At 44.1% G+C, this 72,089-nt stretch overlaps 1 protein-coding gene across 1 annotated transcript; it reads right to left on the reverse strand.

Moving 5' to 3' along the window:
- On the reverse strand, positions 15,541-52,763 carry FBXO32 (F-box protein 32). The gene is made up of 9 exons (XM_005688865.3): positions 52,384-52,763; positions 46,208-46,320; positions 45,307-45,356; positions 44,163-44,255; positions 30,422-30,515; positions 29,399-29,583; positions 22,669-22,851; positions 21,494-21,637; positions 15,541-20,869 (listed from the first exon to the last, which is right to left on the reverse strand). The coding sequence occupies exons 1-9, from the start codon at positions 52,497-52,499 to the stop codon at positions 20,780-20,782; spliced, it is 1,068 nt and encodes a 355-aa protein (XP_005688922.2). The 5' UTR covers positions 52,500-52,763; the 3' UTR covers positions 15,541-20,779.

Below are 72,089 nucleotides of genomic sequence, written 5' to 3' on the forward strand. Positions count from 1 at the left end.
AAGAATCTTCACTGACCTGTTATCCAGATTCAACGATTATCTATTGAATGATCATAAACAGGGAAGTGGTGGGATTAGATAATGCGTTCTAGAAAGACCTCTCGGGCAGCAAAGTGGGTATGTTGGGGGGGTTCAGTCTGGAGATGGGGAGACAGGCTAAGCACCTCTTGTAAACTTCCAGGCAAGCGATGCTGAGGGCCCTAGTTGGGGGAAGGCACTAGAGGAGGAGAGGAGGGGCTGACCAGGGAGGAATTTAAAAGTAGAATTGATGCGCTACATGTGTTTCAATCATGTCTGTGTTTTATTATATCTAAGATGCCATGGATTGTTAAGATGCAGCCTGAATTCAAAGATATAAAAAATGGAAAGAACGTTAATTTCAGGATTGATGAAAGGCCCTAGAATTAAAAGCTGAGACTACCAACCCCCACCATGGGAACAGCAGACATGAGCTCATAATTTAGAGTGTAAAAGAGAAGCAAGATTTTGATATCTGGAATCCTGATGCATAGCATGGGTTAATGAATTTCTTTAAAAAAATTACTTCTTAAGTTGAACTCTTCTTTTTTACTGTTCTTGATTAAAGAACATGTTGGAGGGGCGGGTTTTGTGGCTGGGAACTTTATAGGAGCCTCTCCATTTTAACAAAATGCTATCCAGATGAGATGATGTCATTTACAACTTCACAGTCATGCTCAGTTTGGGGGCAGCCAAATTCCGTCTATTTAATAAAAAAAGGATGTTTTGAATGGGGGTGCTAGGGGGTTTGGCCTGTTGATTCCTTTTCATGGTGCTTTCTTGGGCTTTCAGACAAGTTTGGACTCCACAGGCAGATGGAGCTCTTATCCATGTTTTCTCTCCCCAGCGACAGGCCTGCAAGTCCGTCATTACCCAGTACTGGCATCTCTCGTCTTGGAGCTGGGATGGTTACATAAACACTGAGAGCAACATAGCTCGTCCAGGCTACACTTCAAGGACCTGAATTCCCCTTTGGAGGGAATGGCACTCAAGTAGAAGAAGGCCGAGGGGCAAGACACCGCTTCCCCAAGCAGAGCCAGAGGTGGGATTGATGGCAGGGGCACCAGGAGGGACCCCGGCCACATCACTCAGTGAATTCATGTCTTCACATCCAGGACTCCACCATGATTTCTGCCTTTTCAAATTTAAAATTGGATCGAAAAATGTGTGTGAGTGTTTTCAAAAAGTCCAGAGCCAGACTTCTTTTTTTGTTGCAAGTTATTTTAGGACTTATATTTTATCGGTTGCTGTTTTGGAAAAAAGGGCTTTCGCCTCTGCGTTCCCGGAAGTGCCCAGCGAAGTGAGTGTGCGCTCTGCATTTAGACAGCCCAGGTTTGAATGCCAGTTTCACTGTGTGTCTCTGGCCAAGCTGCTCATCCTCCAGTACTTCAGTTCTGTCTGTAAAGGGGGGCTAATAAGTAGTGCCTATTCCATAGAATTGTTGAGAGAATCAACCATTTCACATGCTTAGAACAGTGCCTTGCTAATTCAATATACAAGTAGCAAAAATAACCACAGCTAGAAATATTGAATACTAGGAAAAGTGTTCAGCTTACTCTGTGCCAGGTACTTTTCTACATAAAACAACTCTCTTTATCCAACCAGCTGTCCTATAAGTAGATGCTGTTATTATTCCTGTTTTATAGATGAGGAAACTGAAACATAGAAAAGTCTATTTGGTATAAATATTCTTGTGTCTCTGCTGAACCTCATATAAACCTGGTTGTAGAGTATTAAAATTTTCGGTTTATATGCCTGGCTCTCCTCCATAAATATGTAGGCTCCTCAAATACGATAACTCTAGCTGTCTTTATTTTTTCCCCCTGGGTGAGGTTCTCATTAGTTATCCACTTAATACATAGTAAGTGTGTATATGTCAATCCCAATCTCCCAGTTTATCACAGATCTAGTACCAGACACACAGTAATAATGTTAAATAAGTTGAAAGGAGCTTAGTGGGAAGTGTCAGTTTAGGGCATCAGAATGAAAATACATATTGTTTCAGAATTGGCTCCCATCCATTGTTATATGGGTCTTTCCAAAGCTCCATGGGAACAGCTTCCTTGATGACCTTCAGGCCAAATTATCCAGTTTTTCATTTCCCGCTGGTTATTAGCAGTTTCAGTCCAGAACTGGGCTTCAGCCTGGTTTATTCTATAACGTCTCTCTCCGATTCCCGCCGTAGCTCTCCTCCCCTCCCGGCCAGTGTACCTGTGACTGCAGTCTCTGCTGGTTTCCTTGTGGCTGTCTCTCCTCCCAGAGCTTAGGTGTGGGCGGTAGGAGGGTGACATCAGGGTGACATTTGCCTTACTTGGCAGTCCAGGGTGAGGTTTCCGTCCTCTCTACACAGGCTCTTACTATCTCTCCAGCTGCTTGGTAGTCAGTTCTCTCTCCGCGGGGCGGGTGCTCAAGGCTGGGTCTTCCATGGTGTGTGAGGGCCGGTCCTTTGCAGGCCCTTTGGGAATCTCTCCCTCTCCAACACACTCCCCAGCTCGGAGAGCTGCCTCCAGTTGCAACCTCTTTCCCTGACCCTACTTCAGTTCCTGCCTCTTCCATGGCTGCTGGGGTCACTGACCTGGGGGATACCCTTTTTAAAATGTGTGCTTTTTTTTTATTGTGGTAGAAGTCGCATAATATAAAACATGCTATTTTGACCATGTTTAACTGTACAGTTCAGTGGCACTCAGGACATTCACATTGTGTGACTCTCACCATCATACATCTCTGGAGTTTTTCACCATCCTAAACTGAAACTCTGTCCCCATTAAACTCTAAGTCCCCATTCCTCCTTCTCACCCTCCACCCTTCAGCCCCTGGCATCTACCAATGTGTTTTCTGACTGTGAATTTTTTTTTTTTTTTTGGCGAAGAGGATGGGATCTGACTCTATGAATTTGACTATTCTTTGTCATTGTTGTTCCATTGCTAACATGTGTCCGACTCTTTGCCACCCCATGGACTGCAGAATGCCAGGCCTCCCCGTCCTTCATTATTCTAGGTACCTCCTATAAATGGAATCAAACACTGTTTGTTTGTACCTACTATATACTGGAATGCATTTTTAAGGTTAACTTAATATATAGGGGGATTCTCTTTTAATGAGGTGCAGAGAAGATGGCTCAAGCCCAGTTACCTTCTTAGTGTCCACTCCATCCTGGGGAAATGTGCACGCCCTTGTGTGCCTCTGGGCATGTTGCAGGGTGCCTTGCTACCCCTCCCTCTCCCAAGCCAGTGTCCTCTCCAAGTCTGTCTTCCCCTACCCCAGTTAACAGTTGCAAGTAGGGAATGAAATGCCCGTCTTCTAGATCATTGGAATTCCTGGACTTTATGAATGATTCTCCTGGAGTTCCAGTGGGGGAGTGGGGGAGGATATAGGCTCTTCCTATGAACACTGTTCTCCCCTCTCTTCCCTCTTCCTGTTACACTGACTCAGAGGGTGGAGGGGATTCAGTTGACTCTGACTTCTCCATAAGCCCTTCGGGGTGGTGGCTGGCTCCAGCTGTTGAATTTACAGGGTCAGAATACTCAGTGCCATTTGTCCTTTGCACTGGCTTTTAGCTCAAGTCCTGGGACTTCATTGCAGCTTCGTTGTTCACAATAGCCAAGACAGGGAAGCAAACTAAGTGTCCATTGGCAGATGAATGGATAAAGAATATGTGATATATAAATATATGCATATATATGTTATATTATATATAAGCTGAAGCTCCAATACTTTGGCCACCTGATGCAAAGAGCTGACTCATTGGAAAATACCCTGATGGCAGGAAAGATTGAAGGCAAGAAGAGAAGGGGATGACAGAGGATGAGTTGGTTGGATGGCTTCACCGATTCAATGGACACAAGTTTGAGAAAGCTCTGGGAGATGGTGAAAGACAGGGAAGCCTGGCATGTTGTAGTCCATGGGGTCACAAAGTTGGACACAACACAGTGACTGAAAAACAAAATAATATAGATAAATATATACATTATATAAAAATATATTTTAATATCCCATATTAAAAATATGTAATGGAATATTATTCAGCCATGAAAAGAAACAGAAAATCTTGCCATTGGTGACAACACGGATGGACCTTGAGCACATTAACATTATGCTAAGTAAAATAAGTAGACAGAGAAAGACAAATGCTAGATAATCTCACTTATATGTGGAATCTAAAACAGCCAGACTCACAGAAACAGACAGGAGCTGGGAGCTGGAAGAAATGGAGAACTGTCGGGTAAATGGTACAGACCCCCAGCTGTAAGATGAATAAGTTCTGGGGTATAGCCTGAGTTAACAATGTATTAGATACTTGAAAGTTGCTCAGAGAGTAAATCTTAACTGTTTTCACCACAGACATCTGAAGCGGTAATCACAGCAGGTGAGGAAAGTGTTCAGTTCAGTTCAGTCACTCAGTTATGTCCAACTCTTTGTGACCCCATGGACCAAAGCATGCCAGGCTTCCCTGTCCATCACCAACTCCCGGAGCTTACTCAAACTCATGCCCATCGAGTGAGTGATGCCATCCAACCATCTCATCCTCTGTCATCCCCTTCTCCTCCTGCCTTCAATCTTTCCCAGCTCCAGGGTCTTTTCTAATGAGTCAGTTCTTTGCATCAGATGGCCAAAGTATTGGAGTTTCAGTTTCACCATCAGTCCTTTAAATGAATATTCAGGACTGATTTCCTTTAGGACTGACTGGTTAGATCTCCTTGCAGTCTGAGGGACTCTCAAGAGTTTTCTCCAATGCCGCAGTTCAAAAGCATCAATTCTTCAGCACTCAGCTTCCTTTATAATCCAACTCTCACATCCATATGTGACTACTGGAAAAACCATAGCTTTGACTAGACAGAACTTTGTTGACAAAGGAATGGATCTGCCTTTTAATATGCTGTCTAGGTCATAGCTTTTCTTCCAAAAAGCAAGCATCTTTTAATTTCATGGCTGCAGTCACCATCTGCAGTGATTTTGGAGCCCCCAGAATAAAGTCTGTCACTGTTTCCATTGTTTCCCCGTCTATTTGCCATGAAGTGATGGGACTGGATGCCATGATCTTAGTTTTCTGAATGTTGAGATTTAAGCCAACTTTTTCATGATGATGTTTAAGCCAACTTTTTTTGATGAAGGTGTTAACTAACCTAATGGTGGTATCATGTAACAATATACTTGGTTGGCCAAAAAGTTTGTTAATATTTTTCCATAACGTGTTACAAAAAATCATAACATCCAGTGTATCAAATCATTATGTTGTATACTTTAACCTTATGTGACATTGTGTTGTTGTTGTTTAGTCACTAAGTTGTGTCTGACTCTTTGTGACCACATGGATTGTAGCCTGTCAGCCTCCTTGGTCCATGGGATTTCCCAGGCAAGAATACTGGAGTTGGACACGACTAAACAACAACAAAAACCACAGAAAGCAATGAAATATTGCCATTTGCAGCGACATGAGTGGACCTAGAGATTATCATACTAAGTGATGTAAGTTAGACAGAGAATGCGAAATATCACATGATATCACTTACTAACAATGCAACTGAATTTACTTACCAAACAGAATCACAGACATAGAAAATAAGCTTATGGTTATCAAAGGGGGAGCGAGGGGGAAGGATAAATTAGGAGCATGGGATTAACAGATACACATCCCTATATGTAAAACAGATAACAATAAAGATTTACTGTATAGCACAGGGAACTATATATTCAATACATTTTAATAATCTATAATGGAAAAGAATCTGAAAAATAACACATATTTATATATAACTGAATCCCTTTGCTGTACACCAGAAACTAGCACAATATTATACATTAATTATAGTTTAAAAATCACTTTCATGTCAAAGCACTTCAGAGCTGTGAAATGCCTGACTAGAAAGAGGGGCAGATGCTGACTGGGAGAGGGGCGGAGGGAGCTGTGTTCACACATAGGAGGGGAACGGACACAGGGCTGTGCTCTGTGTATAATCTTTTCTCGTCTACTGGGGCAAGGCTGTGAGCACAAGCCAAGAAGTTTTTGAGTTACTTATTGGCAAGTCTCCCTCTAAAAGACCATTTGGATGTCAAGGCTAATGAAGGTTTAGCCTAGGGACCCTGGGCACCTGGTACAGGAAATATTTCACAAAGACTCTTCACATGGTACAGTGCTAGGCACTGTGTGGCAAAAGGAGCTTGCAGAGGCATAAAAGGACAGAGGTTTAGGGTCAGAGTTGAGCTTAGAACCTATCTCTGTGGTTTAGGAACTGTGTGACCAAAGTGTGTGATAGTAAATGTTTAAAAGAATCAGCTCTCCAAATAAGAAAAAAAAGCTCTGATTTGTAGTTCTTGCTGATTTCTGAGATGGAAATATTTCCACTACGGTTGATTGTAAGTTACTAACATGCTACTGAAGGTGGAGTTGAAAAAAGGTGAAAGCATTCAGCTCAGCTCTCATGAGCCATTTCCAGCCTACCAGACTGTGTGATTTTGGACACATCATCTAATTCTCTGAGCCTCCCCAGTTTCCACACTTGTGAAGTGAGGATAATATTCAATACTAGTATCTCCCTTACAGGGCTGCTGTGACAATTCAAAAGAATAATACTTTTGAAAGCATTTGGCCAAAAGTAGGATTCAGTTTATTATTGATGTTGTATCTGGGCTTTCTCATTTCTTATTACCTAGGAGTTTATAAAATTGAAAGGATTTTTATCCAAGAAAAATTCTAACTGGTGGAGGGTGTGTAAATGTCTGTTGTGGAAGTTGGAGAGGGGATGGAGGGACCACTGAAGAAGCAAGAAATAAAACAAAAAGACAAACTAGTTTAATCTGAACTAATAAATGATTTCCTAAAATCACAAAAGGTTATATAAAATAGAAGGGACCTAGAAATAGCTAAACTAACCCACCTTCCTTCCTATTACAGATGAGGAAACTGAGTCAGAGAGTGGAAGTGGCTTCTCTCAGGTTTAGCCCAGCTGTGATGAGCCCTGAGTAGAAGCCGGCTCTGCTGATTGGCTATTCAGGACTCATTTGTGAGTCCACCTCTTTTCAGCTTGTGCTTGTTGGCATGAGCAAAGAGTGATGGAAATCTCAGTCTTCCTTTCATACTATTCAGGAAAAGTGATTTGACTCAATTATCAGAACAGTTCTTTAAACCAGTGCTCTCCAAAGTGAGATGCTGGAAGAAAAAAAAGCCAAAAACAACTATTGATTTTTCTATTAAAGAGTGAGACGTCAAGCAATTATCTTCTGCCAGGGAATAATCTTGTGTGGGCAGGATTAAGGGAACACAGAAGATGCTGAGGCCCCCAGAGATGACCAAAAATGACAATTACTTCTCCCAGGTTTGGAGAGAAGCCTAGGGATGGCTGGAACTGTAAGGAGGAAGGATACAGTTTCTGCCAGGGAACAGGGACCAGGGACCAGGGACCAGGGACCAGGGACCAGCCAGGAGAGAGCAGGCAGGAAGGACACTGAACTCTTTTTCTGCTCTGGTCTCTGCCAGCACCTCCTATTGGACAAACCCAACCAGATGCCAACTGGCAAGAGAGTCTGAGGGGTGTAGGGCCCTTTGCGATTAGCCTCCTAGGGCACTGAGCTGGGCAGAGAAGCGGAGAATGTGTCTTCAGGGTCAAGCAGAGAACAACTAGCACAAAAGCCTTAAAGATGTTTAATGTCTGGGTTGACAGTGGTCCTTTCCATCCGTCCATCAGACATCATTCAGTACCCAAGGCACTTTGGTCTCAATGGAGTGGAGGCCAGTGGAACCCAAAGTTGATCAGTGTACTGTGACAGACTGCAACTTCTGTATGCCCGACTAAATGGATTTGTGGATTACAGTATCTAGTTTGAAATAAGAAAAATCTCACAAAATGGACAAATGCTTTAAGAAGTTTCCTAGTTTCTTGCAAAGAAACAGCAGAGTGAAGATACTGTTGCAGATACCAAGGAACAAGAGTGTGAGCACTGACATTGCTCTTCACTGGCTACATTAGCTCAATGATAAGCTAATGAAATTGAATTGAAAATTGGCCCAAAAGTTCATAATGGTCACAGCTATTTGGAATATGGATTTATGTCCATTATTACTAGTAATGAATCTCCTCCTGTGGGTGCATTATGCTTTGAAATTTTAATTAATGATAATAGTACCTGCCAATACTTCATAAATAGATAAATACATGTATTTTGGTTTATGCTTAAAAAATATTTACTGATGAGATGGTTGGAGACCACTGGTTTTAAATAATAAACAAAGGCTAGAATTGCAGGGGTCATTGATTTAGTCATTGTGCTTCTCTTTAGAGACAGTGAAGGTTACGTGGTTTTTCTGCCTAGAAGACATAATACAAAAACAAATAAATAAATAAAAGGGAGAGTGGGCTTGTGAATAATAATAACAAATGTTTATAAGTAAGCTTCTGTGTTAAGCACTACTCTAACCACACAAAATCCATGTAAAATGCATCAACTCAATTACTCCTCACAGCAATTCCATGATGTTGGTACTGTCATCATTCCCATTTTACAGATAAGGGGACTGAGGCAGGTCAAGGTTTTAGTACAGTGTTTGGTACAGCCACGAAGAGGTAGGGTGAGGTTTGAACCTGGGAAGTTGACTTCAGATTCTTTGCTCTTGATCTCTAGGCCTTGCTGCCTCTTTGAAGGAAGTAGGGGCTCCATGGAGTAATTTTGAAATGAAGGAAAAAAATTGCAAAGCGAAATCAAAACAGTTGAATACAAGTTTTAAAAGTACAGAGACAGGAGAGTCACTCAAATGCGCTTTTGTGGGTTAAGAGTGACTATTTCCTTGTGCTCTTTGGCATCTGCCAAATATGATTTTCAGGATGTGGTGGCTGGCTACCTGCCTCTGGCAGCCACTAGATTCCACTCTCCTCTGGGTTTTCCCTCTTGCCCTTTGAAGCTTTCCTCTAGACTTGCCTTGCCCTGTTCTCTTTCTAGGAGCTCGTATTTTTTAGGGTTCTCCAGAGGAATAGATAAGAAAGCCTTCCTCAGCGATCAATGCAAAGAAATAGAGGAAAACAACAGAATGGGAAAGACTAGAGATCTCTTCAAGAAAATTAGAGATACCAAGGGAACATTTCAGGCAAGGATGGGCTCGATAAAGGACAGAAATGGTATGGACCTAACAGAAGCAGAAGATATTAAGAAGAGGTGGCAAGAATACACAGAAGAACTGTACAAAAAAGATCTTCATGACCCAGATAATCACGATGGTGTCATCACTCACCTAGAGCCAGACATCCTGGAATGTGAAGTCAAGTGGGCCTTAGAAAGCATCACTATGAACAAAGCTAGTGGAGGTGATGGAATTCCAGTGGAGCTGTTTCAAATCCTGAAAGATGATGCTGTGAAAGTGCTGCAGTCAATATGCCAACAAGTTTGGAAAACTCAGCAGTGGCCACAGGACTGGAAAAGGTCAGTTTTCATTCCAATCCTAAAGAAAGGCAATGCCAAAGAATGCTCAAACGACCGCACAGTTGCACTCATCTCCCATGCTAGTAAAGTAATGCTCAAAATTCTCCAAGCCAGGCTTCAGCAATACGTGAACCATGAACTTCCTGATGTTCAAGCTGGTTTTAGAAAAGGCAGAGGAACCAGAGATCAAATTGCCAACATCCGCTGGATCATGGAAAAAGCAAGAGAGTTCCAGAAAAACATCTATTTCTGCTTTCTTAACTATGCCAAAGTCTTTGACTGTGTGGATCACAATAAACTGAGGAAAATTCTTCAAGAGATGGGAGTACCAGACCACCTGACCTGCCTCTTGAGAAATCTGTATGCAGGTCAGGAAGCACCAGTTAGAACTGGACATGGAACAACAGACTGGTTCCAAATAGGAAAAGGAGTACATCAAGGCTGTATATTATCACCCTGCTTATTTAACTTCTATGCAGAGTACATCATGGGAAATGCTGGGCTGGAAGAAACACAAGCTGGAATCAAGATTGCCGGGAGAAACATCAATAACCTCAGATATGCAGATGACACCACCCTTATGGCAGAAAGTGAAGAGGAACTAAAAAGCCTCTTGATGAAAGTGAGAGTAGAGTGAAAAAGCTGGCTTAAAGCTCAACATTCAGAAAACAAAGATCATGGCATCTGGTCCCATCACTTCATGGGAAATAGATGGGAGACAGTGGAAATAGTGTCAGACTTTACTTTTCTGGGCTCCAAAATCACTGCAGATGGTGACTGCAGCCATGAAATTAAAAGACGCTTACTCCTTGCAAGAAAAGTTATGACCAACCTAGATAGCATATTCAAAAGCAGAGACATTACTTTGCCAACAAAGGTCCATCTAGTCAAGGCTATGGTTTTTCCAGTGGTCCTGTATGGATGTGAGAGTTGGACTCTGAAGAAGGCTGAGCGCCGAAGAATTGATGTTTTTGAACTGTGGTGTTGGAGAAGACTCTTGAGAGTCCCTTGGACTGCAAGGAGATCCAACCAGTCCATTCTGAAGGAGATCAGCCCTGAGATTTCTTTGGAAGGAATGATGCTAAAGCTGAAGCTCCAGTACTTTGGCCACCTCATGCGAAGAGTTGACTCATTGGAAAAGACTCTGATGCTGGGAGGGATTGGGGGCAGGAGGAGAAGGGGACGACAGAGGATGAGATGGCTGGATGGCATCACTGACTCGATGGACGTGAATCTGAGTAAACTCTGGGAGTTGGTGATGGACAGGGAGGCCTGGCGTGCTGTGATTCATGGGGTCGCAAAGAGTTGGCCACGACTGAGCGACTGAACTGAACTGAGAGGAATAGGACCAATAGGAGGCATTGGTCTCTCTCTCTCCATCTCTCTCTAAAGATAGTAACCCCTTCCCCAGATATATTAATAGATATGTAAAATATTTTGTTCTTTAAAATCTATCTATACAGATTTACTTTTTCATTTAAAACTTATGTGACCATTGTTTTTTGGTTTTCTTCCAATCAGTCAATCCTAAAGGAAATCAGTCCTGAATAATCATTCAGTTCAGTTCAGTCGCTCAGTTGTGTCTGACTCTTTGCAACCCCATGGACTGCAGCACGCCAGACCTCCCTGTCCATTGCCAACTCCTGGAGTTTACTCAAACTCACGTCCATTGAGTCAGTGATGCCATCCAACCATCTCATCCTCTTTCATCCCCTTCTCCTCCTGCTTTTAATCTTTCCCAGCATCAGGGTCTTTTCAGATAAGTCAGTTCTTCACATCAGGTGGCCAAAGTATTGGAGTTTCAGCTTCAGCATTAGACCTTACAATGAATATTCATGATTTGCTTTAGGATGGACTGGTTGGATCTCCTTGTAGTCCAAGGGACTCTCAAGAGTCTTCTCCAACACCACAGTTCAAAAGCATCAATTCTTCGGCACTCAGCTTTCTTCAGAGTCCAACTCTCACCTCCATACATGACTGCTGGAAATACGATAGCTTTGACTAGACAGAGCTTTGTTGACAAAGTAAAGTCTCTGCTTTTTAATATGCTGTCTAGGTTGGTCATAGCTTTTCTTCCAAGGAGTAAGTGTCTTTTTAATTTCATGGCTGCAGTCACCATCTGCAGTGATTTTGGAGCCCAAGAAAATAAAGTCTGACACTGTTTCCACTGTTTCCCCATCTATTTGCCATGAACTGATGTGACCAGATACCATGATCTTAGTTTTCTGAATGTTGAGTTTTAAGCCAACTTTTTCACTGTCATTGGAAGGACTGATGCTGAAACTGAAGCTCATTGGAAAAGACCCTGATGCTGGGAAAGATTGAAGGCAGGAGGAGAAGGGAATGACAGAGGGTGAGATGGTTGGATGGCAGCACCGACTCAATGGACATGAGGAGCAAGCTCTGGCAGTGGATGATGGACAGGGAAGCCTGGTGTGCGGCAGTCCATGGGTCACCAAGAGTCGGACACGACTGAATGACTGAATTGAATATTTATTTAAAATTTTATTTATTTGGCTGCACCAGGCCTCAGTTGTGGTACACAGGCTCTTTAGTTGTGGTGTGCAGACTCTTAGTTGTAGCATCTAGTTCCCTGACCACCGATGGAACCTGGGCCTCTGTGCTGGGAACTCAGAGTCTCAGCCATTGGACAACCAGGGAAGTCCCTGAGCCTACAGTTCTGATGGGCTGCTCCAGTGCCCAGGACACTGCTGCTTCATAAACACAGCTTATTGGAGAGAATTTGAAATGCTGGGTCTCTGTGATGAGTCTTGGGCAGAAGCATGATTGGCGTCAGCCTCAATGAAGCCCATGTAGAGCGGAACGGAGGCTGCTTCACACCTGCCCCCAACAGGCGGAGCCATCCGGTCCAGCTTTCGCAGGTTCATGTATCAGGGTGGCCAGAGTGACTGGGTGCTGACTTAGACTGTGCCTTTCATGGCAGACAGATTCCCCACTCAGCGGGGGACGGGGGACATGGAGCAGAAGGACGAGTGGGAATTTATCTGAAGGGGCAGAGCTAGAGTGTCTGCTCGGTTCTCTGTCTTAGCTTCCTGTGTGGCTGTAACAAGTTACCACAAACTCAGTGGCTTAAGACAACACAAATTTATTAGAAGGCCAGAAGGCTGACACAGGTCTCTCTGGGCCAAGGTCAAGGTGTCAGCTGGGCGAGGTTCCCTTCTGTAGGCTCCAGGAAGTGAAGTCGCTCAGTTGTGTCTGACTCTTTGCGAGTCCATGGACTGTAGCCCACCAGGCTTCTCTGTCCATGGGATTTTCCCCGCAAGAGTACTGGAGTGGGTTGCCATTTCCTTCCCCAGGAGATCTTCCCGACCCAGGGATTGAACTCAGGTCTCCCGCACTGTAGGCTTTCCGACTGAGCCGCCAGGGAAGTCCGTAGGCTCCAGGGGTGGATGCTTAATCCTTGCCTTTTCCAGGTGATAGACTGATCTCGTTCCTTGGCTCTGCTGTTAAGCCGCTTCAGTCATGTCTGACTCTGTGCGATCCCATAGACGGCAGCCCACTAGGCTCCGCCATCCCCGGGATTCTCCAGGCAAGAACACTGGAGTGGGTTGCCATTTCCTTCTCCAGTGCATGAAAGAGAAAAGTGAAAGTGAAGTCGCTCAGTCATGTCCGACTCTTAGCGACCCCATGGACTGCAGCCTACCAGGCTCCTTCGTCCATAGGATTTTCCAGGCAAGAGTACTGGAGTGGGGTGCCATTGCCTTCTCCGGTTCCTTGGCTCTCGGGGACCATTATTCTGCCCACCATAGTAGCCTTATGCTTTCCATTTTAAAATAAACTATTAGTGTAAATATGATTTTTAATGGAAAGGTATGATAATTTCACTAATTTTATGAATGCTGAAGTTTTTCTTTGAGAGAATTTGAGATATATTTATGTTTAACTTACTAAATTTGTGTTATTAATTGACTTGGGAATGTTTTGCTTATTAGGATTGAAGCTTCTGTGAGCAGGTATTTGAAGTGCTTACTTAAAAAAAAAAAGCAAATGCATTAGAGTTATAACTGCAGTTTAAAAACATTTAAAAGAATTTTTATCATTTGTCAAAGGGACTTGTTTAGTCTGTTTAATGTGAGTTTCTCAAAGAATAATAAAAGGCCCTCTTATTTCATATGAAAATTTACTAGATTTATATTTACTTGAATTTAAACTTTAATGAACACTAGGTCTCCACATTTGTTACTTTTTCAACTACCATTAATTTGTAACCAAGATGCTAGAAATAGGTCTATGCACATAAACTCAGGCTGATACTTATTCTAGTCCAGGGTAAGTCTATGGTCTTAAGTGAGACTTTCAGAAGCATTTTGTGAATGTATGTGTGGATTTATTCATTCATTTGGCCCAGGCACTATGCTAGGTACAAGTAAGATTACAGTATAACAGAAAATATAGTGTTAGTCAGAGTCCTGTCAGACTCTTTGTGACCCCATGGACTGTGGCCCTCCAGGCTCCCCTGTCCATGGACTTCTCCAGGCAAAAATACTGGAGTGGATTGCCATTCCCTTCTCCAGGGGATATTCCTGACCCAGAGGTCAAATCCGTGTCTCCTGCATTGCAGGTGAATTCTTTACCATCTGAACCACCAGGAAAGCCAAAAAAGTGATACCAGAAGATGAGATTTACTCAGTTGGAGAAAGCTGCAGCTAGGAAATGGCCCTAGGGAGCAATGGATAATTATCAGACAGGGGGGCTGGGAAGAGCATTGTAGGAAGGTAGAATGGCCTGAAAGAAGACTGCATGGCATGTGTAGAGAATGGTGAGATTTTGTGATCCTGCTAGGAGTTTTAAAAAAGTTCTAATTATTCTCAGGTGACTTTTATGTCAATTTCTGATGGAGAGTCAGTGTCAGGATCAGGGCATGTTCCAGAGTAAATGTGTTGAGTAAATCAGTCACCCCCTAGATCGTCACCGGAGCAATCACACATAAGTAACTGGGAACACAGTGCAATTCCTAGCCTGATTCTCTTGTTGCTCAGGGAATCATAACTGCTAACATTTATTGAGCTCATATTATGTGCCCAGCTCCAGGCACCTTATAAGCATTAGCTCACTTAACCCTCAGCCATAAGAAATAGATTTATTATCAACAGGGTTGAGGAAATTGACACAGAGAAGGGTTAAGTGACGAAAGCCACACTGCATGTGAGTGCCAGGACCGTGATGTAAACCTTGCACAGGCTGTTCCCCCTTTCTGGAATGCTCGTGCCCCCATCTTCTGAAGCCAGCTCTTATCTTTAAACACCACTTTCTCAGATGGCCCATTTCCGCCCCACACCTTGTTATTCTGCACCTGAGTCTCTTGCTTTTTCCCCTTCATAGCACTTATTACAAATTAAATTTGTCCCCTACTTATTTTTTTGTCCCCTACTTGGACTGCAAGGAGATCAAACCAGTCAATCCTAAAGGAAATCAACCCTGAATATTCACTGGAAGGATTGATGCTGAAGCTGAAGCTCCAATAATTTGGCCACCTGATGTGAAGAACTGACTCACTGGAAAAGACCCTGATGCTGAGAAAGATTGAGGGCAGGAGGAGAAGGGGACGACAGAAGATGAGACGGTTGGATGGCATCACTGACTTCAATGGACATAGTTTGAGCAAGCTCAAGGAGATGGTGAGGGCCAGGGAAGCCTGGTGTGCTGTGGTCCATGGGGTTACATGGAGTTGGACATGACTGAGCGATTGAACAACAACTTGTTTTTTTCTTTCCCACTAGAATCTAAATTCCATTAAGATACAGACTCCATCTGTCTTGTTCACCATCTTATCCCCAGTGCCTTGCACAGAGTCTATCATGGAGTAGCTGCTCAATAGATGTCTGTTGATGAGTAAATTAATACTGACTTTAAAGTTCATTATTCCCTAAGCATTCTATTTTATGAACAGTAAGTAGGAATATCCCATTTAAGCATAATACTGTATTCAAGTTGGTACTCAGCAGCAAGCTTAGTTTTCTGTGTATTCCTAGAAAAACAACAATGTTAAGTTTCTGAGAGAAGGAATATAAGCCTCACTCAGCAAAAGGTACACAAACTCTGTTTGAAAAAAACCCAACTTGAATTGACATGCATCAAAAATGCACCAGTGTGTGTTGTTGGAAAAACATTTATTGCAATTCAGTGTCAAAAAATTTTTACAAAAATATGCCACCGTCTGGTACAAACAACTATAAAAAAAATCAGTTCGTCATGCAAGAAGAGAGTGCAAATAATTTATACAGAAGGACTCAGTTCACACAATATTAAATAAACATCTCTGCATGTAATTGGTCTAACCTTATACTTTTTGTTAAAATGTTCAATCCCCTATAGCATTTTCCATTAAAAAAAGTACTTGAAAGCTCCTAAGCTTAGGATATGGACTTTCACACACACCTCCTCTAGCCAGGATGATTGGCAGTATCGGCAGAATAAAGATGGTGCCAAGTGTTCTCAAGTGCAGAGCACAGCTTGGCGCCTTCTGTTTAACAGCCTTGTATATCATTAATTAAATAAACATTTCTATACTCAAAGACAGAAAAAGTCATGTTCAAACTCCGGAAGTAATGTTGCAGCAGATGGAGTTTCAAGCCGTTCAGTGTTTTGAAGCAGCCATCCATTTTTGGCCAAATGGAGCGGGGCCTGAATTTTGAGAGATCTCTCAGAAAACTTTGTTTGCTGAGTTCAAGGATACGTTGAAAAACGTCTGGCAGACAAAGTCATGACTATCCTGGTCCCTTGCTCCTTGCCGCCTCATGGACTAATCCCCCTTTGCTTGTGAGGTTTAGCAGAGTGACCTTCCATTGGTAGAAGCTCACTGGGTCTCACAGCAGGTACCAGAGGACCAGGAGATGGAGGGATGGGGTAAATGAACCTCTTAGTCTAAGAAGAGAGGAAACACCTGCTTGGTTACCATCAGAATCTCAGTTTCTAGAAAGCAATCCAGGTGCTCAGCGGTCATCTGTCTCAGGGGCTACCTTTACAATTAAAATCTGAGTACCTAGGGAAAAATGAATTTGTCAACGTAGGCTGGTAACTTTATGGCAAGCAGGTTGTACTCACTAGTATGCCGTACCCACAGCAGAGTCAGAGTTCTATAAAAACGTTAAGAGGCTCCTTAACTTCTCCAGGAAGAATCAGGGACGTCAAATGTTTTTTAAAAGTTAACAGCCAGACACCTAACACTGGACCACCAATGCGGAAGTCTTGAGAGGACTCAGCTCTCGTGTCACGTGTGTCCAGCCACAACAAAAGGTGCTGGGGTACGGGGCACAAAGTCAAGGCTCACAAAGTCCCAAGTTTATACTCAGGACCACTGCTGAGTACCAGCTGGGTTGAGGCATGTCTCCCAAATATTCTGGACCCACTACCTCACCTGGAAAGGCAGAAGGCATGCCAGACTCCATCATCACTAACCTTCCTCCCAGCACTAAAGTCTAGGAGAGGAGTTTCCTTCCTCTGGAAAACCACGAGACGACTCCTTAACAAAACAGAGAAGAAAGCGTCTACAGAAAACGTGGAGTTGAAAGGAATTACGATCTTGTTTGTTGAAGACATCAAGGGCCCAAGCTATATCAAAGAGCCCCATCTCTGCATTTGCCTAGAGGTTCAGGAGTTTCTGAGGTCTGTTTAAACACTAATAGGATTTTAGGCCAGCATCCAGTCAGAGGGATGGTTCACAGACTCTCAGAGTTGGAAACAGATTAAAACAAAAAAAAAAAACACAAAAAAACAACAGATGTCAACATGGAAAATGATGATAGAGTTTAGTTTAAAAAATTCACACATAAAATTACAGTTAAAAAAATTCACACATAAAATAGTGTTTGCATAGCAAGATGTAATTGCCCTACAGCCTGGCAGAAATATATAAACTCAGGTGCATATTTTATGATAAACATTGTATTGAACACTAAGCATGATATACTGTTGAAATGACTGAACTTCTTGCAAATCACACACTTGTTTAGACAAATCAGATTCCAAGCCCCTTCTCTTTTCCCACATAAAAACAGTGGAAACAAGGAGCCTCTGTTAATTGCAAGCTCCCGAACAGTTTTTGGAGAGAGAACTGTGGCAATAAGGTAACCACACTTGTCACCTTCCTTCATCATTGCCAAGTAAAGCCCGTTCTTGCGTTGACAGTTTTGCAGTGTAAATCCAGCCCACCTAAAATATCTCCTCTGATCTACTTCAACATAAAATGGATCATGGCTAAACAGAGGTCATCTCACAGCTGACCCTTTTCATCTCAAAACTGGAGATGTTTTCACATTGTAGTTTCTGCTGCCATCCTCCCACGTGACTGGTCCATCTGCTAAAAGTAACAGTGTTGAGTCATAACGTGATCTACTTTAAAATGTCTGCATCTTGCTATAAATTGAGTCCCACGTAAGCTTCACATATTCCCCTTTCCTCAAACGCTGTGCCTTCTTCTCAAGAAACTCTAGGGTTGTTGTTCAGAAATGTTTGCATAGAAACAAATCATTACACTCGCATGGATCAGCTTCTACTGTCCTGGACAAAAACTCTTTCCTTCTCTGGAAGTCCAGATTACTCTCATATTCGACATCAGTTTTGAATCCTCTTTTCCAGAGTTGCGGTGGGGATAGGTAGGTACAGCAAAGACAGTAGAGCATTCTATCTTTTCCAGCACTTTCCGCTGTCATGTCCCTTCTGGCTTTTTAGGCCAGCAGTTCTGAGACAGAGATTCTTTGTTTTTTGTTTTTTAGGTCAGGTTGTCCTGGGAGGGTTTGCCAAAAGAAATTCTATAGACAATCAGTGCCCAGGGAACAAGCATTTTCTTTTAAACTTTTGGGTTTTACGTATATGAGAGGCTCTGGCCACACTTCAGAGGTACTCCGTGTCACCAGCAGAGATGCTGATACTGCTGTGCTCTTTGTCCCCCCGCGCCCCCCCCATCCTTGCACAAACCACAGCATCAAAGACACCCCACTTCTGTTCCTTCCCCTCTCCCTCGCCACCTGCCATTTCCTTCCTTATTCTCCTCTTCCAAAGAAAGGGAATCACAAGTATTGGTTTCTTTTTCCTTAAAAATTTTCCTTGACTCTGTCCACACCACCTCCAGTGATGTCAAAGATCTGGGGAGAGTTTGGAGTCATGATCTGGGTAAACATTTCAGAAAACTGTAAGTCTGTCCCTTGTGGTAGGGTCGTTTTGCGTAGGTGTTCTTGCTGCCTGGGGCCTGCGGTGTGGTCTTGAGCACCTTAGACAGTCCGAGTGACACTGGTTCCCCAGTTTCGTGCCGACAGTCAAAGCAGGCGACATTTCTGGAACTGTGACCCTGAAGGTGCTGAGGAGTCTCGGTTTACTCCATCAGCACGAAGGCGCTGAGAACAAGTTGGGGGGAAGATGTGAAAGGCCACGAACGCCCCAAATTGCCAGAGTCAAAGGTTCCAGAGCCCTCACCGCAACAACAATCTCAGCTCTACTCACATCTTTAAGGAGGCTGAGACCTTGGAGAGAACCTGCCTGAATTAGGGCAGGATGAGCCTTTGATTCCATAGTCTGGACCTGCATTCTTCATGCGACCTTGACTGGGGTGGGCGGGATCCTGTGAGGTGTCACAGTGGTTTGTGACCCTCCAAAGCTCGACCTTAACCAACATGATCTTATTCTTTAATATCTACTTTCCCTCAAAATTGAAATACAGTTTACCTTTTTCTTCTTAGGGGGGATGATGATGAAAAAAAGATATTGAGGAACCCATAGGCACACATCTTGTACAGTGAGGAACCTCAACTAGTGGTCAAGCTCTTTTCCAGATACTGGTACTTGGGTTGTGCTTTGAGAGAAGGGCACGAAGGGGCCCCTCGTCACTAGCTGGTCCCTTGGCTTGTTTCTGTACGTTCTTAACCATCTATCCCCATTTCAGGTCACCCCCAAATAAATCCCTAAAAATGCACTGTTGCTCAACATAGATGTGGACCGAGTTCCTATTTCTGCTTCACTCATTGGGCAAGATCATGGAGGGTGCCCACTTTACATACAAAAAAAAAAAAAAGCAAATACAATTGCAAAAATATATACACTGTTGTAGAAAAGCAAAGTTCTATAAAAGGTAAAAAACAAAAACATTCCCCACTTCCCCCCAGGAATATTGACTGCTTAAGTCCTGAGATTTCCTTCTCCCACATATAACTACCTGTTGGTATTTGTCTAGCAGGTTCCCCTGGGGTTGAACTCAAAGTACCCCCAATCCACTCCCTGTCTGGCTAGAACACCAGGCTTTATCAGCCTCGTAAGAAGCCCTAGCTCAGGTTGACTAAATTTCGGTGCTGGATGTAAAGAAAACTCATCACCCATCAAGAAGAACAGCAGCTGATATGTAAAACCTGTTCTACAAGTCTTTATCAGGCCTCTGGCTCCAAACAGTCCCCAGAGACAGGCTTATCCATCAAGATACCCTAGGAAGCCCAGACAAGCCAAGAGGTTAAACAGGAATAAGAAAATCTTCACGGCTATTGGGTGACTCATTCCATCTTTCCTGCAGCAGGATTTCCTCTGGGACTGCTTTTAATTGGCCTTACGTTGCACGAAATAAGCTACAGCGTGAAAGGGAAAAAGGCATACGTGCTTTGGGGTTTGTTCTCAAAGAGAAGAAACCTCAAAGAGTGTCCCATTCATCTAAAAGGGAAGCCTGAAGCATGAGGAAGGATGCCTCCAATCTCTCTTCCCGTTTCACTTTTGATGAAGACATAAAACAGACAGAGACCATCTACTGGGCCGTGCGGTTTGTCAGAGCGAGCGCTGCAGCTTTCCGAGGTAGACTATTGTGCGGTGTCTTCGGAAGATAAGGCCCTATCTATACCCATGTGGGTTTAAGATGAGTGGTGCTCCCATTGCCTTTGCCAAACAAACCCCGAATCAAAACCCAAAGCCCAGGGGTTTCTCACATGTAGTTTTTCTTCTTCTTTTTTTTTTTCCCAACACATTTTCACATTGTAAACAAAGAGCGCTCTATTTTGTATTTGAGTTTTGCCCTCTCTTCCACAACTCTACGGAACTATCCAGGAGTTGCAATGAACTTCAAGAGGATTCCATTTTCACCGATGAAATAGAATTCCTGCCTTATAGTCTTGCTGGCAAATTGTTAGGAAAAAAAGTTTATTTACAGGATTTCTGTTTTCCATACCAATTCTAATGAGAAGTCCATATGCTTAAACTTCCAGCCAGCAGCTGTATCTCTCCTCTCCAGTGTCCCTTGTCTCAGAAGTTTGGAGCCAATGTTTAACATGTACACTATTTACAAATGAAGTGTCCAAACTCTGGATTCCCAACCATCCTTTCATTAGGGGAACCCTTCTGAAGTGCTGTCATGTGCTCGGATTCAGAACTTGAACAAGTTGATAAAGTCCTGGGGTGAAAGTGAAATGGAACAGCTCTCTGGGTTATTGGCTGTGCACGGGTGATCGGTGCCCTGGAAAGGAACATCAAGGTTAGGTGGGCATTCTCCACAGCATCCCATTGGCTTGTGGTACCCTACAGAATTGCTGCTGCCACTGTTCAGTCACTCAGTTGTGTCTGACTCTTTCGCGACCCCGTGGACTATAGCCTATCAGGCTCCTTTGTCCATGGGATTCTCCAGGCAAGAATACAGGAGCGGGTTGCCATTTCCTTCTCCAGGGGATCTTCCTGACCCAGGGATTGAACTCATGTCTCATGCATTGGCAGGTGGATTCTCTACCACTGAGCCGCCAGGGAAGTCCTATCCTAAGGCATTGCCCAACCTTAAAACAACATTCCTCTCTCAAGAACACCCTGTGTTATGCAAAAACTACAGAATGGGGGGTGGGGTGGGGTGTGTGTGTGTGTGTGTGTGAGAATTTGGGGGCACTGCAGGGAAAGTTGACACAATGGGGTAAAGGAAATGAAAGTCCTTGAAAGTTTCTCTCCCCAGGGCCTGCATCAGTCTTCCCTTCACCTTCACCTGGGAGCTACAATAGTGAAAGAGCAGGAAAGCATTTGGCAACTCCGTGCTGGCGTCACGGGCTCTTACGGGCTGGGCTTGGGGGTGTGGGGCCACCACCTCTGAGACACATACCTTCCAGGAAAGAATGTGGCAGTGTCTGCAGAGCTGAAGGGTGTCTCCGTACTGCTCTTTCCGTGGGTAGCATCGCACAAGTTTAAAATACATCTTCTTCCAATCCAGCTGTCCTTTGTCGGACAAGATTAATCGCTTGCGGATCTAAGTATCAAACACATAAAATTTGTTCTGAAAAGTTCTGCTCCTGCCCCCTTCCCCCACCTTTTTCATCTATACCCTGATGATAGCCAGGGAAAGAGTAGCAGAGAGATAAAGATGTCACTTCTGATCTCTACCCAGTGAAAGAAACAATAGCTTTTAACCAGTCTTAAAAGAAACAGGTGGCTGGTGACACCTTCTGGTGTTGAAAGTTTAGGTGATCTCCATAAACAACTTCAATCTTTTCTCTGCTACAGACTTGAGTGATTATTTCCAGGGAGATGTGGTGACTGTTTGGCACAGTGGCTCTATTTTACATCTAAATATTACTGGCTTCGTGAACAGACCCTGTTGAACTCACACTTCTATATAAAGAAGTTGGGGGAAAAAATCTGAGCCAGTGTGCGGAGGGGAAAAAGGCCTTGAGCTGGTATCCGAAGACCCAAATTCAAATCCAAGGCCATTTCCCTCACCTGGAGAGCACGCCACTAATTTGGATATGTCATTTAGCCACTTGTGGCTTCAGTCCCTCCGTCTGTTTAAAGCGGGCATAATATGCTCAGTCGCTCAGTCATGTCCAACTCGCTGCAACCCCATGGACCTGCAGCCTGCCAGGCTCCTCTGTCTGTGGGATTTCCCAGGTGAGAATACTGGAGTGGGGTTGCCATTTCCAATTCCAGGGCTACCTTTCCCTGCGTTATCAGCATAAAATGAAATAACATCAGGAAAATCCTTTAGCTGTAAAATGTCATAAAAATGTAAATTACTTTGTTATAGAAAAGAAGGGCGATTGCCAATTTATGAATTGTTTTCAGAGCAAGCTGTAAAATAGGAATGGGTTAAAAATGTTTTTTTTTTCCTTCTTGAATCATATAAAAGAAATCTCACAAGTATTATTTAGAAACTCCTCGGACTGCTTTCTAGTCAAACTAGGGAGCCCCTCAGGGTGGGTTTGAAAAAGATGGCAAGGAAGCTTGGCAGGGTGGTGGGCAGAGTGGGAGAGAAGGAAGGAACGGCCGCTGGGCCACACTGACCTGCCGCTCGGAGAAGTGGTACTGGCAGAGCTTCTTCCATAAGAGCCGGTCCTCGCTGAGCACGTGCAGGTCAGGGGCCACCTGGCCCAGGCTGACCAGGTCTCGCCCGTCGCTCAGCCTTTGCATGATATTCAGTTGTAAGCACAAAGGCAGGTCTGTGAAGGTGAGGCCCCTGAGGGCAGGCTGCGGGGAGAAGGACGGTGTTAAGTTGTCGAGCAGGCACCAGGCAACGCCCTCCAAGGATGCAGCTGTCCCCTTGCCCTCCAGCCTCAAGCTGGTTTATTGATCAGAGCAGCCATTCTCCCTGCCCTGAGTACAACACAGGACCCATGGCCGAGACGCACGGAGAACCGCCTGGAGCAGCTCCGGCCAATGGTGCCAGAGAAATTTTCCTAAGTTGCACAAAACTTTATGCTTAAAAAAATTAAAGGAAATGTAGTTGACATACATATCCTGTTAGTTTCAGGTGTACTACAGAGTGATTTGATATTTGCATATGTTATGAAATGATCATCCAGTAAGTCTAGTAACCGTGTGTCCCCATATAAAGCTATTGCAATATGATTGACCATATTCCTTATATGGTATATTACAGCCCCAGTGGCTCATTTGTTTTATAACTGGAGGCTTGTACCTCTTAATTTCCTTCACTGATTTACACTTTTACTGTGAAGTGCTAAGTTGCTTCAGTTGTATCTACCTCTTTGCAACTCTAAGGACTGTAGCTCACCAGGCTCTTCTGTCCATGAGATTCTCAAGGCAAGAATACTGGAGTGGGTTGCCATACCCTTCTCCAGGGATGGAACCTGAATCTCTAGTATCTCCTGCATTGGCAGCCGGGTTCATTACCACTAGCACTGCCTGGAAAGATTCTCCTAATAGCAAGAGTTGGATTCCTGTGCTTTTCTCAATTACAATTGTCCTGAAGGACTCACTGCCCCGGTAGGGCACCCCTCAGCCTCAGATCTCACGGCCTGCCTCCTTGTGACCACCGATCCCCCAAAACAGGCTTTCTCACTGGCCCCCAAACACTGCACACAAGGCTGTCGCTCTGTCCAGGCCTCTGCTCGTCTACAAGTGACTCTTCTCAGATCAAGTTTAAACCCATGCATGCCAAGTCGCTTCAGTCATGTCCAATTCTTTGCGACCCTATAGACTGTAGCCCACTGTCCAGAGGAGCCCACGTAGGCTCCTCTGTCCACGGGGATTCTCCAGGCAAGAATACTGGAGCAGGTTGCCATGCCCTCCTCCTTCAGGGGATCTTCCCGACCCAGGGATCAAACCTGTGTCTCTGAAGTCCACCTTCATTGGCAGTTTTGTTTTTTTTTTTAAACCAGTAGTCCGCCTGGGAAGCCCCTGTTCAAACTCACCTCCTCTGAAAACTGCTTTTGTGTCTCCCTCAAGTCTTAGGCACTGCATCTTCCTAGAATTCCTATGATCTCTTTCAGATACCATTGTCTTTTTTGGCTGCACCAAAGGGCATGTAGGATCTTAGTTTCCTGACCAGGGATGGAACCCAAGTCCCCTACACGGGGTATGTGGAGTCTTAACCACTGGAACACCAAGGAAATCCCTTCTTTCAGAACCCATCTCTAAAAGAAAGCTTAATGGAACATTCCTGCTAGGATATAAGCTCCACAGAGGTAGAAATTTTTGTGTTCTTTCATTGCTATGTCTAGAAGAGTCTAGAAGTGTGCTAGCTTATAGTAGGCACTCAATAAATATTTGTGGAATGATGAAAATAAAATAAATAGGTAAAAACAACCACAACAGAAAGACTCTGTACGTGTGTGTGTGTGTGTGTGTGTGTGTATACATGTATGCAACTTTGGGAAGGGCTGGTCAAGAATCTTTCAGTCTAAAGATCCATCTGTTCAGGAATCTCTATTGAACCTTAGGTTCCATGGAACATTTTGAAAACTACTGATCTGTGGAGAACATATTGGCAATTAATTGTGAGCTTCTCCAGACGCTTTTTCTATTATATCCTTGCATTTATATTTAAGCCCTTTATTGTTTAAATTTGGATGAGCTTATGTTAGCCTATCCAGACCTAGATCCTTGAAGCCAAGGTCTAAGCTTGTAACGCTTGCAGATCTAGCATAAAAACCCTCTTCTGGCACTGGAGTTGCTGCAAGGGCAAGAGACCCAGAAACGTAAGCAAATCATTGGAGAACAAAGGTTAAATGCCACCAAGCAGACAAGCACCAAGTGCTATAGGAACTATCTGTCCAGAAGGTACTCAGTAGTACTGGTTGCTATTTCTTGAACAGCAACTAGCTTCTGCCATCTGGATAAGAAGTCAGCACAAATCGCTCGAGACCAAGACTGTGGTTCTTTGTCCTTCCCATGCTAGTCCTGCGTGAGCTCTTGAACTTGAAATAGTGACATTTTTAGCTCAGTGTTCTATCACCTCTGGAGGTCACAAGAGGGAAAAACACACACACACACACACACAAACAGGATGAAGAAACTTTCCTTAGCTCAGGGAAAAATATCCTGGGAATGGATATTGAGTTCCCTCCTTAAAATTTTAGCTAACTAAACTCTGTATGAGGCATGTCAAGGCTGGAACACATAGGATTCCAGGGGAACACACAGTGGCAGCAATCTCCCCCTACTCCCTAGCTGCCGTCTTTGCAAAGCAGGACAGGCGTGTAGAGGGAAGGTGGGCAGTCACAGGGTGCCTCGGGACATTGGATGATGGAGAAGAACAGGAGGTGGCGTGGGAGGACCATGGGTTGGAGAAGCAGCAGATCGAGATCCCATGGGAAATCTGGGTCTCAATTTCTGTGTCTGGTAAAGGAACTGCCTGCAATGCAGGAGACACAGGTTCAGTCCCTGGGTGGGGAAGATCCCCTGGAGAAGAGAATAGCAACCCACTCCATGGCCTGGAGAATTCCATGGACAGAGGAGCCTGGCAGGCTGTAGTCCATGGAGTTGCAAAGGGTCAGACACGACTGAGCGACTAACACTTCCTTTCATACTTCCTTCGTGTCCAAGATGAGCAGGCTTAGAAGTCTCTGAGGACCCCCTCCAGCTCCAACCATCTCATACTTGGAGTAGCATCAGCCTCCTAACCTGTCAGAAGTGTCTCTGACTTGACAATTTATACTGTTCAGGCTGATGGGCTGAACTTTCAATTGTTTGCAGAATTCAGGACTTTGCTGGACTGTAGAAGGTCCTAGACCCATTTGTCATTTATCATCTGCGGCTGATCATATGAGCCAATAAAACTGCCATGAGATTTTCTTTTTGTTTCCAGCACTTCAAAGCATCTACTTTTTTGGTTAAAACTCCCAGGCCAATTATTACATGAACTCCTATTAAAGTCCACTTGGCAAATTCACTCTCAAATTTTCAAACCTGAACTTTTCCAAAATCCTTGCCCAGACCCCATGCTGAGCCTTTACTCCTGATAAATGATTAACTGCTTGCGTACCTTCTTCTATTTGAATATAAACATATTAAAGAAAAAGAAGTCACTCTTGCTCCCCCTATCAAGTGTTTGGCTAAAAATCCTTTTATATTCACCCTGCCCCTCTATGCTTCCAAACTCTGCCTTGCTCACAGCACACTGTGATTCTGTGTGATTCCCCCCCAGCCCCAAGCCAGTTCTCTTCATTTTTCTCCCTTTTATTATTTATTATATTAATTATTTTGCCAATAAAAATTGGCTCCATAGAATGAGATAGGAAATTCTGAAAGAAAACAAGATCATGTGCTGGGGAGATACTGATAGAACTTTGGCAAACAGAAAACAATGACTGTAAATGTCACCTTAACATTTTCATGTAATAAATAACATTCTTCTCTTTGGTCCAAACTGTTAAAAAGTTTTAAAATACAGTCCACACTGAAGTAATTAAGTCCCTTGGGCTTCCCTGGTGGCTCAGATGGTAAAGAATCTGCCTGCAACGCAGGAGACCCGGGTTTGATCCCTGGGTCAGGAAGAGCCTCTGGAGAAGGGAATGGCAACCCACTCCATTATTCTTGCCTGGGAACTTCATGAACAGAGGAGGCTGGTGGGTTACAGTCCTTGGGGCCACAGAGTCGGACACAACCGAGAGACTTTTTTTTCTGCCCATCCCCACTTTCTCTCTCTCTGTCCATTTTTCTTTCCTCTGGAGACGTGGGCATTTCTGTGAAAAGCACTTCAGAGCTCCATGGGTTCCCAGCACTGCTATCAAAATAATGTAGCTCAGAGCCGTGGAGGGTTAGGAAGGAGGGCCTGAGGGAGCAGAGACTGATGGGTATCTTAAGCCTCTGCAGACAGGCCTGGGTTCAGCCCACATCTTACTGGTGGGGAGGCCCCGGCCAGATTATTCTTAACCACTCAGTCTGATTTTTCTCATGGGACAATGCCTGGAAGTACTGAGCACAGTGGCCAGTTAATATTAATTTTATAATGACCCCTCCTTACAATTAGTCACTAGATGAGTTAATTAATACATTAGAGGACTTTGAAGAGTGCCACAGAGTGAGCCCCTCAAAACAATAATAATAGCTGATGCATTTACAATACTACATGTCAGGCTCTGCTCTATTAACTTATTAAATCTCATACCAGGGCTATGAGATAGGCATGACCGCTCCTATTTCCCAAATGAGAAAAGTGAGGCACAGAGATGTTGAATACCCAGCCCCAGATCTTGCAGTTGGTAAATCTTCATCCTCATCTGTAATACAGGGCAGTATTTTGCAACTGTATTCTTCTGAACACTGAGCAAGTTCTTTAGGTAGGTGTAGGGAGTTGCCTTCAGTCATTCATTCATTCAACTAATGTCTACTGACTGCCATCTGCTTTGGTCCAGGGACAGGAAACAGAGCAGGGAGCTAGACGGTACTCTCCTTTCTTTGTGGATTTTATAAGCCAGTGGATGAATATACGTATCAGATAATTTCAGTTCATCATAGCGGCTCTGAGGACAGTAAGATGACAGAGGCTTCAACAGACTAGATGGTCAGAAGCAGCAGGTATCTTCAAAGCCCCAAGGTAGGACCAAGCTGAGAATAGCTTGGCCTGGCTGGGGTGCCATGAGCAGAGGGGAGACTGAGATGAATTTCAGGGTCTGATCCATCCTGTGTGAGATTTCATTGGATTTAAAAGGTTTGCAAAAAGCTGAATCACTGAATACATAGTTGGAAGAAAGCTGGATTGAAAAAATTTTGGAAACCACTGATGCTAAAAAGCTTTGCCATTTTAGGAATAAGAAGCTCAGGGTTCTGACCTCAGCTCTGGCCTGACTGCTGTGTTACTTGGGAAAGTCACTGGGCTTCTCTGATCCCTCCTCGGCCCTCACTCCATGCAGGGTAATAGCAACTACAGTGGGTCCCAAGAGAGTCTGTAGATCAACTAAGGAGGGCTTTGGGGACAGTAGACGCATGAAAAAGGGCAGATGTGGCCAAGGGAGGAGGTGGCTCCTGTGAGGGAAACCGAGAGAACAGAGGCAAGTTCCGGGCAAGTGGGACCATCTAAATGGGTGTTCCAAGTTATTGGAGGGAAGATGCCCTTGAGACTAATGGGATTTGCTCATTTATATCATTGATTAGGTATCACTGGTATCTATGTAGTGTGTGTGTGTGTGTTCATTGATTAGGTATCACTGATATCTATGGTGTGTGTGTGTGTGTGTGTGTGTGTGTGTGTGTGTGTGTGTGTAGTATAGCCTACGTAATTCTAAGGAAGTCATAGAACTCTGAGGTTTCTAATTATTCCCTCTGTTTCTGAGTTAAAAAAAAAAACCCAAGACACAGAGAGGTTATTAACTGTAAAGTCAAGGACACTGCATTTTGCAAGCTTCATATAGTGAAACACTTAAAAGAGGTCAAAGAAGTTTTTTTTTTTCATGTTTCATTCTCAAGAGACGAGGCAGACCCTAACTTTATCAGCCTGGGTCCCGGAACCACTTAAAACAGCCGTGGTGAGTGATTAGATAAGTCAGCCAAGTGCTACGTGAGCAGCCTAAGTGTGTCTGTCCATTAGGGAGCCTTGAGAGATTACACCAACATCTTTCTCACATTTTTCGTGTGTCTTGATCCTTCTGCTCACTCTCAAGAGGACAAGAGCAAGGGGGCCAGCTTATGTTTTAAAAGACAGAAGAAACTACTGGTAGTAGTTTAGCTGGAAACGTGGTGGGCGGTTTGATTTATTTGTTTGCCTTGAGTGAGACTTGCCCATCTCTTTCCCCACCTGTATGCTTACAGTCTTTACTCAAAGGCTTCCTTTCCTTCCAGTTAATAACTGGAACTAGAGTTTTAAAAGGCTGGTACCACCAGCTCTCCAAGCCACCGCCATCATAGCTCCTTTGTATTCCAGGCAGCATCTTAAAGCTATAAACGAACTTGTACTTGAAGAGGAAACGGGCAGAAATCTCCAGATCCCACTGAAGATTTCAGTGGTATAGCCAACATCTGATCCAAAGGTCAAGTGTCCAGTTTTTCCCACCTTTCCATTGGTTGTCATCCTCTGTGTGCTTTGATCCTGCTCTGCCAAGTTCTTCCCACCCTCCCTTTATCAGAAAGTCCCCAGCCCACCCTCGGCACCCAAGACACAGGACGCGAGCAGAGCCGTCTAGCCTCTTCCATCACTAGAGCGGGTTTAAAGTCCTGGTGAGGCTGCCCAGCATCTCGGCAGAGGAACTGACCGCAGGGGGGTTGTTCCTGTTGGGAAGAAGCCGGGGGGTCCCTGCTCACCCTGGTGATTTGGATGTTATTGGTCCCTGCTTACCCTGGTGATTTGGATGTTGTTCAGCTGCTGCTGCCAGTGCAGGATCGTCTCCATCCGATACACCCACATGTTGATGTTCCCCACCAGCACAGACTTGCCGACTCTTTGGACCAGGGTACATAAGGACGTGTACAGGGTCTGCAGGAGCTCCCTGATTAGCCTAATGTTTTGCTGGTCTTCAAGGACTTGAGGTGGGGGGAGAAAAACAGTAGGAAGAGTCTGTGAGACTAGAACACTCCATACTTTTACAAGTGGTCCTTTCTTCTGCTCCCTTGTGCTTGTGTTACCCGGGTACACCCACGGGGGATATGGTCTTTTCTCACTGGTGTTTATCCTACACTTGGCTAAGCGTCTGCACCCGAGGGTATGGGGTAGAGTTTCCATTATCTAGGTCCCTCTTTGTTCTCTCCGTTTTCTAAGACTGTTTCTCTTTTCACTGGTCCCGCCAGCACCATGGGCTCACCTGATCTGAAAGCAGTGTCTCTTGCCCAGCAGTGATGTGTCTTTCTGATGATCAGTGGTAGAAGCATGGGTCTAGGGGTCAGGAACGTGGATTCCCATCCAGTCTGGCTGCCTCTTTGTGTGACTGTGGATAAACCACTCCTTCTCTCATGTATACAATGAGTCAGTTGAGCCAGAGACGTCAGGTTTTTTCTAGCTCAGAGAGTCAGTGAATCTATCCTGCCTTGCACCCTGCTCACTTTTCTAGGAATGTGGAATCTAGAGGTTTGGTAGCCAAGGCTGGGACATGTGCCTCCACTGAGAAGCCTGAGAGGCAGACAGCAGGACAAATGGATGATTCCAATACAAGGACAGGATGGTGATCATCTCACCCTTTGTCATGCGCACGAATGGCCCTCCTTTCTCAACTGGAATCTGGCACCCATGAAATGCATCCGGAGTCATTCATTTCCATCCACTCACTATTCCCTTAAATCCAGTGACATGTCCACTGCATTGGAAAAATCCATCTGTCTGGCCCCAGGCCTATAAAAAGGGGTGAGAGAGTGGGAAAGAGCTCACCTTTCAGTACCACTTTTTCCAAAATGTTCATGAAGTTCTTCTGGGCAATGCCACTCAGGGATGTGAGCTGTGACTTCGCTATCAGTTCCAACAGCTGTGGATAAAAATAGAAGTTGCCAGGCTTAGACTACAGAGATATTTTTCTCCTCTAATCTTCACTTTTGAGTCATGTGACACATAGATACGGATTGACGGGGAGAGATACATGGCAGACAGGGCCACAATGCAATAAAAAGCAGATGCTCTGAGTGAAAGACAAATGGGGGTAATCCAAAACCTCGGCATCAGGCTGAATATTTAATTGCTTTTTTTCTTTTAAATAGAAAGAGCTTGGCTTCAGTCAGGGCTAATTCATTCTACTTGTCCTACTTCAACAAGTGAAGCTGAGGTTTTCCAAGGGGGAACAAACCCTCCCATGACCTGTGATGTTGGAGTTCTATATAATCACTCCCAGAGGGAGTTCTTCTACCCTGACTTGAACTTCTCCCCATTGGCTGGGACTGCTCTCAAGGCACCAAAAGCTCAAGTTCAGCAGTGATGTGCACTTTTCAAGGAAGGGGCAATTCTTATCCAGATATTTCCTGCTTACGCAGTTGTTCAATAAACACGTCCATTAATTAGAATCTTTCATCGTGCTTAACTCTTTGTAGAAAGATGCCAATGCATGACTGAATCCCTTTGCCGTCCACCTGAAACTATCACAATATTGTTAATTGGCTATGTGTGTGTATGTATGCTAAGCTGCTTCAGTTGTGTCTGACTCTTGGTTGACTCTACGGACTGAAGCCCACCAGGCTCCTCTGTCAATGGGATGCTCCAGGCAGGAATACTGGAGTGGGTTGTCATGCCCTTTTCCAGGGGATCTTCCTGACCTAGGGATTAAACACACATCTCCTGAGGCTCTTGCATTGCAAGCGGATTCTTTACCACTGAGCTACTGGGGAAGCTCCCAATTGGCTATAGTCCAATATAAAATAAAAAAACAATATATGATATAATAAAATTCTAATAAAAACTTGTAGAGTGAAAAAAAAGAGAGAAGCTAATAATAGGAAAAGAGACCTTTAGGTATGTATAGTGTATACATCTCTTTCTACCTAGAGGTTAGGATCCTTGTAGTTCTTAAAAGTATGTGCAAGTCTTGCTTTGACTACTTATTAACTCTGTGACTCTGGGCAATTTCCTGAATTTCTTGGTGCCCCCAAGTTTCTTTATCTGTACTTGTAATACTAGAGTCTTCAGGATTGGTGAGAGTGGTAAATGAGGAAACACACATAAAGCCATTAGCACAGCACATGGCATAAATTAGGTAGAAAATAGAGGTTGGTTGGTTTATTGTGGGAGTATGGTCCATTCCCACCACCCATGTTATCACTAAACAAAAAGGAATAAAGATAATAATTTAAGTTGATGTACCCTTAGCATAATCATTCTTTCCCTCAAAAGCAAAATTCTTACAGATACGGCAAGATTTTTTTTTTAATCAAAAATTTTGTCATTGAAAAAATGAAAATTTAGACTGAAATGCGGTCTTAGTGATCATACAGTTCAACCCGGTTAACAAATGAGCAAAAGGAGGCTCATGAGACTAAACTTCACCAACTACACCACAAAGAGTGAAAGGGATCATCAGGATCTTCTTAACACACTTCATGCTTTCACAGTTATTGAACAAAAGAGGTTGACATAAAGGGAAAGTAATTGACTGTACCCGGAACCCCACCAGGCAAAGGAAAACTGACTAGTCTCACAGCCACTCAATTACATTTAGAGAACCAAGACTCCCCTTTATGTTAAAGCTTGAGTCTCTGCTCCTAGGAAACTCTCCAAAGAAGTTTCATCTCCTGGGCCAGGCCCCAGGCCAACTTCACTTCAGGTCAGTAATCACCAAGTATGACACTGTGCTGGGTGCTGGAATCCAGGCTCAGGGAACTAGCAAAGTGACATTTGAAAAATTGGGCTGTAGAGAAGAATTGAAACTTTTGGATCAAAGCCCCAGGCAATTCAAAGAACCTCTGCTTCCAAGGCATTTGTTTAAAAATTTTGTCCCCATGAAGCTCCTTAGGAGCCTGTCGAACCATGTACAGACTTTTAATTTCCTGAAAATAATTTTGCTCGAAGTTAAAAATATGCTCGGGCCACCTGATGCTAAGAGCCAACTCAGTGGAAAAGACCTTGATCATGGGAAAGACTGAAGGCAAAAGGAGAGGAGGGCAGCAGAGGATGAGATGGTTGGATGGCATCACCGACTCAATGGACATGAACTTGGGTGAACTCTAGGAGGTGGTGAGAAACAGGGAGGCCTGGTGTGCTGTAGTCCATGGCGTCATAAAGAGTCAGACACGACTTGGTGACTGAACAACAACAACAACAAGACCCCCAATCCTTCCCTGCCTGGCTTAGGTATCTCTCACACATGCTGGGAGAGATGCCGTCTTTGGGCTAGGGGAGGATGGTGAAGAAAGGCTGGTTTGCTAAGATCAGTACTGGGGATCCAAGGTTGGATGTCAGGAACTGACCAAATGCCCATGAGGAGAGGAAAGAAGTCAACACATCAGCAGAGGCCGTACCCCCGGGAGTGGGGGTGATCAGACTGGATGTCCTCTGTATGTCCAGTTCAGCTCTGTCACCAACCAACACGTGACAGTCAAGAGAGGAGTGAAAAATGACACAAAGGGACTGGCCAAACTTTTCATTTATCTCCCTGACCAACAACAAGACTCAGAAGGCCAAGACCACAGTCTATTAATACCCTGAGCCTCACATGACCAGCACAAAGCAAGATGAAAGAAAACAACAGTCTTGAGGTGGCTCTGGGAAGGGCAGTCGGCTGTGAGCCATGACTCATCACGGGGTAGGAGGTGGGGCAGGAGGAGGGTAGGCAGAACTCTGCCTGAAATCCATCCAAAAACCCCATTCCATGTGACTGCCATCTCACGAGGGCGTCAGCTTCAATCTTGTCTAAAATTGCACCAATCCCAAGAACACAAAAATTCTCAAGGCTATGACTGTGCATTTAAGGGGAAACAAGAAAAACCCTTTGGCCTGACTGAGATGATCGTTGACTAAGGAAGAGCAGCAAGATAGACCAGCAAAAATCAGTCAATTGGCAGAAGAATAGCATGTCAACCACCCTCTGTTTATTCCTGTGTCAAAAGAAAGTCCTTCCCTTCACTGCCAGGCAGCCTCGGGGTCACGAGAGAACCCTGGAACAGGAGGAGACTGGATGCTCTAGCTGGGTGACCTTTGCAGCTGTCAATCACTTAGCAAGTGTTTTCTGCAGGTCAATTCTGTTCTAGTGTTGTGGTAGGTGACATGGATTAAGACACACGATCCCTAGACTCAGGGGGGTTACCATCCAGTCTGTGATGTAAGTCATTTTCCCTTCTAGAACCTCAGTTTCTTCATTTCTGAAGTGGACATTAAAAAAAAAAAAAAAAAAAAAAGACTGCCTGGGACTTCCCTGGTGGCCCAGCGGTTAAAAATCTGCCTGCCAATGTAGGGGACACGGGTTCGATCCCTGGTTCAGGAAGATCCCACATGCCTCAGAGCAACTAAGCCCATGTGCCCCAACTACTGAAGCCCCGGAGCCTGGGGTCTGTGCTCTGCAACAAGAGAAGCCACCGCAGTGAGAAGCCTGCACACTGCAACTAGAGAGCAGCCCCACTTTCCGCAACTGGAGAAAGCTTGTATGCAGCAACAAAGACCCAGTGCAGCCAAAAACAAATAAGCAACTTAAAACAAAGACTACCTACTTCACAGGTTGTAATGAGAATTAAATGAGATCAGTATATAGAAACCAAATACAGGGCATCGTTGCAATAAGGTATTCTTTCTTTCCCTTCCAAATCCCAATCTTTTCGTGAAGTTTAAAGTTGATTATCAAGGGTTATCATTTCCATAAAGCTTTTTCTGTAAAGGGCTAGATAGTAAATATTTTTGCCTTTGAAAGCCATAAAGTCTCTATTGCAACTACTTACCTCAGCAATGGTAGTACAAAAGCAGCCCTGGACAGTATATAAATGAACAGGTGTGGCTGTGTTCCAATAAAACTTTATTTATAAAAACACATGGGGGGCAGATTCAGCTCTTGGGCTACAGTCTGTCAATTTCTGATAGAGTATAGAATTTGATATATATATTTATCACAGTTCAAGAGTGAGGGCAGAGCCAAACTGCCAGCCTCTGTTTCCCTAGCTTAAAATGTACATGGTAATAGTACCTACTTTAGAATTGTTGTGAAGATTAAATGCATCCATAAAGCACATAGAACAGTGCCTGATACCAAAAATATACTCAATAAATTATATTTGTTTTTTATCATAGCACAGAGAATATTACTAGGTAAAATTATTGCCAGGGAAGGCATAGTGAATTAGTAGGGTAAAGTAGGGCTGGTTTAAAGACCTTTAGAATCGTTGTATTTCAACTTTATATATTGTCAACCAAATGCTTAAATTCTTTCAAATTCTCATATTCCTTTCTGTCATTTTTATTATAGTTCTGATACATTTAATAGCTTCTTGTCTGATGATAAAAGTTAATGTTGATACATTCTGTGACTCACATAGTTGCATCTACCGTGAAGTCTCATTTTGTTAACACTAACTGGTGGTTGCCAAATGCCAGTGACTGTGCTCAGTACTTTACATGTGTGATCTTATTTCACCTTCAACGGCAACCCAATGAAGTGGGTTCTCCACTAGTCAAAAGAGGACTGTGGCCTCATCTGAAGACATACAGCTGTAGCAAGTGGAGGAGCCAGGACTTGGGCCCAGATATGTCTAACAGAGAACATATTTATTTATTTATTTTAACTTTTTGGCTATGCCAGGTGTCACGTGGGATCTTAGTTCCCCGACAAGGGACTGAATCTGTGCCTCTTGCAGTGGAAGCACTGAGTCTTAACCATTGGACCGCCAGGGAAGTCCTGAGAACAGGCTTTTCTGATAGTTTAAGGACTTCAGTTTCTCAAGGCTAATCAAAATTGCATCTAGGGCCAAACTTTAAAAATAGTAGTAATATCATGTATTGCTATGTTCTAGGAAACAGTCTGAAAACCTTATATCAATATTACCCTGTGATAGGTAATCAGCTTGTAACATTAAGGAAGAAATAATATCCAGAAAGGGTTAATAACATGTTTGTGTGTGTGTGTGTGTGTGTGTGTGTGTGTGTGTGTGTGTGTGAGTTGCTTTGTCATGTCTGACTCTTTGTGACCTCATGGACAGTAGCCCACCAGGCTCCTCCATCCATGTGATTCTCCAGGCAAGAATACTGGAGTGGGTTGCCACGCCCTTCTCCAAACAACACATTTGTATGTGTGTTAGTTGCTCAGTCGTGATGAGGCAATGTGTGTGTGTGAAAGTTTCCCAGTTGTGTCTGACTCTTTCTGACCCCATGGGCTATACAGGCCATGGAATTCTCCAGGCAAGAATAATGGAGTGGGTAGCCCTTCCCTTCTCCAGGAGATCTTCCCAACCCAGGGATCAAACCCAGGTCTCCCACATTGCTGGCAGATTCTTTACCAGCTGAGCCACAAGGGAAGCCCAAGAATACTGGAGTGGGTATCCTATCCCTTCCCCAGTGGATCTTCCCGACCCAGGAATCAAACCGGGGTCTCCTGCATCGCAGGTAGATTCTTGACCAACTGAGCTATCAGGGAAGCCAATAGCTTTAGGTAAATCACGTAGGTCTGCTTTCCACATCAGTATAATTCTACAGATCCAGAACCAGTACTGTATGAAACTAGTAGCAAGGAGGACAGAATTGATTAATTTTACTTGTGTCAAGGGAGCGTGTGCCTAGGGGTGTAGAGCTGTATCTAGCAATTTATTTACCAAGATGACTTAGCCAGTTAGATTCTTTGCCTCTGGCCACAAGAGAAAAAGCAGAGGAAAACGGACTATTTGCAAATGGCTGTTTGTTTTCTGCTGGGCAAATTTTAGTCCAGGTGCCAGTAATTTGTGGCTGTGTTTAAAGAGGCGGGGGCAGGGTGGGGGTGAGAAGAGGGTTCTAATTCCAGGGTATCATTACTGCTGGGCTGCCTGGGGATCCAGTAGGATCCTCAGTGACTAGCTGTGGAGTAACAGGACCGGTTCTGGGCTCCCGGAGGAAGGGCTGGTGGTCACTGCGTGCCGAAACCACATCCTGCCCTTTGGTTTGACTCATGCTACTCTTAGACACACTGAGAAGAAAAATCTAGTTGCAAGCAACATCCTACAGCCAATCTCGGAATGGATGCCAACCACAGCTTGAAGGGGTGTGTGGAAGATGAATGGGCAGAAAAGAGACTGCCCTCATATCTTACTTTGCCTGCAGAAAAAGTAGGTTTCTATCGTCTCTTCCGTTCAGTTCATCACAGCATTCAGACTTTTTTTTTTTAGCATTCAGACTTTAAAAAATAAACTTGCTCGAGTCACTTCTCTGCTTGAAACCCTCAAATGCCTTCCCTTAGCCCTTAGAAAAAAATTCAGCCTCCTGACCATGACTGGCTAGGTCCTCCCTGACCTGGTCTTCACTCCTTGTCCAGCCTCATTGTGCCCAGTCCTTCCCCAGCTCACTCCGCTCTGGCTCCACAGCCTGCCTCTGGTTCCCTGAACCACCTTCTAGCTCATTGCCACCTCCCAGGCTTTGTCCTGGGCACATCTTCATGGGCAGCTCCATTCAGGTCTCGGTTTCAATGTTGCCTGCTGAGAGCTCAGAGAGCCCTTTCGGGACTGTCCTAGATCTTACTAGGGTTTCATTGTTCTTCATCATTTCATTTGTACATGTCTGAAATGATCTTGTTTACTCGCTTGCTGACAGTCTAATTGGAATAGAAACCTCAAGACAGAAAGGGTTGTTTTGTTTACCACTCTATCCCAACCTGCTGGAGAAGACTCTTGAGTGTCCCTTGGATGGCAAGGAGATCAAACCAGTCAATCCTAAAGAAAATCAACCCTGAATATTCATTGGAAGGACTGATGCTGAAGTTCCAATACTTTGCCACCTGATAACAAAGAGTTGACTCATTGGAAAAGACCCTGATGCTAGGAAGGATTGAGGGCAAAAGGAGAAGGGGGCTCCAGAGGATGAGACGGTTGGATGGCATCACTGACTTAATGGACATGAGTTTGAGCAAACACATGGAGATAGTGAAGGACAGGGAAGCCTGGGGTGCTATAGTTACTGGGTCGCAGGGAGTTGGACACAACTCAGTGACTGAACAACAACAACTACCCCAACCTGGCACATGGCAGGCACTCAACTATACATATATATTTAACACATCTGTCTTTTAGACTCAAGGAGTAGTATAGCTAGAGGGGGCCTGGATAGCAGTTTATGCATATTCCCTCCTGCTTTAGAAGAGGTGGCTCAGGGGGGCCAAATGACATAATCAACAGTAGATGGTATGGACTGTCAGGCTGGTATTCATATGGGGTCTGTTCCCAGACGGATACATTACTTTAATGCAAACACATCATTAACACTTTCCAGGAAGGCAAGCGGCTGAGATTTAAAGGAACACCAGGCACCAGGCACAAACAGAAAGAGCAGCTACTCGCCTTATTGGTTCGAGGTTAGCCACGCAGCATGCATACCCAAACATACTCTGTCTTGCATAGAATATTGTTAAAAATGTAGTTCATCCCTAAATTCCTCCTTTTCCTACGACAGTAGACTCTGAGGTTTAAAAGACATAAATGTCTGGTTAGAAAACATGCCAAAGGATTCTCAAAGGTAAGAAAAAACTTTAAGAAGCTTGGAGAAGCCCCTGCCGTTTCTCCCATGCTCAGTACCCAAGCTAGGTGCCCACAGGAAAATTATGTCTTCTGCAATAAACCTTTGGTTATATTCGGCAGTGCCTCTGTGTACTTCCAAGACCCTTATTTATTCAATAGACAACCTAGATTAGAACCTGGAAAGTTTTGTCCTGACTTTGAGCCTGAACACTGACAGGTTGGAAGAGGGAGCATTTTGGCTACATTAATAATCTCCAGGCATGTCAAGATTGGGTAAATATTATTTGCAAGTGAAACATCTCTCTAACTGAGGGCCAAGTTTATACAAATCAATTGTATTCTCAGCCGAGAGCAACTTGCCTCTCTGTCTTCTATCCATCCCAGAAAATTCTGAACTTAGAGTGATGCTCTGTTCCCTGTTGCATCGATCTGAGCAGCTCTGTCTGCCACAATGAGCCTGCTGAAATCAGGCTCCCTGTCTACGCAGCCTCTTTACCGCTTGTACCAGGTTCACTGTCACACGGCCCTCGGCCCCCGGCCCACCATTGCTCTCTATTTCTCTTTTTTCCATCTCCAGTTTGGGGCTCATGCCACTTGTCTCTGCAAAGCCTTCTACTGTCTCTCCACCTGGCCAAATCCTGGCCTTCCTTCAAGGAAGGAGACTCTCAGGTTCAACCTCTTCCAAGAATCCGCCTCCAGTGTTTCTCCATCTCCAAAGTGGGATGTGAAAGAAAATCAGGTAGGAAAATCAGAAAAAAGTCAATCTCTATATTTTATTTCATCTTTAATTTCTATTTTCATATATTTTCTAATGCCTAATTACCACCCTAAAGATGACAATAGTTACAGCAACAATGGATGTACTGTTCAAAGGCATTTCAAGGGATTAAATTCAGTTTAATTTTGTAGCAGCAGGACAGTAGTCACCATTATTAGCACCTTTTAGAGGCATATGGGGCTTCCCAGGTGGCTCAGTGGATAAAGAGTCCACCTGCAATGCAGGAGATGCAGGAGACATGGGTTCACTTCCTGGGCTGGGAAAATCCCCAGGAGGAAGGCATGGCAATCCACTCCAGTGCCAGGAGAATCCCATGAACAGAGGAGCTTGGTGGGCTACAGTCCACAGGGGAGCAAAGAATTGGACATGACTGAAGCAACTGAGCACGCACGCATGCATCTGTATATGATTTACAAATGAATTTATGAATATATATGGAGAATATGTGCTTAAATTATTAATGCACTGTCAGGTGTCCATGGTCAAAAACACCACTGTTCTGGTCTTTCAGCCTTCCTCCATTTCGGGGGTGCCCCCACTTCGGTGGGTACCCCCTACTTCTGCAAGTATACTCTGTTACTTTTGTCATTGTGTGGGCACCCCCATTTCTTCAGGTAGCCCCCTACTTCTGCATATACTCCTCCAATTCCGTGGTCATACCCTCAAGGTCTGTGAGTGTCCCCCACTTCTGAGGGCACCTAGAAATTGCACGATCTCCTTGCCTACATGCTTAGGACGACTGAGAAAGCTAGGAATTCTGAGATGCAGCACTGCTTGGTAAAATCGCCAGCACCCTAATCAGCATTCACTGTAAGCCTAGCTCGGGACCCTCACTGCTAATACCCTACAGTGGATTCTCCCAGTTCCCAACCACTTCTGCCATCATTTTCAAATGGGCTTAGGGCTCTGCTCCTTTGATTTTGTTGCCATTGGGAGGGCTGGCCTCCTTCCCTCCATCTCTGTTTCTCAGTCTCGAAGGAAAAAGATACCACCAGTTTTAAGACCCGGGGGCAGGACTCGAACTTTAAGCAAAGGAAGGCTGTGCACCACCAGATTAATCCAAGGTCACTTGGGCAGAGGGACCTGGTGCAGGGCCCAGCTGCCCGCACACATCATGACCCACCAGGGGCTTGGCAACAGCATGCCCTTTAATTGAAGGCATTGGGTTTAAATTTGAGTCATCATCGTGCCATATTTCAGACTTTTGTTTGCCAAACCGCCAGTCAACTTAAACTAAAACATGTTTTTGGAAAAAGATTTTTAGGGGGTGGTAAGAAGTCAGTAACTTGCTGGAAACATTCAAATGGACTTAGGGCTGTAATGCAGAAAAAAAAAAAAATGTGCATCGGTTCAGGTTGTGGATGTTCTCTGTGGCAGAGGAACAGAGAGTGCGGTTGCAAACTTTTTGTTTGTCCTTCCCCAACTGTTGCACACCAGGGTCAATTCATTAAGGTCACGTGTGTGTGCATGCTAAATTGCTTCAGTTGTGTCCTACTCTGTGCGTCCCTATGGACTGTAGCCTGCCAGGCCCCTCTGTCCATGGGATCCTCCAGGCAAGAATACTGGCATGGGTTGCCATGCCTCCTCCAGGGGATCTTTCCAACCCAGGGACTGAACCTGCATTTCTTATGTCTCCTGTGTTGTCAGGTGGGTTCTTTACCACTAGCGCCACTGCAACGTGGGAATCCCCTTCATCAAGGTCAGGAAATTGCTACTCAAGGTTCTCTCTGGTCTAAAGGCAGCATCTAGAGTTACCAGGTACTTGGCCACATTCTCATGCCATAGAGAGAGCTGGGAGGACCAAAAATCATTCTGGCATTAAAGTGTTAAAGTCCTCTCTTGCACTCATGCCTCAGTGTGCCTTGTTTAAAAACTTATTATGCAAAATATAAGCTGGGCTTCCAAGTGGTTTCTGGGCTGGTTGGCAAACTTGAAAACACACTAGCATCAACTGGTGGATAAACTTAAGTAGCAATGCCAGGGTACCACCTTCAGCTGATGAACTCGAATGTGCTAGAGGTGGGCTTTCTAAAGAAAAAAGTTTCACAGGTGATTCTAATGTGCAACTGTGCGTCTTCTGGAGACCTACTTTGCTGGCCTCTCTGTGCCCTGGATGGGTTAGTCAGCACTTGTGTTTGCCTGGTTACAGTTCTAACCCCACCACTGGCCCATCTCCTGGAATCTTTACCGGCTCCCCAGGGGAATTTCCAAAATGTGTTGGTCTTGAGGCATGGTGTAAACCCATTTTTGGTTTTTTTTTTTAATTTTTTAAATTTTAAAATCTTTAATTCTTACATGCGTTCCCAAACATGAACCCCCCTCCCACCTCCCTCCCCACAACATCTCTCTGGGTCATCCCCATGCACAAGTGACCTTTCATAAGTGGGTAAGTTGCTGCTTTTAGAGATTTCAAATCATCTTTAAAAACCACAGTTAAAACTGTGTTTAAGCCATTGGTGGTATGGAGAGAAGTGGGTAGAGGCAATGAGTGTAGCCTAAAGCCAATTAAACAAAGGTACAAACGTTACATAAAAACCCTCCAATTTATCATCAACTTTCTGATTCTAAAAGTTCCACAAAATTTTCATGCTATCTGATAAAAATCATAACATTGAGATAGGAGTGTTGGCCATCTTTTTCATTCTCTCCGCCTGTCTCTTTTACGGAGATTGATAGCTAGTATGAACATGATACATTTTTAAAAATGTACTTTGTCTTTAAAGAGGTTAAACAAATTTGAAGGCTTCAAAGTTGATTCTTCTGGTACTGAGGAATCATTGTAGTATTAAGAAATCATTAGGCCAAAGCAGTAAGATGAGGATAAAACACTGGCAAGCTACTCTGCAAAGTTGCTTTAAGGATAAGAAGACTATTTGAGAACAACTTAAGTGTCTTAAGTTCCTTAGAAGAAAACCCTCAAAATGTGGTGCCTATCATTAAAATGTTTAAGCTCTTTATAAAAATAACATTTCTCAAATTACAGAGGACTCTAACAGTGAAGAGGAAAAAAAGATTATTCTTTTCAAAATAGATATTTTCCCCCTCTTTCTGAACCTAATAACAGAAAGCATTCAACAGTTTCTTTAAGTTAAAGATTAGGAGATTGTGCTCATACTGTTAGACACAAGTTCTTCATGCTGAGTTTTAATCAAGAGCAAAGGACATGATTCTCCAGGTATTTTTTTTAAGTAGAAAAACATTTTTTTAATCAACCAAACTGCAAAGGTCTTTCAAGGGAGAATAAACAAAGAAGATTTAATAGTCAACTAGTCTAAAAATTAAGTCTGGAAAAGCTTACCAATTATAAAATCTTGTCATTATAATCAAAAATATTAACTGAATTCCCAGAAATAAAATTGCCTTGTGTGATCAATTAGTTGACTCTTATAAACAGTAATTTTGATAGGTAGGTAATAACAAATATTAGTAGCTGACTTTGACTAACATATTCCAGTCTGCAGAAAATTTCCATGTACATTACTGAGTTTAACAGCTACTCTGTGAAGTTAGGTTATTCTAAGCCCTTCTTACACTTGGGAGTGTGAGGGTGAAACAATGCGAAAGCAGTGGAGCTGAGATCTGACAGCAGGCCATTTTACTTTCAGTCCTTCGCTTATATGGAGCTCCTCCTTGTAGCAGCTTAAGAGTGCGGACTTTAACTGCTGGTTTCAGATTTGGGTATCTTTGCTTATGCAGCTTTGTGACCTTGGACAGGTTATTTTGCTTCTCTATACCTCTCTATTTATGTAAACAGAGAATAAAAGTACCCACACTTTACACGGTTAATGGAAGGCCAAGAGGTATTAGTGCACACAATTGCTTGAAATAGATCTCCACAATTCAACTCCTTTGTTCCTGTGCTTTATCTTATTTCTTGGGGAGAGGAGAACAGGTAGAAAGGAGAACCATCTAAAAATTAACCATATGCTAATCAGTTTGGGATCAAGACATCAGATCTGGGAGACTGGAAACTATTCACTTTCCTAGCGACAAGTTCCAGGTCTTCCTGGGCCTGACTCCAACCAGCCTGCACTGAGTTGTGGGCCGAAATGACCTCCCAGAGTCAGCAGAGTCACACTGAATGACATGAACATTTCATCAGGAAGGTCTCTGATTGTTATCCCTTTTGGTCTGGAATAAGGGTTCATCTGAAGAGCAGACAGATCTGATTATGGGCTCAGCTTAGAGCTTCTAACCTACAAGAGGCCTGGGTTTGTGTGTGTGTGTGTGTTTTAAAATCAGGTCAGTTGGGACAGCCAGGCCTGTATCTGCCCAGATGACAGGTGAACGATCCAGGCCTCAAGGGGGCTTGAATGTCATCGCTCTGGATGGGCCTCTGCAATCATCTGACTCATTGACATGGCACTGAGACGCACAGCAACCCAGGAAAAAGAAAATAAAAACCCGACTGACCAACACCCATAGCGGGTAAACTGCCTCCTACTTCTGATCCTAAAACCCAAACAGCTGCTACCTCCTGGATGGAACCGCTGACAACAACACGCAAGGGAGCTTAGGGGGAAAAGCAGCCACCGAGCAATTAAAAAGAATCAGTGACTTGAAGGTCATGGTTAGGCTTAACTTGTTTTACTACCTTCATCATTAATATTTTGCTAAAGCTCAATATTTTTTTTTTCCCCAATGCAGGGTTTAAAATAGGAAGCAACTGACCCAAGCAGGTAGTTTCAGGCTTGCAGTGAACCTGGGACTGAATATTGTCCTCACGTGGCGGTGGAGGGGTGGAAGAAGGGAGTCAGGGAAACAAGGTTTCAACATGCCTGAACACCCAGCTTTGAGGCTTAAACCAAAAATGTCTTAAGTTCACCCAGAGTCAGCTAAAGCTTGGCAAGGAGGAAGGCCAGTGAGAACGACCAGAGGGGCATAAAATTTTTAAAACAACCCAAGGTGCTTTACAACTTGTTTTCTGCTAAATTCTCTCTGGCTAATGTTGCTGCCAGAGCCCATGCTGCCTGCCCTGTGGCTCACGTGAGAGATTATGACGGTCCCTGTCTGGGGGTGCCAATCACAGGGACATCCTAACAGGATCCATACGGAACCGGAAGTCCATCTGGGGAGGGGGAAGTTGAGGAGTCCATTTTCTGCTTTCCTCAAGATGCCCAGGGTCCTAAAAAGTTATTTTATTCTTATCATGCAGGGCTGGGGGTGGCTTGTCTACTTCAAGACAAGCTAAAGAGACACTTCAACTTGAGAATCTGGGTAATCTACAGAGACTTACCCGTACGACGTAGTTAAATCTTCTGGAATCCAGAATGGCAGTTGAGAAGTCCAGCCTGTTGAAAGCTTCCCCCAGAGTGCAGTACCCATGGCGCTGAATGTGAAAACAGGGGGTGCAGAGGTCAAGTTCTAGAATGATCTGCTGGGACTCTGCCGACTAGCTGGGTGGCTGTCTCAGGTAACCTGCTCCTTCCCTGCACCATGATCAGCTCTTTCTGGGAAACTCCACCCCCCTACCCCTCACCCCCGTGAACCACAAAGATGGGTGGTTCAGCAGGCAGTTGCTTTAGTCAGTGACTGAAGTCATGACGTGTACCCTGTGGGCCCTTGTCCTCCACATGCCCTTGCTTGTTGAGGAACAGTTGGGAGATGGATATGTGATATATGTTGATCATAGGAACATACTTCTGGGGGGAGAATTAACCCTGCGTGTGTTAGCTCTGTCTGCCACCCTGCCTCACGTCTCAGGGCTTTTCTCACTGTGATCATCAGAAGTGTTTTTAAGGCTTCACAAAGGAGCCAGGAAGTTTTGGTCTTTCCCCTGTGAATGCACAAGGCACTGAGGGTGGAAACCCCTGACTCACAGCCCCAGCTCTACTCCTGGTACCTGGGTGGTCTCGGGTATAACACTGTCTCCCTCTCAGGGCCTCAAATCACAGAGGGAACTAGTTCTCCGAGGTCCCTGACAGTGATAGAAATTCTATCAATCTGCCATGCAAATTTAGATATTACAACGTCGTGTTCTCTTTTGCATCTTGTTTGTCTAGTGTTGCAACAGGCAGGCACAAACACGTCTGCTGTATTTAGTAAGTAGACCTCCAGGGCTAAAATGAACCGAGTTGAAGTCTAAAACTGATGTTAGAACAAAAGGGAAGGACTGCCCTGAGGGAAAGGCTGGAACTTTATAACAGTACTTTTGAGATGGGAATATTCATCTCCATAAAGCACTTTTACAGTCATCATCTCACTGAACAACTGCGGAGTCCACCTAGTGACTTTTGCCTCTATCTCTGCAGCCCGAAACTCTGATGGTTGGCTAGGTAGTGGGCTGCAAGCTACCACCACCCACACCCAAGGGGACAGTCCTATATTCTAGGGCAGGTATAAAACTAAGCGTTCTCCTTAACAAACAGATGAGTGCTCACCTCTTTAGTGCTTCCTTTGTGAACATAGATCCATTTTTCCTGGTGGAAATCTAAAAAAGACAAACAAAAAACCTGATAGCTTTAAAATTTACAACATGCCCAAGATTTTGCATTTATTTTTCATTTATTCCAAAGTGTTAACAAGTTTCGACAGAAAATACAAAGACTCTGCTGACAGTCTAAGGGGATGTAAAAGCCTAATTTCTGCAGTGTATAAATACCAGAGTTATAATTTACTTTGTTGAAGGCATTTCAAGTCTTTGATACTCAGATCGAGTATACCAAAGCTCCAAATTAAAGAAAAAAATCTAATATCCAAGTACAAGTTTGTGTTAAATGCCAAGCCGACAAGTTAAACAGTAGAAATAAAACAGATAACATGAAGAAGCCAAGCAGTACAGATGGAATCAACCAAAGATCTGTAATTCCTGCTTATTAACAGAAATTTAGACTCTCTGTTCATACATCCAGCATCTAGAACTGTTACTAGTATTTATACAAGGAAAGAGGGGGAAAAAATTTACATTCAAAGCCTCAAAACCCAGTTCCAGATGAAAGCACACACTGGTGGTTCAGCTGACCATATCACTGAATAATAACTAAACTATGTCAAATATAAGTGACAAGCCAGGGAAAAAACACCCCAACTAGCAACTGACTTATAAACACAACTATAAAGAATACATTAATCTCACTCATAAAATGCACAACCAGGTTTCTGAGTGCAAAGATCCCGGTAACCTCTGTCAACGACACAGTCAATGTGAAAACCAGTGCCAACCACGTGAGGTGTGATTCCCGCCCCTCACCACCGCCGCCGACAGCCCCCGCCCCACCCCAAGAACCAATCAAAACGATCTACAGACAGCTTTCTTTCTTAAGTTCAAAACAAACAGCTTACACTGAGTTTTGGTTTTGCTATTCAGCATGTCCTTCTTTCTCTTCTTGGCTGCAACGTCATAGTTCAGGCTGTTGAAAAGATTCTCCTTATTGTATACTTCCTTGCTGCAGTAACTAGGAATAACAAGACCAGAGGGGATGAGCTGTAACAGTTACACTTTAACATGAGCTGTTTCTATAAATAACTCACTGCAGTTATAAAACTCAATCATATGTGCCCCTCAAACAAAGCAATAAAATAATCACTCAAAAGTGATTGGGGTTGCACAGGCCCAAACTTGCCTCTTTTAGGAAGAAAATAGTGTCAGATCTCTCTGGAAGACGGGGATGGGGACTTCTACTCATTTTGAATGCCCAACAGTGTTTGCCATTGTATTAGATATATAGTTCTGCACTCTTTAAGAGCCACCCAGGGTACAGCAACATTATTTTAAGCAAAAATCATGAATGGATGGGGAGGGAGGAAGAGGAAGGGCTACTGGTATCACTATAATATACAATATTTTCATTTTGCAAAAATCATCTACCTCAAGCTGCTTAAAAAATAGCTTTATGGAGATATGATTCACATACCATATCTTTGACCTTTATTTATTTTTAGTTGAAGGATAATTGCTTTACAGAATTTTGTTGTTTTCTGTCAAACATCAACATGAATCAGCCATAGGTATACATGTGCCCCCTCCCTCTTGAACCTTCCTCCCATCTCTCTCCCCATCCCAAGCTGCTTTTAACTAGCATGCTCCCCTCAGGTCTTTAAAACATTTACAGAAGTCTGACTTATAGACTGTATTTCTAGGAGGTGTTCAGTGTATAGTGTTAGTTATGTTTCCTATCTTTCCTTGACTAACACTAGGCATCATGTTGTGAGGTGAAGACCTTGAATCCTAAATGAAACAAGCTGAATTTACAATTCACATATCTATTAGGGCTGAAAAGACAAAACTAGCCAATTCACAGGTCACTAAGCAATGTACAGTTTCAACTTGGGTTGGGGCATGTTGCCTTCAGTAAGCTTAGCTGTCTTTGGGGGGCTGATGGAGTTCTATTATGTAATGGGACTTGAGAGTAAATCTCCAAAGAGTTTCCACAGAAGAAATGCAGGAGAAATATTGAGAAGATACAATGAAAAGATCCCCTTACCCCTACCTCCCAACCCCCATGGGGTATGCATATGCCAGGCAAGATTTTTATTTTTTTCAGGCAAGATTTATAATGTCAACCAGTAAAACATCAACTAGGTTTTTTTTTTTTTCCTTACATCAACCATATATTAGAGCCCTTTAACTTTCTGAATTCTTTTGCTGAATTTAAAATATGATTTGATTTATATCTTGTTTGGACCAACATCTGTTGGATAAGATGAGGCACACCTGCACTTCTCCATGTTATGAGTATTATGAAAAAGAGAAAAGAGGGCTTGAAAAACAATGTCCAGGATCCTATTACTATCAATACAATGATCTCTCCAGTACTTCAATAAGTACAATAAGTATCTTGCTAACATGCTTACACGTGACAGCACCAACAATATACTCAGTGTTTCTGGACCCAGAGGGATAGGCTTGATGGATAATCAGTCATTTGTTAATCTTCCCTCAGGAGGCCAAGCTTAATACCATTTATTGAACTTCCTAATATCATTAGCCCTCTCCTTCTCATCCCGGGATACAGGATACTTTGAGGTTTCAGCGGGTTTACTGTAGAAATGCCCCGTCTTAGGGAACACTAAGTCTTACTGAGCCCAGGGTGAATGTTTTGGGCCTGGCCTTGTATCACACGTGAGTGTATATTTGCTTGCACAGCTTTAGGGGCACAAAACCACTGAACAGCCAGCTGCCCAGTGCCAAGTTCAGCAGGATAAGAGGGGCAGAAGAAATGGAGAGCGGAATTCAGAGTCCTTAGAGCTAATTTAAGAAATTTCTGTCAACGCTGAGGAGAAGGGAGGAAAATGGAAAGTCACTTGACTGGTCCATGATGTACCAAAGCTGAGAACAGCTTTAGAAAACAAAGTTGAGGCCATTTTGTGTAAAAATATCACACGAAGACTTATTTTTAAAGGAAACACACACTGGCACCATGAGCAGACACCTACAGCCTGAATTCCACATAGAGAGCACCACAAAATGAAGCTGTCTTATTCTCAATCACACATTTAAGGTTTAGCAGAGCATTTTTGGAGCCTGGGCCATAGATTGTGACCATTCCTTAGCAATGTTAAATATTTATCTTTCATCTTATTCTTTTCTAATTGAAAACATTCCTCAAAGGAATTTGAGCATTTGCTTTCCTCACAGAAATAACAATAACCTGCTTTAAGCCCAAGTGACTCATTTCCAAAGCTAGTTTAAGAAGAATTTAACATAATTGATGACGCTCTCCCACTGGAGAATGTAGAGAAGCTTTAACCAAAGAGAAACCCTGCACTTTTCACTTAGGTTTTGGACATCAGAGGTAGGGCCTGGAAGGAAGGACTACGGGGTTTATTTGTGTTGCCTGCTTATGTGTTTTCTTTTAAGCAATAATATATTCAGTTAGAGGCTATTTTGAGAGTTCAATTATGTCCATTTCAAGAAAATGCAAAGCCAATGGAAAATTACAACTGAAATTTTGAACAAGAAAAGCCATCGTCATTTAGGAACCACGACTTTTTTTTTTTTTAATAAGCAAAACCATTTAAAGAGGCTGTCTTCATTAAATGCAATAGTAACCAGTAACTTGCTATTTTATAGTCAGTTCTAATAATAATCTTGATTTTTATAGGCACAGGCCTAGAATAAGAAAAAAAAGACCTCTTCCAGCCCTGTACTGTCATCACACACATACCAAGATACTTAAAGACAACTTTAGAAAAAATGAAAGATTTCAAAATAAGTGCATTTGGCAGCAGAGACAAAGGGAGGGAAGAAGAAAAAAAAGAAGTCCTATTTCTCATTTCATTTGTAATAGACCATTTGGAGAAAGCTGTGGCCTACTCCTAAGGGCTTAGTTGTAGATTAAGGCCAATGAGAGTTCTAGGTTAATTTGCTCCAATACATACCCAAATTGTCAGACTCACAGGGCGAGAACCCCATTGTTGTGGCAAAACAAACAGCCTAGTGTATGAAGCTCTGAGAACACTGCCTTGCACACAGTAAGTGCTCATAAAAATCTTAACCATTATTTTATTTGCTTATTCACTATTTTATTTGCTTGTTTTCATTTGTGCATCCAGGGCACTGGGGTAAACGTCCTGCTTCCTGGTTCAGCCTCAGCTGTACTTTTGGAGTTTTCAGAGGCACCACTGCAGGCTTGCAGAAGAGTGGCCCAGGCTCAGGGAGCTGAGATTACTCATCTGGGGGGTGGGGCGGGGCAGGGCTGGGGGTTATTGGTGAGCAGGACTGCTTGCGAGGTGGCTCAACCACCAGTTCCTTGAAGCCTTCTTGGATCACCCTAATTCCTGCTAAACTCTTTCCTTGAATTTTCTTCATCTGCCCAAATGTAACACTTGCCATTCCTCTTAGGTAGTTTCAACTTTTTCACATGGCGCCTCCTTGAAGCTTATCTGAAATCCTCCCTTGATCTCAGTTCAGGGCACTTAGCTGTGATGGGGTTTTGGAACATTTTGCTTCTGGAAGAAGACAGGGCCCGGGACACAGAGAGAATGGCCAGCAGGGTCCAGAGAAGGTGCTCTGGGCAGAGAAGCTGTGGTCCACACATAAAAAACACCATGGTCCCCAGGCTGCAACACATCAAGGGCACCCTCACCCCCCGCTGCCCACCCCCCCTACTCTTGTCCAGGCAGCTCACAGAATGGGAGGTGCAATCAGACTAAGAGCCTGAGGCCTCTTTCGCAGGCCTCTGTTGCACATCCACCCCCCTTCCCTCTCTTTCAAAAGGGCCTGCCTTTTGTTTTCTCCTAACAGGAGAGGCATTCAGCTTCACCTGAGTAGGCAGGCTGGCAACCCAAACCTGACATCACAGGGCAACATCACCAGGACTGAAAACAGGAGGGATATTTGAGCCTGTAAACCTGGGTTTCAGAAGGCCAACGGCTTTGAAGAAATTGGCAGACTTCTCATGTGAAGTAGGGAAGGGATTGTTTACAATTGCTGGGAGGAAAAAAATACTCTGCAAACAAACAGGCAGCTGCTTTGCTAGGAGCTACCAAATGAGTCCTCAAATCTGACTCATCCAAGAGCCCCAAGTGGTCACTAAATGGATCACCATTTGTGATGATGGTGGTAGGCTGGCAGTTCTAGCTAAGATGGCCTGAAAAGGGAGGAAAGAAAGGAGGTTCAAGACGGCGAGAGAGAGGTGGGAAGCTAAGGGTAAACTTTCGTGGTTAAGGTAAACCTGTCTCCAGGTCTCCCCTACTATGGAGAGAGAGGCACCGCTATTCTAAATAGGAGTGACACCAGCTTATCTCCCAGAGCAGATTCAGTGTGAATGTGTATGCCAAGCAGAGCCTCTGATTTGGAAACTCTCCTGCTGAACCCACTGGTCTGTCTCCCACTAAGGAACATCCTACGCTTGTACATGCGTGAGCTGCTGGGACACAGCTAAGCAGACCATGGCTGCACCTCCCTAGGAAGAATCCAAACTGCCACCTCAAAATGAAGTCCAAAACATTAGATCCTCACTTCTTAGGAATAAGGAGGAAGGAAGGAAGGAAGAAAGGAAAGAAAGAAGCTTCCATTCTACTATACTAAAAAAGAAGCTTTTAGTCCAGGGAGAAAAATTTAGGCCAAATAGGCAACTAGAGTCCCTAAAAGAGTCTAGAGACAGCAGTTGGTCTTTTTATTTTTCTGTAAATTTTCTGAGTTTCCATAAGTAAGACTTCTTTAGAGTGCTTCCCAAACTCCCTAGGGACGACCTCAAGTATCTTTAAAGTAAAGGTCAATGTGCTCTTGTCTTCCCTGGCAGACCCCCAAGATTAATTACTTTTATTTTTTTCCACTGGAAAACAAAAAGTGATGCTTCACAAATCACAAACAGGTGCAGGGCCCTGGAGGTCAGGACGCTGAAATAACCATATTTCCTTGATAGTTTCTGTAAAATTGAGTGCCAGGGGCTCGGCCACACAACCACTGGTAAATCTGAGTGGGAAGCTGGCCCTTGTACAGGATTCTCCACTGAAGTCAGTGTAAGGGCTGGGGGTGGGGAGCAGTGGTTTTCACCAAAGGCCACGGGTAAAGTCACCCAAGGGTGAGCAGGCTGCACTGATCCCCTCTGGGCCAAATGGCAGCGATGTGGATGCCAACTGTGGTGATGAGGGCTGACAGACTCCAGGCCGTCTAACTCCTTAGTTGCTGCTTCTGTGTTGTTAAACGGGGTGGGGGTGGGGCTTCAGGCTCCTCGGAAACTCAGATTTTCCACCACACTGACAGCTCAGGTGGAACTTGACTCCAGAGGCTCACCCAAGCCAGGCGGACTTTCTGCAGGGGATGGGCATCACTTGAAATGGGGGCGCACTCACTATACAAAGAAAACGACCGAAAGGGCCACTGAGGAAACAGGTGCAAAGACTCTGTCCTCCCACAGGCCGAGGGCTTGGGTTTTCAGCCCGCCTCCCTCCCCTCCTCCGCAGCTCTGCCTCCTCGGGTCTTTACCGACTCTCCGCCAGCACGGATGCCCCAGGGACCATCTGGTCGCCCCTTCCTGGTTACTCATCCTCCCTGCCCACTCTGTGGTCGTCTGTGCGTGGGAAGAGCCTGGAGGCGCGGCGGGCGGGACCCGTGTCCAATCCTGCCTCAGACTTGTGCTCAGAGCCCCGCCACCCCAGGGTCCACCCCAGGGTCCCCCCCAGGTGAAGGTCATGCGGCCCACTCGCCGGCGTTCACTCCCACCCCCACCCCCCACGCAAATCGCACGACGCTGGTGTCCTTTAAGGCAGTGGACCCCTGAAGTTGAGTCTCAGTTTTAGCATTTGGGGATAAGATCAGTTTCTCAGAGGGACCAGGATTCTGTAAGAAGTGCCCACTTGGAGACGCTGACCTTGAACAATAAGAGAAACCAAACACCCGTGCTCTGGCGACATCTCTGCAGAAACCCAGGATAATTCACTTCCATCCTTCTGGTCCGGGGCTCCCTCCTCACCCTGTTCCGGCCTGTCTGCGTCCCATTCACCCGCCCCCCACTCCGAGAGGCCAGCCCGGGTCTGTCCACCGCAGCTGAAGTTGGTGGCGACCCGCTCACCTGCCGAGGTCGCTCACGAAGCTGCCGCTCTTCTCGTCCAGGAAGCGTTTCCAGCCATCCGCCGTCTTCACCCAGCTCTGCCCGGGCGACCGCCAGTCCTGCCCGAGGAATGGCATGGCACCGCCGAGGGATGCGACGGATGGACGCGACGGACTGATGGACGGGGACCTGCCTGGCGGCCTCGGGGGCGCGCCTGCCCTGGGCGGCTGCTTGGGGTGCTTGGGGGCCGGTGAGGGAGAGGCTGCGGGATCGGGGTGCGGAACGAGGTGCGGGCGCTCGCGGAACGCACGGTGGAGGGTCGCGGGGCGCGCGAGGCTCGCTGCAGTGCCGCGCCGCGGTCCGGGCCGCCGTATTTATCATGGGCCGCCGGCCGCGGCTCTTTGTTGCCGGAAGAGCCTCCTGCTCTTAGCCCGGCCCCCCCAGCCCGGAGGCCACGTGGCTTTGTTTATAGGCTCGACTTGTTTTCCGAGGCGCCCGCGGCTCCAGCTCTTCTGGCTGTTGCACAACTGCTCGCCGATGGAAACCTGAAGCCGCGCTGCGGGGCCGAGGCTCCCACTGTCCCCTCCGCCCCGGGCCCCTCTGCCTCCCTTCCCGCACGCAAACGGCGCAGCTGCTGCGGCTCGAGCGCGAGGCCGGGCGCTCGGGGAAACTGCGCCGAGTCCCCCTGCAGCTCCCGGCCTGGCGAGGTGCGGGGAGGACTAGGCCCGGGCGGCGTCTGGATCGCGGCGGAGCGGGGGTGGGGTGAAAGGAGGCTCCCCGCCTCCCTGCCCCGAGCTGTCACTGTCGAGCCCCGCGGTTCCGAGCTGCCTTGCGGGAGCCGACCCGGCACTGCGCAGCCCGGAGCCGGGTAGCGGGGCGCAGCCTCCTGGCCTCTCTCACTGCCTAGACCTCGATCTCCTCGGCGGAGGAAGGGATCCGCCGCGAGGCGCGGATGGCGAGGAGGGACTCCTCCCTCTGCCCTCGAACTGTTGAAGAGTCTGCTGTCAGACCTGTCCCCCGGGTGGCAAAGGAAGGAGGAGGAGGCCGGGATGCGGCTGGTCCCCGGGCGGTGGGAGTGGAGAGCAGGGACCGTCCCCTATCCCACTCTGAGCGCCCTAAGCGAGCGGCGCTGGCTGCTGCGGCGCCCGGCCCCGCACAGCGCAGTCGGGGAGCAGGTTAGGCAAGTTCTAGCTCCGCTCACTGCCCGAGCCTCCGTCTAGGGCGCCGGGGCCTGGGCTTTTGTTCTGAAGAACCGCTAAGCCCCTTCCCCTTCCTTGGTGTTTGGTATCCTCTGGGCTATTAGGCCCTCCTTCGGGAAAAATCAGGCCAGGAGTTTTGTTTTTGTTTTGGTTAGAGTTTCCAGAAAGCCCCTCCGCCCGACTGATGGGTACTAAAGGAAGTTCGGTCAAAGCCCACAGGGAGGAGGCAATGCCCCCGGAGTCCTAGACCCTCACAGACCTCAGTTTATTCACCTAATCCTCCTAACAGCGAGCAGGGGGTCCAGTCTGGCAGCGATCCAGCCCCTGAGAAAGGTTAAGCCTGCGACTTAGCCAGGGTCACAAGGCTTGTTTCTTCACAACCCACTGTACAATCTGAAATCACCCTGTTTGCTCTTTGGTAATAAGCTACCACTCTTGCAGAATGTAACCTCGGGGGGAGCTCCAGCGTCTTGTTTGGGGAGCATCCCAGCTCCAGCACTTTGCCAGGCTTGGAGAAGGCCTTCCATAACTATTTGTCGTATGAGTAGGTGAAGGCACATGGGAGGCTGCTGACCTCAGGCTATCATCTTGCTCTTCATGACTTCTAGCTATGGTGCTTTATGATCTGTTCCGATTGGTGACTGGATTGCAAAGAGTGGTCACAGCAGAGTAAAATGTCCATGCTCAAGAGTTAGCTTCCGCTTGATTCCTTGATTCCTCCACAGTCCCTCCTATGCAGCCACCAACTCTGCCGTCTCTAAGGCTCAGAGTAGACAAATTGTGTCTTGGGAGGGGTACGTGTAGGAGGGGAAAGGAGATGTTTTTAATAAAGTCTGTTTTCAAGTAGCCAGAGTTTTCTGATTCAGGTTTTCCACCATAAATAATTTATTAGTGTAGTAATAGTAAAAAGAGCTTGTAAAAACACTGCGGAAGGTCCCAAACAAATGATAGTCACTATGATCCGGCTCATAGATGAGATAGTGTTGGGTCTGGCCTGTGTTGGAGAGAGCTGATACCTGCAAGGGAGCGTAATTAAGGGATGTGATTATTAAAGATGCGCGCTAGCTACACGTCAGCAAGCTATAGCTCTGTAGAAACTACAGAAGGCAGAAGATTTGAATTCTAATCCTGCTAGAGCAACATATTGTCTGTCTGTCTGATCTGGATGAATGACAGATTCTGGAGGCCCAGGTTTCTCAGCTGTCAGGAAAGAACAGAGTCTATAAATGTCTACCTTTCAGGATTGTTTAGAAAGTATTTTAAATGGGATTATTGTTACCGGTTCTTTTCCCTTTGGTTGTGTAATGCCCTCATGTGGCACATGGCCTCTTAGTAATATGTAATTCCCTGATTCTTTTTTAAAAGTTGAAATATAGTTGACTTACAATATTATATTAGTTTCAGGTGTAGAGCATAATGATTCAGTATTTTTATAGATTATACTCCACTTAAAGTTATTACAAAATAATGGCTATAGTTCCCTGTGCTGTTCAATATATCCTTGTTGCATATCTATTTTGTACATGGTAGTTTCTATCTCTTAATCCTCTACTCCTATCTTGCCCCTCCCCCCACTATTATTCATTACTTTGTTCCCTCTGTTTTGTCTGTTTCTGTTTTGCTATAGATATTCATTTTTATTTTCTAGATCCCACATATAAATGATAAAATATTTGTCTTTCTCTGACTAATTTCACTAAGCATACTATTTTTTAGGTTCATCCACATAGCTGCACATGGCAGATTTTTGTTCCTTTTTTATGACTGAGTAGTATTCCATTGTGTATATACACCACACCTTCTTTATCCATTTGCCTGCTGATGGAGACTTCTGTTGCTTCCATATCTTGACTATTGTAAATAGGGCTGCTATGAACATTGGGGTGCATGTATGTTTTTGAATTAGTGTTTTCATTTATTTTGGATGTATTGCCAGGAGTGGGATTGCTGGATCATATGGTAACTCTTATTTTTAGTGTTTTGAGGAACTTCTATACTATTTTCCACAGTGGCTGTACTAGTTTATACCCCCACTAACAGTGTACATCCATATCGTCATCAACATTTGTTATTTTAGGCTTTTTGATAATAGCCGTTCTGATAGGTGTGAGTGATATCTTATTTTTGTTATTTGCATTTCTCTAATAATTAGTGATGTTGAGTATCTTTTCATGTGCATGTTAACTATCTGTACATCTTCTTTGGAAAAATGTCTACTCAGATCTTCTGCCTGTTTTTTTTTTTTTAATCACATTGTTTGTTTTTCTGATATTTGAGTTGTATAAACTGTTTACATAATTTGGGTATTAACTCCTTGTCAATAGTATCATTTGCAAATATTTTCTCTTGTTCAGTAGGTTGTCTTTTCATTTTGTTGATTTTCTTTGCTGGGAAAAAGTTTTTAAGTTTAATTAGGTCTCATTTGTTTATTTTTGCTTTTATTTCTTTTGCATTAGGAGATAGATACAAACAATCTTGCTACCATTTATGTCAAAGAGTGTTCTGTCCATGCTCCCTTCTAGGAGTTTCATGGTTTCAGAATTTACATTCATGTCTCTAATTTTGAACTTGTTTTTGTGTATGGTGTGAGAAAATGTTCTAATCTCTTCCTTTTACATGTGGCTATCCAGTTGTCCCAGCACCACTTATTATTGAAGAGACTCTCTTTTTTCCAGTGTATATTATTGCTGCCTGCGTTTGTAGCTCAATTGACCATAGGTGCATAGGTTTATTTCTGGGCTCTCTATACTGTTCCATCGATCTGTGTGTCTGTTACTGCGCTAGTATCATGCCGTTTTGATTATTGTAGCTTTGTCATATAAACTCAGTACTTCCCTTATTCTTAACTCTGACTTTGGCCATGTAGCTTGCTTTGGCCAATGGGATGCCAGTGGATGTGATGTGAGCAGAGGATATCATGTGTGTGTTTGTCTGACTGGGCTTGTCTTCTTGTACTTCTACCAAAACCATGGCAAGAAAATACTCGAGTAGCCACTGCTTCTCAAGCCTTGGTCCTAGGATGCAACACATGAAGCAGACACCCCACTTGTCCCACAGATATGGTAGCAAGAAATAAATGTTTATTTTTGAATGCCACTCTGATTATTGTGGTCTTTTGTTACACAGAATTCTTGTGTCAGTTGCTGACTAGGTTTGAGTAGATAAAACTCTATGGAAGTTTTAACTTAAAAAATTTAAGCACAAGTAGGAAATCACAATTTTGAAGTCCTTGACTTTTTGGCTAAGAACTAATCTCAGGAAGCTTCAGTGTTTGTCTCTAGTCCTTTGGCTTTCTCCTTCTGTGACTATCATATCTTAGCTCTGCCATTACTAATGTCTGAGTGACTGCTTTAGATTCCCCACACCATTAAAAATCCAACTTGACACTTTTTCCAACACATAGTTTCTAACCAGGAAGCCTCGTAATGCTGAGTCCTTCAGTATAAAGAATACTCGGCCATGTCTAAACCAATTACCTTGACTCTGCAAAGGCTGTGAAGTTGGGATCCTTATCATGACTGAGCAGTTGAGAACCACAAAGACAAAATGTTAGTGTGATGCCTGTGGACTCAAGATATAGAAGCAGAAGGATACTCTGAGAATTTCCCAAGGCCCAGTCTGGGGAGGAGCATGGCCTAGGGGCTTGAGCAGTTCACACAATGCAGGTACTGTGGCTGAGTTCCACTGCACAGATACTGAGCCTCTGCCTCTGCTGAACAGCTTTGTGTAACAGACTGACCAGATCGCATGCTGAGTATTTGGTTATTTATCTGTGTTTCTCCCCTATGGGCTGGGAGCTCCTTGTTGGCAGGGCTATGTCATCACAGTGCCTAGCATAGTGCTTGGTACATAACAGATTAACCATAAATAACACAGTGAATGTTGAGCTAACCCTGGGATGCTGGTAGTGCCATGTCTTTACCTACTGACACCTTATTATTTCTAAGCACATGCAGAATAGGGAGGTAGGAGAGTAACGTTCCCTAGCCCTGCCCTGCATATCTGAATTTTCCAACAAGGATGCCTTTCCAGTTGATGAGGCAAATAGAGAAGGTGGTGGCTTCCCTCAAAATGATGTTTTCATGTGCTTGTTACCTTGATGGCAGATACTAGCCATACTGAAGATAGTGTGCCAAGAGCTTTGCAAATGTAATCCTGCTTAACAATCCTCACAAAAGCCTGTGAGCTAGGTACCATTATTCCCATTTTATAGACGAGGAAACTGAGGCTCAGAAGAGTTAAATAGCCTGCCTGGGATAAACCAGCTAGTATGTGGTGGAACCCAGGCTGGTACCCAGATCTAACTTCAATTCCAACTGGAGCCAGATTGACTGGATTCAAATCATAGTTCCCTCCTGAAATGGCTGTGTGACCTTCGGCAAATTACTTAACCTCTCTGTGCTACTCATTGTGAGGATTTATTGAAGTAATGTGTAAAAATAACATATAATAGTGCTAACATCAGTAGTAATTATTTTCATGCAAAATTTGCTTAAGTCCATTTATGCCATTTCCCCACCAAATTTTAAGTGTTGAGGACATGGAGCACAGCTCACTTAGCTATTTTCCAGATATGAGACAATGTGTCTATTGGAGCAAACTGTACAATGAAATGATAGTTTACATATTGTTAGTAATTATTTATTGCACTTGAACTCTGGAAGTGGGCCTTATTCTGTTCCAAAGACTACATTTTCAAAGTTAAACCTGGCACAGTTGTAGCCTGATTACTACCATGTAAGGCTGTTTAGAGAAACTGTTTGTAGAGAGAACTGTGAAAAACTTGGTAAGTATAATAAATATGATAAATATGTTTCTAATTCAAAATGACATATTTTTATAGCTTTGGCTGAGGGACTGACTTCTTCTCCCTGAAATGTAATGATATTTTGATTTTTCATAGTTTCTCTTTCTAAAAGGGTGTTTTTTTCTGTGTGTGAAAAATACTTATCAGCAGTAATTGTGAGTTAAAAATAGCTTGTTGGGTTGGGCGGGGGCTGGAATCAACAAGTTTGTTGGCTCAGCCTGTTCAAGTTAGAGTAAATTTTATAAAGGAGGAGTTAGTGTGTTTTCAACCTGCTAGTGTAGTCACGAGGAATGTATGTTTAATGCTACAGAAATTTGCATATGACCTTGTGCCTTGGCTGTCTGGGGTAGGGCATCCTTGAAACAGTGTGAACTATGTCTACTAGGTGTGTTTGAGCAGGAACTGCCAGCTGTGTGTTATTTCTGGGTCTCTGGCTGCCAGGAGTCCTGCCAACAAAATTAAAGTTGGTCAGACACATGTCACTGCAAATATTCTCATTACTTTAATGAGAATCATTTGCTGTTCTTCAGATGGGGGTTTGGTTCTGTTTCTGAGAGAGGGTCAAGGACATTTTGCTATAATCCTTCTTTTATAGGTCAACTTTAATGAAAATTCTTTTTTTTCCTCTTGATAAGTAGCAGAAAGGATTTGGAGACAAAACTACTAACTTTTGTATAATATAGGGAAATAAATGAAACTGCAACATTTACACCAATAGCCCAGACTTCTAGTGTCTTTTTAAAAAATCCACAGATTTTAAAATATGTGAATGTTAAATTTTGTTATATTAAAGTTTTATGTTACATTTGTAATGGATATAAAGCTTTAAGTACAGTATGAGTGCTTGAAATTGGTTAAAACTGTCTATAATTCTTCAAATAGTATCTTGAATGGTTGAGTAGCAAATCTGAGTTCTGAGATTTCTCCTATGCAAAAGTAGCTCAAACTAAAGTTTGCCTAGGCTTTGTGTCTGTGGTTCACTTACTTATCAGCACTCATGTTCACATAACTTTGTGAGGTATGTGATTTATTCCGTGAATCCAGATGAAGGTGAAGAAACTAATGACCCAGATGAAGAGACTAATGCTCGGGTATGTTAACCACTTGCTTGAAAGTCTGCTTATAAAAATCAGAACCAACTTTTAGAGGTTACCTAGTCCACTTCCAAAGGAAAGAAACTCACTCAGGAACACAGAACTAGTTAGTAGCAGTCCTGGGAACTGAGAAACATGATACCAAGCCAATAGGGTTAGAATATTCCATTAACCTTTTCGTACTGACCACTGTCCCTGAGAAAAGTAAAATTTGAAATAAAATTCAAATCTTTGCTTTGCACATTCCAATGATTGCATTTTATCAAGAGTTTCATCAGTGAGTTTGGTCCAAAGAATAGAAGAAAAATGGTCACAGGTATTTGAACCCTTAAAGAGACTCCTCTTCAAAGTTAGGCTCCTGAAGAAACAGCACATTTGAGAAATCAAGTGCCTTGTAAGTCATTACTTGAGCATCAGATTGAATGCAGATGTACAGCTTGTTATATTTTGACAAATTGTAATCACTGCAGGTTTGGACTTGTCAACCCTAGTGATTGGAGAGAGGGTTTATGAATTATAGACAGTGTGTTTCCTCATATGAGTCAGCTATTGATTTGTCAAGTCCTGGAGAAGTCACTTAACCTGTTTGGTGTTCAGTTTTCACATTTGTGTACACATGCATGGAACAGACTTGGTTATACAATTCTATGACATCATTGGTTGAAGGGTGATCAATAACAATCATTATAAATTTTCATTGGGAAATAGGAAAACAATTCTCTGCTGTGCTTTTTCTTGGGTCAGTTGTCTATCTCTGTCTGTCTTAGCCATGGTTTTCCCAGAGTCTATAAGTGAATTTTCTTCTCTGATGTGTGCCCGATGCCTGGTGCCTAGGAGGTCTCTGTGTATGTACAATTGAATTTCTAAGTCATAGCTTAGAACTGTGGTCTCTGAACTGAAAACCATTTTACTGTTTGCCTCAGGTGATTCGATGAACCCATGATTTCTTTTAAACAACAGTACATTCATTTCAGGAAGAAGAAGGTAATTTTAAAAGAAGTACAGAATGTTCATCTTTCCCATTTTGATTACTGCCTGAGAAATTCAGTCCCTTAAGAGACATAATATTTTCAACCAAGATTTACTGTTGATAGTAATTTAAGAAATAATTTAGTCTTTTAAACATCTGCTTTGCTAAAAATGGTATTCCATAAAAGCTTTTGCTAAATGTCTTCAAATGGTGTGTTTATTAAAGAGATGGTACGTAAATTAGAATGTTTCTTCTATCAACCAAGTAAAAGGAGTGGTTATCTTTCTTCTGTTTTTTGATCATCTTACAGGCTGTAGAATTTATGATAGAATGTCATTCATTCATTGTCTCAGCAAGGATACATCACACCTTTGCTATGTTCCTGGTCCTTTTCTATCTAAAGCAGCTTAGAGAACACACAGATGACCATTTACTCTCAGAGGGTGTATAGGCCATAGGGAAAGAGAGACGCATAAAAATACACTCCTAAAACTGTGTGATATGTGCAGTGATTGTGGAAGTCGTTGGGACATCCACAGGGAGGGATAAATCACTGAAGCCAACCTGGGACAGTCAGGCGAGGCTTCCTGGAGTTGCTCCTGGGGTGAGTCTTAAAAGATGAGTAAGAACCGATGTGGGAATTCCCTAGTGGCTCAGTGGTAAAGAATCCGCCTGCCAGTGCAGGAGATGCAGGTTTGATCCCTGGGTTGGGAAGATCCCCTGCAGAAGGGAATGGCAACCCACTCCAGTATTCTTGCCTGGGAATTCCCATGGACAGGAGCCTGCTGGGCTATAGTCCTTGGGGTCACCAAAGAGTTGGACATGACTTAGCAACTAAACAACAACAAAGAGCTGATGAAGCAAAAGGAGATAAAGATGGGAGCGGGGTGGCTGCATAGGTAGGGGAGACAGACCAATGACAAGAGGAGGGGAATGGCACTGGGTGCAGCAGAGTTCAGACTGTGAAGCAGGGAGTGAGGAGAGCTGGGGATGGAGAGCTTGGGGTGGGGGTGGAGGGGCATGGCAGAGAGCTCAGTGAGGATTGTTGGAAAGCCTGGGCTTATTGCTCTAAGTGGTGGGAGCCAGGGAAGAGCTGTCAGCAGGGGACTCTCATGGTTGATGGTGCTGTAGGTACGTACCTCTTGGGTGTCAGAGGGATTGATGGAGAAGCTTGTGGACAGGAGACAGGGGACAAGATAGGAGGATGTCTCCAGACAGCAGCTGATGGGCATCAGAGCCAGGAGAGAGGCAGCTGGGGCGATGAGGAGGCGATGGACTTGAGATGTGTGTAGGAGGTAAACGCTGCAGGATTTGGCAATCGATTAGATGCAAAGGATGAAGACGGAAGTGCTGAGGAGGGCTTTCAAGATTCTAGCCTAGGTGAAAGGAAAAGTGAATGCTTGGATGGGAGGCTGAAGACTAGAGTCTCATTGTTTGAATGAGGCCTCACTTTCACTGGTTTAAAGTCGAGAACAGAACAAACTCTGTGTTTTCTTTGTCTGGGGGTGGGTAGGGGAGATTGCCTGTGTTGCTGGAAGGACCTTTTCCTACTTGCCCAGACCTGCCCAGAAGGAGGCAGGAACTCTCTTTGAAACAGCATCCAGAGGGGCTCTTCTCTTTTGCCCTCCCCTATCTATCTGGTCCATATGAGATGGCTCTTCTCTGCCAGTGGTTGCAGCACACAGCCTTGAACCCATAAAATGAAAAGCTCCCTTTTCACAGGCTGTGAAAAATGTTACAAATATATATAGCGCTATTTCTCACTACAAATAAGTTTTAACAAACTTTCTTTTAAACAAATAAGCCAAGAATTATAAAATGCCTAAAACCAAGTGAATGCATGTGTGTTGAAAATTTGTTGTGTGTATGTGTTTACCATCTGGTTAGTAGCACCCTACTGCTAGCATCCTGATTTAGGGGGGATACCCCACTGTGTCTTGGTGGGAGGTAGTGCTTATTTCCAAATATAGGACCTGAGGGGACCAGATTTTCTTGCTCCCTGCTGTGGTCGGGCCAGGGGCAGACATGTGACTTAGACTTGACTGATTACAAACACTCCCAGGAGAACGATGAAAGGAAGTTGGTGGCTTCTTGTTGGAAGACATTCCTGGCCAGCATCACTGGAGGGGTGCTGCAGCAGCTTTGCCGTAGTCCTTGGGCTCTCTCGGTTCCCACCTATTTTTCACACCTGTTTCTTCTGTCTCTTGCTGATGCTATGGACCCTGATAGTCTTCCAATAAAATCTTCGTGCTCAAGAGAAATCAACAGGGTTGATTTCTGTTGCTTGCAAACAACAATCTTGACAGTATGGAACTCCCATGTAGGAAAGGTATTCAAACACTGGGTCTCACACACACACGCACACACCCTCCCCCCACCCTGCACTCCTTTAAGCCCTGTAGTCTCATGTGCTTACGTGTAAACTGGGGCCAAGGGTTGAGTTAGACCAGAGAATGATTTGTAAGTATTAGGGCTTACCAAAAGAAATCATCTGCTGAGAAAACTGGACTCAGGCCCAGACAGGGGATTTTGGTTTGCACAAAACTGGCAGATTTAGAAACATTGAGACAGAGAAGAATGCTGAGCTTGCCGTGTATGAAAGAAAAAGATGAAGAATTGAAAAGCCGAAAGCTGTAGGTTTTTCTTGTAAATCCATGCCATGTGCATCATCAGGGCAGCAAGACCAAGGCAGAGAACATTCAGTGGGTGATATAAGTTTCCTTAAGGTATACATTTTGTTATAAACAACTTCTAAAATTGATGTTTCAGGTAGGGGATTTAGCTTGAAGACAGAAGAGAGGGAGGTGTGTGCCTGACTTTTAATCTACATTAGTTTATTTAATTCACCCCGAAAATTGCAAAGTAGCTGTACTATCCTGATTTTATTCACCAAGAAACTGTACAGTTAGACTTGCACAGCTTATAAGAGGCTGAGTTGGGATCTGAATCTGGGTCTTTGACCCCAAAACTTATGCTCTTCCTATGAAACCAGTCTGCCTTCTGAAGTTTACGTGAAACCAACAGGGAGAATAAAACAGAGAGTAGGATACTAGACCTCAGGAAGAAAATTCTTCCCTGTAAAGGAGAGTTGAGACCGTAGCTGACTGGTTTGTAACACAGCTGCCACGTGGACTTGGGGAGGGGGCCTCAATTGTCTTGGTGTCCCATACCATCTCATCCCTAAATAACCAAGAAACTCACTTTACAGCAGAGGAAATATAGCACTGGCCTCTTGTTGACAAAATTAGCTGATATGACTGTGTGGCCCATCACTCAGAAGCTTGATAGAATGATAGAATGACCTAAAGACTGCTGGGAAATAATGTCCTTTGAGTCTCCTGTCCTAAGAAATAGAGTAAATATAGTGTTCCGCCAGATTCAGAATACAAGGTCTTGGAACCCAGGGGGAGGTGGTGGTACCTTCATCTTGTTTTTAGATTATTACACCTAACAACACACTTAGAGTGTTTTGGGGCTTTCCATCCCTGAGATCTTGGGTTGGTGGGTTTGGAGGTCCTGGTTTTACCAGGGACCACAGACATAGTTCCATTAGAGCTGAAGCTGAAAGTGTGCCTGGCCATCTGAGGCTCCTCACTGACTTCCCAGGTGGTGCTTGTGGTAAAGAATTTGCCTGCCAAAGCAGGAGAGGTGGGTTTGATTCCTGGGTTGGGAAGATCCCCTGGAGGAGGGCATTCCAACCCTCTCCAGTATTCTTGCCTAGAGAGTTCCATGGACAGGGGAGCCCGGCGGGCTAGCCCAGCGGGATATAGCGCATGTGGTCACAAGAGTCAGACATGACTTAACGAATAAACCATGGTCGCAAGAGTCAGACATGACTTAACGACTAAACCATCACCACCATGCCACTGGACCAACAAGCAGTCGGAAGGCTACTGTGTTGGCTAAAGAGATTGATTGATCCTCATTATCAAGAAAAATTAGGTTACTGCCACCCAACAAAGCCAAGAAAAAAACCACATCCAGAGCCCAGAAGACTCATTGGGTCACTTCTTAGTGCTCTCACATACAGTAATAATGGTTAGTGAAAAACCATGACAACCCAGTAAATATTGGGTCACTAAGGGCTCCAAACCTATGGAAATAAAAGGTTGACTCATCTGTCAAGTAAACAATACTCCAGTCCTCTGCAGTGCTGAGAGTGGGGAGAAGGTGGATTGGGTGGAAAAAGGAAGTTTGGTTGTTGATTTCGGTTCCTTGATCAGCAGCTGAGGAGTGGATGGTAGTTGCTGTAGGTGTCTTATCTAATCAAGCACAGTTTCCTTTTTCTGCTTGTCTTTCTGCTACCTCTAGTAAAGGGTGTGTTACAAGTTAGGTTCCAGGTGAGAATGTGACCATTCTGAGATCTTTTTTCCATGACAAGGCAGTTTGTGAGACTTGCTGTCTCAATAATGTTGGGGATGAGAGTTTCTTCATCTGAGTGAAGGACAAGATGGATGCTGAGTGGATGCAACACGGTGGCCCAGGCTGGTGACTCTCAGCCTCTCTCCCTTTCTCTTCCCCACAATCATTTTCTAGACCTTCTCTAGACCTAGGGGCTTCCCAGCTGGCGCTAGTGGTAAAGAACCCACATGCAAATGCGGGAGACATAAGAGACCCGGGTTCGATCCCTGGGTCAGGAAGATCCCCTGGAGGAGGACATGGCAACCCACTCCAATACTTTTGCCTGGAGAATCCCATGGACAGAGGAGCCTGGCGGGCTGCAGTTCATAGGATTGTGAAGAGCTGGACACGACTTGGGTGACTTAGAATGCATGTACACACTTTAGACTTAGGGCTGAGCCCAACAGACCACCTCATCTGGGCTCTCTTGCCCTCTGGTTTTCATTTGGGTTTGGTTAATGGGAGTTACGGGCAAAAAAATTAGAGGGTGGGAGGAGAGAGGTCAGAATAGTTCTTTCTCTTTGCTTCAGCACCTTTGGCCCAAGTCTTCTATGACTTTGGTTCCTGCCAGGCAGCTCCTCTGCCCTAATTTCAATTCTCATTGGATTCTGCAGAATTGCTTTTCTCCCCTTGCCCTGAAGACCCAGAGGTAACAACAGCTTCCTGCTGTCCTTGTCTCTTGAAAGCTCTCTTAACTCTATCCGCACCTCCGTAACTTATGCCTTCATTAAAACCGCTTATGTTAAACCATTGGAGCAGAGTTTTGTTACCTGCTGGGCCCATGTGTGATACAAATTGGGAGCTGATTTCATTTCATTGAAGCAGAATGTTTTCATTTTATTGAAGCAGTCTTCGTTTTCCCAGTAGTATTTCTTGAACAAGAGTTTCTACAATATTTAAATCAATTTGATCTACAAGTGTTTGATTTACATGCAGCCATGCCAGGAATCATACAAAATAAGAGGAGGAGGAGGGCTATTTTAAAAGTCTCTTTTACCTAAGAAAGTTAGGCAGACATATTTTCTTTCTTTTAAGTTTTATTTTTTTAAATTGAAGTATAGTTGATTTACAGTGTTTGCCAGTCTCCACTATTCAGCAGTGATTCAGTTATACACACATAGACATTCATTTTTAAAATATTCTTTTCCATTATGGTTTATTGGAGGATACTGAATATGGTTCCTTGTGCTAGGCAGTATTCCTTGTTGCTTATTCATTCTATTATAAATATAATAGTTAACATCGACTAATCCCAAACTTCCAACCTTCCCTCCCCTCCTCCCATCCCCTTGGCAACCACGAGTCTGTTCACTACATAGATGTACGTATTTTCTTCCTAATGTTTTTTATGGTGAGTTACATCATTTCTGTGTCATAAACGAGAAAGTTGATTTCTATAGACTTGTGGTAGAATTTAGCTGTTACTCTACTCTTTTTGATTTGCTGTCATCAAGTTATAATCCTACGGGATATGCAGTAACCAAACATTCATTTATTCCTTCTCCAAGGTTTTATGTGGTACTTACTGAATGCCCCTTAAAGTCCTGACATTGATGAAAAAAGATGAATGAGGGATTGTCCTCAATCACCAGCACAGTTGGGCACAGTGAGAGAGCCATGGGCAAGTTCAATCAAGTCTTTACTTTTGAGTGTCCTTATTGGTGAAAGTGATACTAACATTTATTCATTTAAAAATTATTTGTTGCTATGTGCCAATGCTAGGCACTGGAAGAATAAGACTGAAAAAATGCCCAGAAAAGAAACAAATGCTCCAAAGCATACAAAACAAAAGCAAAAGCAAGGTGAAATTAAAAAACCCCGAAGCCAAACAAAAACCCCCCAAACATATACTCAGATGATCTCTGCAGTAATAACACTTGTAGTCTAGGACCCATGTGGAGTTCTTGTGAAAGTTAAAGGAGACGTTTGTGGTGCACCAAGCACATAGTCGATGCTTAATAAATGTTTGAGATTATGATCATCATTTGGGGAGACAGATCCATTGTAATAAAATGTCATATATGGTACATGTGTGCAAAATAGTCGTGGGGCACAGTTGGAGGAAGGAACGTATTCTTTTATGGGGAAATCATGGATGGTTCCATAAAAGAGGTAACATTCGAAGGGCAAACCTCACTTCACTGGACAAAGTAAAGTCAGTCATATCCTGATTCTTTGCAACCCCATGGACTGTGGCCCACCAGGCTCCTCTGTCCATGGGATTCTCCAGGTAAGAATACTGGAGTGGGTTGCCATTTCCTCCTCCAGGGGGATCTTGGCAACTCAGGGATCGAACTTGCGGCTCCTGCATGGCAGGCAGATTCTTTACCACTGAGCCACCAGGGAGGTGAAGCCCTTTATTCCTTGAGCAAGTCTTATTCTATTGTGGAAACGTTTTAATCTAGTTCACTGACCCCCTGTCAGCAGCTGGTTTCCAGTCCTCTGCTCTGACCATGTCATGGTAATTAACCTGGATACACACCTTTTCCCCACTTACCAAAATATTTGTTGGTTAGGTTCCTGGGATGATAATTTCCAAATCAAAGAGTGTAGGAATTTTAAATTTGACAGGGATTGTCCAACTGCCATCCAGAGAGGCTTGATCAGTGTGCACCCATCAGTAACGTGCCAGGGTGTGGGGCCATTATTAAGTGAAATAAGTGTCAGCGGAACACGGGCATGCAATACCATGACAGTCGATCTGACGATACCCAGACGGCTACTCGGGAACTGAGGGATGGGATATGCTGGATAAAGGAATGATTCACCTCCCAGGCGGAATGGAGCAGGATGGTGCAAGATTTCATAGTTGGCCTTTTTACCTGCAGTTCTACCCGCCCAGTTCAAACCTGCGTTGTTCAAGAGTCAACTGTATTACGACCCGTGATTTGTTACCTCCACCTGTAACATTCTCCCTCAGGTATGGATTTTATCTCACTAGCTGCTACTCATTCTTTAGGTCTTAACTGTGTCTAGGGAGGTTTATCTGGCACCAAAAGAACAGACTTGGTTTCTGTAGTGATCATGGTGAAGCAGGACAGATGGTCAAGCATACCATCCCATCCCCACCTCTTTCAGTAACAGTTACTGCTTTCCTTTGGGGGAAGACGTCCCCTTTTATGTGGGTTCTGGTGGGGCTGATTAACAGAGCCCACCTCCCACCACAGGAGTTGCCAGGTAACCAGGTTGAGCCAGTCATAGTCCTTACTGATACCCCCCCCCCACCCCCAGTGACTAGCCTATCCATGGTCATGTGACCTAAGCAGAGTCCATCAAGGTCTTTCAAGAACTGATTTCAAGAAACCTGGAGAGAGCGAGGGCATTTGTTTCTGATGGGGCTGCTAAGCTAGAAGCCTGTGCATCTAGGAATACTAGAGGCTTACCTTTCTCAACGGTTGAGAAAAACTATCTGCATTTGGAGAGAAAAGGATAGGGGACAAAGGGAAGACAGAGATGAGGAGCAGAATAAGAGTGAGAGCCTTCTTTAGAGATTAGTTCACCTACTCTAAAATTCACCCTTTTGAACTATACAATTCAGTAGTTCTTAGTAGAGTCACAGATTTGTGCAACCATCACCACTGATAATCTGTATAATTCTGGAACATTTTTATCACCCCAAATGAGAACTGTCACCTTTTATAATCACCCTTGATCTCCCCTCCTGGATCCCCAGCCCCTGGAGACCAACAATCTACTTTCTGCCTATTCTGGTTGTTTCATAGAAATGAAATCACACAATATGTAGTCTTTTGTAGCTTGCCTTCTTTCATTTAGGATAATGTTTTCAAAGTTTACCCATGTTTTGGTGTATATCAATACTTCAGTTCTTTCATGGCTGAATAATATTCCATTGTATGGATATGCCACATTCTGTTTCTCCATTCACGAGTTGACATACATTTGGCTTGTTTGGGCGCTTTTATAAATTATGCTTCCACGAATTTTTCATAAAATCTTCCACAACAATAATAAATTATTTCTGTTAATTTATTAGATTAACAAGAAAACTTGTTAATCTCGGTCTTTCCCATCAGACTCTTAAGTTTATGAGTGTAGGAAAGCTAGACAGTGCCTAAATCCTAGCAGGTTTTCAATAATTACATATTTGCTGAGTGAATAAATGAAAGACATAGGAGTATGATCCCTATTTTACAGATAGGCAAGCTGAAGGTCTGAGAGATTAAGTAACTTGTCCAAGTCACATAACTAGTACATCCATCAGCGTTCCTAATTATAAACAACAGAAATCAACTCTGGCTGATTTAAGAAGAAAAACAGTTTATTGGCAGACTATTGGGGAGCTCATAGAATTATAGGAAGACCCAGGCTTAGAAAATGAGATGGAACAAAGGGAGGCAGCCAAGACTAAGGCCAAAATCATGCCTGAGAAGCAGCCTAGTGAGAACACTGCTGAGACCTCCCCTGAGCAGAGCATATTCCCCGTGCACTGCAGTCACCATCACTGTCGCTGGATATCAGACACTACTTCTCTGCTGCTGGCCTCACCAGAATGCCTTTCTCTTAACCCTACTTCTTTGCACCACCAGTTTCTGATTGAAAGCTCACGGACCCAGCTGATTGAATGTGACTTAGCTGCAAGGGAAGCTGGGAAAGTGAGTATCTTTTAGGCTTCTATAGCGAAGATGGGCTCTGTCTCACCCTGGAACTCTCAGTGGGGAATTCTCTAGGACAGGAAGATTTAGAATTGGATAGAAAAAACATATTAAAAAAAATTCCAATAGGAGATGGAAAGCTAGGTCTCTCCAAATTGAATACATTGTAGTTGTTTGATAGCTTCTGACAAAATGCCCAGTTCTCTGAACCTTTTGAGTCAGTGAAAAGCTTACTGTGTTATTTCTCATCTACTCCCCACTCTCCAAATGTCAGGTGTCAAAACTTTGACAGGTCATCATGTACTCAAGAGGTCTGTTAATTTCTTATCTATTCCCTACCTTTTATTTTAAAAGCAAATCCTGCCAGAACACAGTGCCCTTTTAAATGTAAACTGAAGCGAGTGGAGTGCCTTAAGAAAAGAAAAAAAACAAAACAAAAATACCCAGAAAAACACTTGGGCTTCAGCTTCTGATCTTGCCATGTGATCGGGGAGTTCCCCTGCTGCTTTGACCTTGAGAGGAGTGGCCTGGTGGCTGTGTCTCCCATATGGCTCTTCCCTGGGGTGATGTCCCCAGGACTTTTCATGGATGAACTCCCTATGTCATTTCCTCAACATCACATCAGGGGAAGCCAGCCCCAGATCATCCATCAGGTGTTCATTAAACAGAAATGTGACAAGATCCTAGAGGCTTCAGGCTGAGTGAAGCAGGATTTGATTAGTTGTTCAGTTGCTCAGTCGTGTCTAACTCTTTGTGATCCCATGGACTGCAGTATGCCAGGCTTCCCTGTCCTTCACTATCTCCTGGAGTTTGTTCAAAGTCATGCCCATTTAGTCAGTGATGCCATCCAACCATCTCTTTCTCTGTCACACCCTTCTCCTCATGCCCTCAATCTTTCCCAGCATCAAGGTCTTTTCTGATGAGTTGGCCAAACTACTGGAACTTCAGCTTCAGCATCAGTCCTTCCAATGAATATTCAGGGTTGATTTCCTTTAGGATGGACTGGTTTGATCTCCTTGTTGTTTAAGGGACTGTCAAGAGTCTTCTCCAACACCACAGTTCAAAAGCATCAATTCTTTGGTGCTCAGCCTTCTTGGGCTTTGATTAGATCAATGTAAAAATGCACTCCCTCTCCTCTGCCCTTGGGCACACGGATAATTAAGCCACATAGTTGCTCACAACCACTGTGGAGGTGCCAACCTCCCTGTATTAAAGCCAAGAGACTTCAGCTTTGCCAGACGTAGGGGAAGTACATTCCAGAGAACAAGGCCATTTCTCTTTATCACCTTGTATATTCCAGCTGGGGGTTGGAGCAGGGAGAATTCAGAAAGAGTTTGGTTCACCCTGACCATTTTACGGAAATTAGGCTGGAAGAGGTACAGTGCTTGCTTGAGCTTACATAGCTCAGAAGTGGTAGGGCCAACACAAACTTGAGTTCTCCATCTCTAAAATGGAAGCGACAAAAATAAGAAAATATTTGGGACTCTCCTGGCCATCCAGTGGTTAGGACTCTATGTTTCCATGCCAGGGGGCCCGGGTCTGATCCCTAGGTGAGGAACTAAAATCCCACAAGCCATGCGGTGTGACAAAAAACAAATTAATTAAAAATTAAAATAAATGAAATATTTGTGAATCAGAAGTTTGCTATGGCATCAAATCAGAAAATATATGTGGAAGCAGTTTTATACAAATAGTACATAAATTTAGCACACCTTGAACAAGTGCTTAATCTCTTTGTACCTCAGTCTCATCACTTGTGAAATGGGAGTAACATCATCAGTCCCAAGTCACCCCCTGGGACACCAAGCGCTAACCACTGGGATACCAGGGAAGCCCCTGTGCCATCTTTGAGAACATGCAGCCTCAGGGTACTGTCCTGAAGGCTGGACTTGTTTTACACCCTGGCTCTGTTGGTGCCTACAGGCTGGCTGGGTGCCTACAGGCTTCCTTTTTTGGGGGACATCCATTTCCTTGATTGTAAAAACATGGGGGCAATGGGCTCTTTTTAGTTTTAGTAGGAGGTGTAGATTTGGAACTGAATTTACTCATTTCCTAGAGTAGTTAAGCTTGTGGATTCTAGAATCAGAGTCCTGGGTTCGAGGGCAGTCTTGTGTGACTGGGCAATAATTTAACCATGCTGAGCCTCAGCTTTCTATCTGTAAAATGGGGATGAAGAGGGTACTTCTTCAAGGGTTGTTGTGAGGATGGAATTAGACAGTACGTGTGCACTACTTAGCCTGGTATCTGGCACCGCGTGAGCTCCTGGTAAGTACTGGCTATTATAATATTAATGTTAGTCGCTCAGTTGTGTCTGACTCTTTGCAGACCTGTGGACTGGGGCCTGCCGGGCTGCTCTGTCCATGGGATTTCCCAGGCAAGAATACTGTAGTGGGTTGCTATTTCCTTCTCCAGATAGTATGAGTAGGAATAATATAATATTAGTAATCACAGCTACTGGAATGGGATTTCCTTTCTGATGTGGCCCATTTAAAAAGTCTTTACTGAATTTGATACAATATTATTTGTTTTACATTTTGTTTTTTTGGCCATGAGTCAGGGATCCCTGACCTGGGATCAAACCTTCACCACCTGCATTGCAAGGCTAAGTCTTAACCACTGGACTGGCAGGGAAGTGCCATGGAA

This window comes from Capra hircus, chromosome 14 (genome assembly GCF_001704415.2).
Source record: "Capra hircus breed San Clemente chromosome 14, ASM170441v1, whole genome shotgun sequence".
NCBI lineage: Eukaryota > Metazoa > Chordata > Mammalia > Artiodactyla > Bovidae > Capra > Capra hircus.

Coding starts and splice junctions, on each gene's coding strand:
- FBXO32 (XM_005688865.3), bottom strand. CDS start 52,499: ATGCCATTCCTCGGGCAGGACTGGCGGTCGCCCGGGCAGAGCTGGGTG. Junction 44,256..45,306: donor ACAAAGGAAGCACTAAAGAG/GTGAGCACTCAT, acceptor TTTCACATTCAG/CGCCATGGGTACTGCACTCT. Junction 20,870..21,493: donor GCCACATTCTTTCCTGGAAG/GTATGTGTCTCA, acceptor GTTCCTTTCCAG/GGCACCGATCACCCGTGCAC.